General features: G+C 37.1%; 1 protein-coding gene across 1 annotated transcript; it reads left to right on the top strand.

Annotated features, from left to right (window-relative positions):
* Positions 1-34,050: 34,050 nt before the first annotated feature.
* LOC115624261 (T-cell leukemia homeobox protein 3) lies at positions 34,051-56,165 on the top strand. Its single transcript, XM_030518885.1, has 4 exons — positions 34,051-34,202; positions 38,272-38,690; positions 46,445-46,673; positions 55,967-56,165. The coding sequence occupies exons 1-4, from the start codon at positions 34,051-34,053 to the stop codon at positions 56,163-56,165; spliced, it is 999 nt and encodes a 332-aa protein (XP_030374745.1).
* Positions 56,166-60,948: the final 4,783 nt, after the last annotated feature.

Consider the following 60,948-nt stretch of genomic DNA (forward strand, 5'->3'; position numbering starts at 1 on the left):
AACGTTTTCTTATTTTTTTACTCTTTACTTTATGAAGTTCCTTTTAAACATTTGTGAGCCAACAAATATTTCTAACGATGCAAACAGAAATATTTAGATTTATATCAGAATAAAAGATTGCTATTTCTTTTTTTGAAAAACCAATCTAAATATAAGATGAAGAAATGCTAAGCTTTGAAGAAAAACGTTTTTTTATTTTTTTTACTCTTCAAAAAGGTAAATAAATATTTTGAAAAACAAACTAAAAGCTTCTTAGCTATATTTTCATTAATAAACGAATTAGTATTGCTTGTAAAGGAAACGCATTTGCCAAAAATGTTTTCATTAATTAAGAACAAAAGTGTATATGAGCGAAGGGGATCAGATATCGTCAGTTTTAACTTTTCACGAAACTAACAACGATTCACATATTTGCTTACCAATAGGAACTATGAGCAGAGAAATTGTTTATTGTTTACTATTAAGACTGGTCCATATAGTGGTTTCTTTTTAAAAATTCCCATTCCTGTTAACTTTCCCACTTTTCCAAGACCTTGATGACGGTTTCTAGCTCCTTTTTACGAATGGCTTGCATGGTTTTCGTCTTAAGGGCCTGAATCGATATGAACGGTTTGCATAACATCGATTCTTTACGACACCCCCAAGAAATAGCTTAATGGGATCCAATCACGGCTCCAATAACACGATTACGGAATCTTTAGCTCCAGCTGAGACCAAAGATCGTTTTTAATTTCTGGCTAGAATCGTTTATTAAGCCTCTGTTGCTCTGAATGTTGACCGAAATGGTGTTTCCACGAGCAATTTTAACGCCGCTTAATAATCCTCACCAAACTGTCACTCTTCAAGGATGCAACAGTTTTTATAATCGCCTCTAATTTTAATAGATGGGGATCTGCCTCTCTAGAAGCGTTAGATTGTGTTTAGACATAATATTTGGAAAACAATTTGATTGGACTGTGCAGAATACAATGAGAACTGAAACTCAATTGGGTAGGGGAGGGTAAGGAAACAGTTTTTGTTAACGATAACAGTATGATAGTATGGCTCCTTTTGTTTTCAACATTTTCTCGACCTATGGTGCTAAGGTTCCTAAAATAACACTGAAATTCAAAGAACATTCCCCTTTTTAATATCAACTTTATAAAAAAAAGGAGGTTTTTCTTTTCCTAGAATTTGTCTAGTTGGCTGATGTGGATAAGAATTCAAAAAAAGAAAGTAAAACTAAATATGTTGATCGAAGTAATAAATTGTTTGTGACTTCTACAACTGGAAAGTATACAGCTGAAATACTATAGAATTCTAGTACTTACATTATCGCCAAACTATAACTTGGATAAAATAGATTAAAAATATTGTTTTTTAAAATTTTTTTTCTTACTAAGAAATTCTTCTCTTTAGTGCAAAGTTTTGCCAAGATTCCTTCAAGAAAACGTCCTATAGATATATTTTGAATTCATTCCCTCTATGCATCGCTCTTAAATTAAGGTGCGATTTGTGCGCATTCGTTGGCCATTTTCTTCAGATACATAATTGCACTTCCATTTAAGTGTATATGAATAGTTGATTTGTGTGGTTGCTGGCCACCTGCAGGCTGTGCGCCGCCGCCGCCACCGCCCCCTCATTAGACGAGCAAACAATGTGCCGCTCATTCATTAAAAAGCAAAGCCGCCGGCAGCGAAACCGACTTCTATATCGACTTCTCCATCGACATTGAGATCGATAGCGACAGCAACGGAATGTTAGACGAAAGTGAAACGACAGGTAACTCGGTAGCCTGTGAGGTTCCTAGAAGGATCGGCCAAATTGCATATAATTATGCAAGGGCAGCCAAGTGTCCGAGGAACATTCACACCTCAGACACTTACCAGAGGCACACATATTGTGAATGCGGGCAGCGTGCCGTGCACTCAATATCCTTCAATAAATGCCTATATATATACGGCGTGTCGAATCGCAACAAAAACATTTAAAATGCCCGAAGAGAGAGGGGAACATGCGCCATTAAAGCGCAGACACACGCACTCAAAAAATGAAAGAAACAAATTTGATGGCAGGACGCCATTAGAGCGATAGCATCATCTGCTGGTCCGGTCTGGTCCGGTCCGGTCCGGTCCGGTCAGTCCAGCCCAGTCCCGTCCTGCCTTCCATCCTTAAGAGTGGCATTTAGGCCGCGACTGATGCGCCTGTCGATTATGCCATGACAACAACAGGTGCGGCACGTTCGAAATTATTCATGCAAAAGGATTAAAAGGGGAAAGGATAATCAATTTGACGCTTTCTACGGCAGCGGCGCCACCATCGCCTCCAGCAGCAGCTGCCCCACACCTAATGCCACAGCATAATCAAATTTTGTTAACCAATTTGTTTTAATTTGTTCGCAGTGTTTCATTTGTCTTTAGTTTTTGTTCGTGAAAGTGTAAAGTGCGGCCGAAGTCCCCTGAAGGTGCAGCTGCCAGCCCGAAACGACAAACTGCCTGCTGACACGAGCGAATCAAACTTTTTCCCAACTTCTGCTGCCCTTGCATATCAAAGCTGCAAATTAAGGCAGCAAATCAATGAAATGAAATCCACTGCGCCAATTGCAAGAAAAACACAAAAAAAAAAACAAAACAAAACAAAAATAACATGGCAGAGACAAGGCGAGCCCAAGTCGAGCCAAATGGCAATGACTCGGGTCTGCAGCTCCTCTTGGTAATAACGAATGCTCATGCAATGGCCTAAATGCCACTTGCTGGCCCGCCTACCGCGCGGCCGGCCTCGTGCTGAGAGATGGGCGCGTGACTCACATGCACTGTGGCTGTGTTTTTCTCAATTTAGCAAATCGATAAAAAGGAGTTACTTAGATTTATTTTCGAAAAAGGCTGTCCTTCCAACTAACACTAACTAACCCTGCACTTCCGCGACTAACGAAAAATCTATATCCAAATGAAATTATTAAAAATGAAGCAAACTATTAATTGGGTTTGGTGTCCGTAGTACACCTAATTCTGTTTTTACACGGTGGATTGGTTCCTGAAAAACTCGTGCTAAATGGAATAAAGTCGTATAACCATATATAAAATTTTTCATTTTCAAACCGCGTTGTATCAAAACCGTGTAAAAAAAGACAGCGTAAAAACAGAATTAGATGTACTTAGAAGTAGAGAAAACATCAGAATCCCATCGAGTTTTAAGTCTACGTTTTAAGCCGGGATCCCAAACTTTGCTTGCCTTCGTATTCGTTTCGTTTTGTTAAATCCTTTATTTTAAGCAAAAACTAGGATCGGTTTTTAAATCCTTTATTTGAAGAAATTACTACGGTTGCCTTGCAAATTCTAAAAATATCCGAACTTTTTATTCTAACAGATTTCGCTTTTTAAATCCTTTATATTAAGCAATTACTAGGATTGTCTTGTAAATTCTAAAAATAACAGAACTTTTTATTCTAATAGGTTTCGTTTTTTAAATCCTTTATATTAAGCAATTACTAGGATTGTCTTGTAAATTCTAAAAATAACCGAACTTTTTATTCTAACTGATTTCGCTTTTTAAATCCTTTATTTTAAGCAATTACTAGGATTGTCTTGCAAATTCTAAAAATAACCGAACTTTTCATTCAAACAGGTTTTAATGTTAAGCAATTACTAGGATTGTTTTGCAAATTCTAAAAATCCTTTTATTCTAACAGGTTTCGTTTTTTAAATCCTTTATTTTAAGCAATTACTAGGATTTTCTTGCATATTCTAAAAATAACCGATCTTTTTATTCTAATAGGTTTCGCTTTTCAAATCCTTTATTCAAACTACTACGATTTTCTTCCATATTCTAAAAATAACAAAATTTCTTTGTTTAAATCAGGAAACACATAGCGCCATCTATTGAACGTTGGCAGCGTTAAGTTTTTCTTCTTTTGAACGCCATTCATTCATTCATTTATGAAAATCAGGGAATCAGCTGAGAAATCACAGACGATTTTGAGACCGTAGTTTTGGTTTTCATATCGTAAAAACATAATGAAACAATGAGTAAATATTCATTTGTATATTAAAGTCGGTAAACAATTTTCTGCAACTTAGGAATAGTTAAAAACAGTTTATGGTGATTGCTGTCACGATTTAGGATGATTTCAATGATCAAATCGATGATTTAAATGGACGACAAAAGTGTTGGGGTTTTGTGTTTAGATTATAATGATATTTCGCTTATACACTCAACTGTACACACACACTCTCTCTCTCTCTCTCTCCCTCTCTCTTTCTCTCTATCGATCTCTATGGATATGTATAAGAACGCTACTCTGTAGCCAGCTTCACAAAAATCTCTGACCACATAGTCGTTCTATAGCTTGCCCGACCGGCATTTACATTTTTCCCCAAAGAATGGATAGATCTTCTTTTTATTTTCCTTTTTTTTTTTGTATATTTCATTTACCAAAATTATAAATAATTATTACATATTTATCTGTTATTTTTATGATTAATAGTATTACATATTGAGGCAAATATTTTGAGTACACTCACGTTTTTTTTTTTCTAGACACCCACCCTTTAGCTTGCATTTTAGTTGCTGCAGTGGTTGTTATTGCTAGTGCTGTGGCTTTTAGTGTGGTGTTGGCGGTGGCGGTGGTGGTGGTGGTTGCATTTCGTTTGGCTCATAAATGAAATGTTTTATTGCCGCCTTTCCATGTGTAGAGGAACCGGCACTGAATGGCACTGCAATGCGAACAATGGGAACAGAAATGGCACAAAATAAATATGGCAGCCCATGATAATTGGCAGCCATTTTGAGTTGCAGTTAGTTCTGTTTCTCTGTCTGTCTGTCTGTTTGTTTGTTTGTTGCTGTTTCTTCTTTTGACTTGGCTTGCCGCGACACGCGCCGCTGCACAGAGCAGCATGGAATTGTTTGAGAAACGCATTGGGCCTGGCCGTTTGAATGGCTGGGGACTGACAATTGTTGAAATGCTGATTGCGGCTACAAAATGCAGCTGGCGTTTCAATAAGGCAGTCAGTTAGTCAAGCAGTCAACCAGTCAGTCAGTCAGTTAGTCAGTTAGTCTGTGTACCGCAAATCTAGACCCATTTCCGTTCAACCTCAAACCCTTTTGACTCATTTTTTTGTGTTGTTGCGCTTTTCTCCTTTTGCATTTAATTTTAATAAGTGCTAATGAGTTTGCAGAAAGAGGCAGCGGAGCCACTTGGAGCATTAAATGGCCTACACTTTGCATAAATGGCTGTGCTTCTACCAGCCTCCTCCCCCCTCCCTTTCCCCCAGAAACCTCAACAGGGCCCTTCTTGCTGGTCGCGGTGGCTGCTTCCGCTGGCAACTTTGTATTAAAAACGCTCGTTATGCAAAAACCGCAAATAACACGCATTGACGGATGGCTCGACATCTTCACGCGTTGACTTGCAAACATAAACACAAATATACAGGCATATATATTCATGTATATGTATACAGTCATGTGAAAAATAATGAGCACACTGGAATTGAAAATGTCTGCTCCACCTGAAATGAATTGAGGGACCACTTCTTGTTGGCATTTCAATGCAGGAAAGAAATTTCTGGTGAGGTTTTAAAGCCTTTAATTGTATGTAACAGTTCGACTGTTATTAATATTAAATGTTTTACAAGAAAGTGTCAAGTGATGATGATCTAAGTGCCTAGAAAACGGCGCACGTCCACTAGATTCCCAGTTACAGTGGCATGGAAGGAAACTAGGGATGTAAATCGAAGGAAAAACATCGATGTCTCTTTATAAAAAAAAAAACGATTCATGGTCGATGCATCGAAAAAAAAACCTCGATGTTTTACAAAATAACTTTCCTTAGAACAAAAGCTAATATCAGAGAGAAAATCAACAGAGATGTTTGAAATAATATATATCAAGATAGACTGTCATAGTATTTAACTTAATGTTGTTAATCAATTAAGTACTCGTAATATTGACATTTGATGAACATGAATGGCTTACTTAAAAAAACTGATTATATAAAGTTTTAAAAACAAACAAAACATATTAAGTGTGATATTATATATGAAAAAATGAAGATCAAATGCTTAAATTTATATTACAAAATTTGTTGTTAATGAAAACATCAAATAATTATATTAATTATAATACAAATATACCTTCTTCGGTAAACCACACAAAGAAATGTGAAAACATGAATAATGTTCGATGTTTGGACAAACATCGATGGATCGACGATGCATAGTTAGCAGAAAAACCATTGGAAAACATCGATGCATCCTGGTAAAAACATCGTCGATGCTCGATACAACGATGTTTTTTTAAATCCCTAAAGGAAACGAGTTGGCGGACACTCTTAGCAATCAGAGCTAACCCAAACAAGCAGAAAGTGTTCCACAGCAGCTGAGAACATAACGCTTGAAAGAAACCTGTTGAGCAGTGAGAAATATCCGGCAACTGAAAAATCGCTCGGTCCACGGGCAAGGATCGAACCAAAAAATTCTCCAACTCCATCTGCAATTCCAAAGAAAGGAATTCAGTCTCAGAATCGGGGTATTTAAAGTTCAGTGCTTTGAAGCCCCCAATCAGTAGAAGCTGGGCATCAGAACAGGAGACAGTTGCAGGAAAAGCACGGAACCAGAAGCGATCTTAACGCGTATCCTTTGCCACTGTACAGGACTCACAACAAATGCGGAATGCGCTGAAAGAGGAGAGAAAATGATTTTCCAGAAGCCGCTCTTAATGCTGATTTTCAGTATCTCTCTGTCTATGTCACCCAATAAATTCTACCCCAACAAAAATCTATTGAACTAAATGTTATTATTAACTTATTAATTATCTATTAATTTAATCCCTATTATTATTGGCAGCAACAAATTTATGAAGCTTTTTCCTCTTTTTACCGGCAAGCTTGGTTGCTTTCGGTTTATTATTATAACAAAGAAAATAAATAATAAAACTGGAAATATTTCGCGGTATGTGCCTAATATTTTTGACACGACTGTACAATACTTGACATGCGAGTATGTCGCACTGTAAGTGCAGCTTTTGCTGGCTCTGGACCCTGTTGTGTCTTCGTTTTGGGTCTAAACCGCAAGCGTAGCGCATAAATCACAACATTTATGCGCATGCTGTCAGTCAGTCAGTTAGTCAATCAGTCAGTTAGTCAGCCAATCCCTCAGTCAGTCAGTCAATCGGTCACTCATTGGTTGGATGAGTCATCTCCGTATTTGTTCGCTCGTCCGATCTAATGCATCGGACTCATTAGTGGCTTGCTTCGCTCAATTAAAATGCTTAAACAAATCAACCAATTAATAAATAAAAATAAATAATTGCACAATTCATTTGATAATTAGACATGGCTCATAAAGTTGAATTAGGCAAAGGCAAAAAGCGACGCAACGTTCAACGCTGATGCTCGCTCTGATAGCAGCGTCCGTGCGCATTTTGACTTGAACAGTGCCCCCCATAAGTGAGTTGACAAAACTGATGCTTGTCAAAACTCAAAGAATTTAGAATTGGATTTGATTGGCTTATTTGCTTTTTATTTGCAAAAATGTGGGCACTTTTTAGTTTGTTTTTACATTTTTTTAATTAATTGTAACCATTTTTAATTAATCTTAAGAATTCTATTTAAAACAATTGAATATTACTATCCTTCTAAACTATTCTAAATACGATAAATTGATAAACTAATGAAGGGGAAGCCCATCATCTACTAGTTGTTACTTTAAATAGTTAACAACTATCTCCAAGCAAGTCCATTTCGTGCTTAAAAGTCTTTAAATGTTAAAGATGGATGTCCATTCCCTTTTATAGTTACATAGCATGCTATCAATGATTAATCAGTTGTCCGTCTTTTTGAACCATAGCACTTGGAATCTTGACTTCTCTTATCTATAAGCAGGGCAAGTTTGTTAAAAACCACAGAACCGATCGGTGCATAAAGCACATTCGTAGTTTGAAAGCAGAAGGTTTACTTTTTTGTTCAGTTTAACGAATTTGGTAATTATAGGATAATAATAGTGTTTTATGATATTCTAAAGTTTGCTCAAAATCAGTGTATTATATTATAAAACCTCCATAGGACCGATGGAAGTATAAATCACTCTTCGTAAGGATAACATTTTTTATTACGAATATAAATGATAGATGCCTCATCATAGTCTGAAGTTTCAGAGAAATGGGTTGACTATATCATTAAGCTGTCATAGAAAAGATCGGTACAAATACCGATCGTAATACAAAAATCCTTAGATAAAGCACCAATTGCTGCCAAACTATGTTGCAGTAAACAAATTTATAAATCAGTGTTAACTTTTTGCACTAAAATATAACCAGCTTCTACAGTATAAGCTACAAGCACATGAAACAGTTGTCATTATGATAAAATACTTTTGCCAACCAGTGTAGACAATGCGAGACAGAGACGCGACCAAGCGAGTTGGCCAAGTTCTAATGTACGATAAACCTTGCGCATGCAAATGAAATGAAATTGGCTAAGGAAATCAAATTGGCTGTGTCTGGGTATGTCTGTCGAAATTAACAACCGAGGCCTGCCCGTGCTACACAAGGTGCCCGGGCCCCTGTCTTCCCCGCCTTCCCTCTCATAGGCGACACACACACACGCACACGCACACTGGCAGACAATTCATTTGTCACACTAAATTTGTTTCAATTCATTTGCTCGAAATGAGAAATAATGCGATATAATTACATTTTGCTCCTTAATTTTGATACACATGTGCCTATATACAAACATACATATGTACATACAAGTATAAACATGAATAGGTATCTATGTACATACATACACGAGGGGCTCATTAGACGCTTATTCGTGGAGATTTTTAATGAGATTGTTACTATTTTTGTACGTTTTTCCACAAAAACTATATGTAAACTAATTGTGTGTGTCGGTGTGTGTGTGTGTGTGTGTGCGCGTTGTAATTAACATTTCCCCTCATCAGCAGCAACGGTGCGTATGAGTGTTATGCTGAGCAGTGCGTTGTGAACTGCGTTTATCGTTCCGCTTCAATTACAACACAATTTGCACAAACACAGCCACACAAACAGACAGCCGACAACGACAACGGCAAGCCGCAGCCTTCATTGGCGTCGCCTAATTTAAAACAATCACATGAAAAGCATCGCAATCGCAATTGCAAGAGTTCTTAGTTCTGAGTTCTCTCTACGCACAGGAACTTGGCCAGCAGATGACAGCGAGCGACAAACGACATGCGAGATTAATGAGGCCTGACCGCGGTGGTCGCCGCCTCTGAGGAGGTAAACAAAAAGCAAAAACAATTTTGATCGCAGAGGCACATATAACATGATTTAACCTATAAAATTTAAAAAATCAACTTGGCACATGTTTGATTCATTCAAACAGGCGATTATTTAAAACGTGTTACTTCTATCATTTCTGCAATTTAACAATTTTTATGTGAATCACATTTTTTAGCTGTAATATTTGTTAGATATTTAGAAGTAATTCTGCACCACCTAGCGGCTACTTTGCTAAGCTAAAATGATTCACACTGTTTATCTTACCACATGGTGAATTACACACATTTATTAAGTGAATGTTACCATATGGTAAGTTTCTGCTGTCTCTGCTCATGTTCTTCTTACCACATTAGCAAATACATCTACCATGAAGCTTTTATCTTCTATGTATACAGTAACAAGGTGGCGCATTGAAGTTTATTCTTCACTTTTCATGCACATACGTCACAAGAATGTTGTACTCTGCTTTGCATTGCTTGGAACATACAAAAATAATTTGTTTCAATTTATCGGACTGGCTTTTTATTATTGTAATTTCAAATTACTTTGTCACAAAGGAGCGATTGTTCTCAGAATTTTAACATATGTGCATAGTTTTCTAACAACTTGTTGTAAATATATATATAAATATATGTATGTATTTATAACTAAAGTTATAACTTACTGATATTCTCAAACAACAACTAGCAACAAGTAATGATATTATAAACACTCAGCTTATAAAACTTCATAGTTTCAAAATTTGTATCGCACAAATCAATGCTTTAAGTAGTTACAAGTTCTTTAAGCTTATATATACATATTTAAATGATAAAATTATAATGATAATAAATCTTCAGTTAAGGAAATTAAATACGTCAAGCTTTATTGTGTTTATTGCCGGATGTCATCATGCTTTTGTTTTGCTTTTTTATTTGATGAGTTTTTAAAAGAGATAATTATTTTTCTTAGCATACAATAGTCTTAAAAGAAGGTAAACAAAAATACTATAGGAACCTTAATAATCCGTTCTAAGGGGATCAATATTTATTTTTATTGCGAGACTTTATTGTAAATTAATAAACTTCTTAAAGAACCTTTATGAAATTTAAAGAGTTTTTAAACTATATTTATAAATTACAATTATAATATAGCCCATGTTCACCGTCGATAGTGTAGCTTCCCAAAAATGAAAGAATCCATTAAATCGGTCCAGTAGATTCGGAGCCTTTTCAATTCAAACAAACAAACAATCAAATATTTTCTCTTTATAATATTAGTATAGATAGACAAACTAATATAACTGATAAAAAATGTTTTCATTATTAATGATCTAAAATTTTAATTTGATCAATTTTGATAAATTTACAAAATTAAGCAAAAAAGCTTATTTGCATTGCCAGTTTTAATTTTCAAGAATTAAATATCATCTACGCTTTTTAACTTGTTTTATGTAAAATAGTTTTTCAAATTTTTCGTGGGAAAACCCAAAATACTTGACATAAATATTATTTTAAAAGTATATTAATTTTTAAATTGTACTTTTAACGTTACAACAATTAGAAAAAGACACTGTTAAATAATTTGAAAATGAATTTTGAATTCAAAAAGATTGACATATTCCATAAATCATACATATAAAATATACCTTCTTTCACATATGAATAAATTTCAAATTATAAGAACATTTAGATTTTGTTACATTTTCTGAGCCAGCCATTATTTTACGTCCACTTAATATTATAATTAATATTATAATATAATAATATTCAAACGGAGAGCCCAAGCCAGCTCAAACAGATTCCATTTGAATCTCTCAGAGTTGGTGTCTACAAACATTTTCCGACTGGCGCGTTTTGGCATAATCAATAATTTTTAATTTAACAACAATCGCACAATCGTTTCAGCGTAATAACCATTATTATATTTTCAGCAATAACAGCCGCAACAACAATAACAACAACAGCAACAACAATAATAATGTAAAAAAGTCAATTCAATTTTAATGGAGTAGCAATAAAACAGAAAAAGCGCAAAAAATTGATATAGCCATGCGGCCATAAGCCAGTCAGCCAGTCAGCCAACCAACCAAACAGCCAACGAACCAATGAACCAACTGGCCAAGCGGACAGAGGGACAGATGGAGAGACAGACACAAACACATATACATATACAACGTATATATAAACGAGTACGAGTGTATATAAGTAGCGATATAGTCAGGCGGTGTAGACAATACAATTTTGCAATTGCTATAAAAATATATATAAAATCGTTTTCATCAAGCCAAAGAGTTGCTGTTGTTGTTGTTGTTGCTATCATTATGATTGTCGTTGTTGTTGTTATTCGAAATGCAAAAATGATTGTGTGGCAATCAAGTGGCAATGCAATTGTTGTTGTTGTTGTTGTTGCTGGAGATGATGACGACAATGACGAGCGGCCAAGTTGTTGATGATGAAGTTGATGGCTCTTTTAAATTGATTCGCTGTGAATGCGAATGATATTCCAATTCTTGTTGTTGTTGTTGTTATTGTTGTTGCCATCATTTTCATAGGCAATTGCATGGATTTGACCGCAACATGAGGCAAGCAAGATAAAGCCGAGGATTGCATTTCTCTTCTGCCGCAGTCGCACGTCGCCGACGTTCATGTTGATGTTAAAGTTGAACAATTGAGGCAGTTGGAGGCAGTTGGACTGGACAGAGCGATTTTCTTAATATGAAACGTGCCTGTCCGATCTGCTCAGTCCAATTTATAGTTCGTTCTTGGCCATTGTATGCTAAATTATCTGAAAAGCTTAACATTTCTGCGTTGAATTAATTTTTTTACACGTTCCCACATAACCCCTTTCTGTTGCTTTCGTTTTTGGTTTTTGGGACGGCCCATCGTTTTAGTCTGATTTGTGGCCGTTTTTATTGCGAAAAAAAATAAAATAAAAACAACTTCAATCTCAAATAAACGTTTTGTGCGAAATTACGCAAAAACGTACGTGCTGGTTGCCTCATGCGAATGTATCTGAAGCCGCAGCCACATCGGAAGTGCTTTTTGCTGCCTCTTCGATTCAACTAATTTGTCGGTTTATGATTTTTGGTCAAAGGTCTCGACCAAATTGTTCACGGAAATTGAAAATGATTTGTGCGCGCGCTGCGGCTTTGAACTAATGAAAAGTGCCCGCCATTGGAAAGCGGGCTGCCACAGAAATTCTAAGCAAGGCAGACATATGGTTCCCCAACTCGAGCATCTGACATTATTCTGCTCTAGCTCTAGCGGATGATCGATCGATTTTAAATTGGCGCAGCCCGTAGGCGCAGCCTTGTAATTAGCCAGCACTACAAACAAATAACGCCCCTCACAACCCCAGAGGACTCACCACGGGGTGTGCGTATCCTGCCGCAATTTCCTTAAATGTTTCATTTTGTATTTTTCGTGTTTTTGTGCCACTTCTTTAATTGTTACCTACATTCCTAATGCGAAATGCCTTTATAGTGCTTTCTGGTTCGTAAGTTCTGGAAAGGTTCAATTAATAAACAAAATTTATCCAAAATACATATAAGCCAGAAGGGCTTAGTCAAATATTCAAAAAATCCATGTCGAAAAAGTCAACTGAACAAAGCTAAAGGAGCCTTTTAGCTGCTTGTATCTGCATCTGGTAAAAAGGATATATAAGTTGGCAAACTAATTTCTTCAACTCTAAAGTACGGGCTTTCGTTCTCGAAATTCTTTTAGTTTAAAAAATTGTAGAGATTCTGCCAACTTCGACATAGGTTTCTTCCTCCGGAATCATATTTTTTTATTTTTTACCGAACTACTACTGGAAAGCCATTTAAATGGATAAAAATGCATAAGGAAAAAATATATTATTTTTTAATTTTTAAATAATGCGAGAACAACGTTTTCTCATAGAGTATTTAATTTCAGTGTAGTCCCAGTGACTGAAATCGAAAAAGAATTTTAATGTTTGTTGAATAATATTTCCTTTTCTATGTTTACGGCGAGTCGAATCTAAAATGGTTTGAATGACTTAAAACTTTTTTAATTAGGATTTATAAAACCACTGGTGTGGACAAATATAAATCTATCCTGAATTCTGATCGAGGGCGTTCCTTTACTTTCTTTTATAAATTAATAAACGGTCTCCGCAGGCGGATTCCTCTTGCCTTTCTACTTGTAGATTAGCTGCAGTCTCCCACATTTTCTCGAACACTGGATTTCTCCTTTGATCTTGTGCCCTCTTGAGTTTTCTTTTAGTCCTTGTCGGTCCAACATTGGTCGCAACGGCTGTGCGCAGACCTAAGTATTGGTTTACTCATGTCTCAGCGAATGGCGGAAATAAAAGAAAGAATTAAAGTAGAAATTTTATATTTTCTAAAACGAATTCAATTATTTAAAAAACATTCAGAACCTATCGATATTTTTATAAATTAAAAAAAAAAACGTATTTATAAGGGCCACAATAACTAGTTTTTCGAATGAAACGAAGATATATTTAATTCTATATTTTCAAAATGAATAATTTTCAAATTCAATTAAGAAGGGGCCTATAACGAGTTAGCTTTTATATTTTCTAAAACAAATTAAATGTTTAAAAATAACAGGCAATCATTTAAAAAAACATTCAAAGCATATCGATATCTTTATACATTTGAAAAAAAACATAATTTGTAAATTTTAAGGCCGCACTGACTAGTTTTTTGAAAGAAACGAAGATATATTTAAATCTATATTTTCAAAATAAATACTTTTCATATTCAATTAAGAAGGAGTCTATAACGAGTTAGCTTTTATATTTTCTAAAACAAATTAAATGATTAAAAAAGCAGGCAATCGTTTAAAACAACATTCAGAACTTAAATTTAAAAAAAATTGTTTAAGTTTTATGGCCACACTGACTATTTTTTGGAAAGAAACGAACAGATATTTAATTTTTTATTTAAAAAATAAACTCGCTTATTTCTTAAGCTGCTACACTATCAATTCTTTTAAGATTCTTTTAACCAAACTTTTTATTAAACATTTTGATGCAATTTTCAACATACCTAAAGTTTTTTAAATAGAAAAAAAATTAACTACCATTCATATATTACTGATAACAAGACCTATGCATTATTTGTATGATTTAAAATTAAAAAAGATCGTTTTCATTGTCTTTGGAAATCTTTGTTTGATTTAAAATAGACTACTATAGGTTTTAGCTTAGCTTAGTTTTAATTCACCATTTGATTTGATTCCTAAAACATCGCCATTTATTGCGAATGAATTTGAAGAGCTAATGGAATACAAAACCTATACTATATGAATGTTTATTGTAATCTTTTTTCTGTACAGAAAAAACTCAAAAAGCTTTGTTATGCGTGTCCATTGTGTGGTTGTTTGATTGTCAGATTGTTAGTTCGTGGCTTTTGTGGATGTGCAGCCCACAAATTATTGTTTTTATCATTTTATAATTTTTCTTGCTTTCATTCACAAGCATGTTGGCTTTTGTCAACACTTAATGGCCGCTGTCCGAGCGTCCAAGTGTCCGAGCGCCAGCGAAGCGCATCTTCCACTACTCGCTATATCCGGTGTCGGGTTCTCAGCTTGTTGTTGGCTTTGTCCGTCCGTCTGTCCGTGTGTCCGTCTGTCCGTTTGATAAGTTTTGATGCGCCGCTGACTTGTCTTGTCATATTATCGTGTTCGCTTGTCAGAAGAGCCGAGCAATTATGGTCCATTGATAGGAATTTTTGTGTGGGCCGCGCGTTGCTGGCTGGCCATTGATTGGCCTGTTGCGGGGCTGCTTAGATATTTATGAATTTTATGGCACCACTCACAGACCACATAACTCAAACCCAACTATATAGTATACACTCGTACAATATACATATAAGTCGGCGTTGATTAATGTGTGCGACATCGTCACTCTCACAGTTACAGTCTCCAGTGTGTTAGTCATATAAATATTAAACATTGTCCAGCCACATATTTAGCCATTTAAAAGCGACATAAACTAGCCAAAGCTTGCATCGAAAGCAAAGAAAACATACAAATACATTAACACAAATCGCTGGGCCGGCCCCGCTTATCGGGCCTTGTAAATGTCTCAACTATTTGTTAAATGCTAAAACGACATGGTCATAATGGAAATGACAACTTAACAGCCACATCGACAACGTCTCGAGCGCGCTATGGCAAAAATGTTAAAAGGCTGACGACGACAACGACAACGACGAAGACTCAGGCCAGGCCAGGCCAAGTCAGGTTAGCCTGAGGTCCTTGTCAACGCACTCTGATACAAACCCATATGAAAAGGTGCTCAAAAAATACAAAATAAATGGCTATATTCGAATAAATCGTGAAATAATGAAGTATTTATCATTTCTATGTCTTCTATAAAATATAGTAGGCCGATTTTGCTTAAACTGATGTGTAATTTTACAAAATTAATTATGAAATTTGATGAAAGCTATATCAAATCATATGGCTATATGTACTTGTTCTGTATATAAATAAGAGAAATCTACATGCCAAGTTTTGTGCCGCCAACTGATACGGTTGAAGAGTTATCGATGTTCATACAGACGTACAGTCGGTACGTAGCTAGGACATGGAAAGGGTCTCCAGCGCCGCCTACTTTTTAATGAATAAAGTTCTTTCCTGGATAAAATAGTCAACCATTTGTAGTAGCAACTAACGTCATAGGTAAACGGTTTTTGATTATTTATATATATCAAGCATTTTATTAGGACAGCATTTAATGGATATATTTTGTAGTGATATTATGGGGACAAAATTTTACTGCATACAAATTTTTCCGATAGATCAGTAATGCATTTTTAAATTGTGTTAAGAACAACTTAATGAAATGATAAGTATAGGATTATTGGTACATCAGTCTGAATCGAAATGTAACTCATAAATACAAAAAACTCCTGGTCTTTCACACCCACAAAAATATTACAGACTCGCTTACCCTGTTTCCTGTATCCTAAGCATTCATATCAGAAAAAAACGTTTAACGTTTTACGGCTAAGTGGAGGTCAATCGACAAAAAAAAAACACAAAAACCTGCAATTTCTCGGGTATAACAATCTAGACGACAATAACTACTAAACTTTTGGAGCACTAGGCGGTCAGACACTCAAACACTCAGTAGACTGGCACTTTGTGACTTTCCGTTTAACCTTATAACTCCTGAACATTGAATTAGTGTGCAAATTTGTCGCCCTCTCCGTCATCATCGTGTTTGCTGTGATAACTGTATTGAGTGTCATTAACATTTTGATTGGTTGGCCGTGTTGGCACCAAGTTCGGAGCTCGCTCGGGGCATCGCCTGCAGGCCAGCACTTCAACTTCAGCTTCAACTCTATTATGAACTGCAGTCTGGCACAGGCACTGGCGCTACTTATCGCAAACAAGACATGCACATCATTTGTTAAATAATGTCGAAATACAGAGCCAGGCTTAGTTGAGAATCCAGTCTTTGGTCTGCAGTTTGCAGACTACAGTCCTGCGTCTTTCCAAGTCGCGAGATGATTGTGCGAGGCAATTAATCAGAGCGACGGTTTCGCATTCAAACCGAAAACACCTTTTTAACTTAACAGCAACAACAACAACATCATCATCAATCAGTGGACAACAGCAGCCGCAACAAAATGGACCGCCAACCATTTGTGGGGGGTGTGTGTACAACGCGGCGTATGCGTGATGGTGATGTGTGTTGTGCGAGTTACGTTTTAAGTGCTCTTCAAACTGAGGGGGGGAAGTGCCGTGAATGCGAATGTGTAGGTGTGGGCGAGGGCGGGGGCGAGGGAAATGGTGCGGAGTGACGACGCATGCGAAATTAAAAAGCGTCAATTTGTCACACGTGGTCACCTTTTGGCATCGTCCCCCCTCTCCTCCGACGTTGTCATTAACAACGGTTTTGTGGCTGACTTTTTAATTGCCTCACTCTTACCGCTTGGCACACTTTTAACTGTCTTCGCCGGGGATTTTCCCCAGCTGCGTAACTCTTGGCCCCCACTCCTCCTCCTCCTCCTCCTCCTCGGCGACGACGACTGCGCTACTTAAGCAAAGTTATTAACTGCGCTTGCAATCCATTAAGCGAGCCGAGCAATTGGACATGTTTCTTTATAGGCCCAGACGCAGACCCAGTTCGAGGCCGTGTGGGTGTAATGGACCAATGACAGTCAGTTCGCGTCCCCAATGTGTGTGTGTATCTGTGTGTGCTCGTAAGTGTGTGTGGACAGTTAGACAGCAACGCATATATCAGACTTTGTCACATTGCGTAGATTGCCGGCCGAAGCTCAAATTGTCTTCATATGCGTGCCGGACCAAGAGCGATATGTGAGGCCCCCACTTATTGTACAGCAAGCGATTGGTTAGCTTTAGCTTTAGCTTTGGAGCTCTCATATTTACGGTGTTTTTTAAAACGTTTTCAAAAAGGTGAAATGGATAAGAAGTTTCGAAGGAACTTAACTTATGTTTGCTGAGAGGGTGAGAAAGAAATTTTAGATAAGTGTGGCCTGTTTCTTTTTCTAAATACATTTTAAAGGTAATTCCGAATATACTTGTATATCAAATTTCTTAAAAGCTGTATGCGGTCTTTATTAATTTAATTCAAAATTATAGAATTAAAATACTTGTAGAATATATAATATATTTTGAAAAGGAAACTGTTATGAAACAAAAAACTTCTAGTCATAGATAGGGAGTGGATTCAGAGTGCCAATGAATGTATGATGATTTTAATAATTAGCTTTTAAGTAATTCTAAGCTTCTTCCCCCATGTTAAGTCTTTCTTTTTTTTATACCGGTAGATCTATTGACGCCTCTGACCACACATGGCTGACAAATAATATTCCCCCGCCGGGTGGGAGGCGTTAATTAGATATTATTGTAATTTGATTAGATTTCTCCTCTTAACTCTTTTCTAGCTTATAATTTTTTATAATTTGTATACAATTTCCTCCTACGTCGACAGTCAATGTTTGTTGATATAAATTAATAAAAATGTTTATGAGATAACAGTAGTCTTTAAAAGCAAACATCCATGTATAAAACAGCCGTCCTAGGCAGACTTTGAAGTAAAGACCATTTCAAAGATATACGAGTCTATGCAAGCATTATTTATGTTTCTAATGAAAAAGTGTTTGGATGAGTGTCTAAGCTTAATATAGATTAAGGGTTCCATTCTCTTTAAATCTGATTTTAAATCATCTTATCATGAGACAATTACATTGGCTGGTGAACTAGAAGCCAAATAACCACATCATTTTATAAAGTAATATCAAATTCCTTATGTACCTATTCCAAAAAATACTTTACTTTTTAATTAACAGTCATTGTTATGCCATCAACTCAATAACTATTTCGAACTCCATTTCGAGGTAATTAACTTATTTTCTACGCCGCCTTATTTTAAATTAAAGCAATGCCTCTTTATGGTCTCTCTCTTCCTTTGAAATACAAGTAGAATTGAACAGTTCCGGAATACTATTAAGTAAAATTATGTTTCTCTGGTTTGTTATGTTTCGAATGAGTGCAAATATTGGAGAATATTGTTTGACAGACTTATACACAGGATTGGTTTCAAACACCCTCATATTCACTGAGTTTTAAAGATAACTATGGATTCTAAAAATAAATCTTTTTTAAAAACCCATGTAAGTTCACGAAATCAATCTTGGGTTATTTTTTAAACAGAATCATTCAATGATCTAAGCTTAAGTTAGTTTTTAAACAGAATCGTTCAATGATCTAATGATCTTATACACAATTTTCATAAATTCTGAACAAATCTAAAACAGTCTAAAGATTGGTTGCATAGTTTGAAAATTGTATCCATTTCGTTCATTCCTTGCTGTCATATTTTTTTTTTAATCATCAGCAACTGCTCCATTGTTGTTTTTTTTTTTGGCATTTGAAATGTCATTCCCTGGTGTCCTTTGTCCCATTTGCATTTAAGATTGCACTTTTGCTTTATCCCTTTTAGCACAACCAGCTTGAGAGTCCTTGAAGTGTGAATAGCTGCAGCAACAAGCTTGCGAGAAAGCCAAAAATCTTCTCCACTCATCCAAGGGAAGTCACGAAGTCAATTTCTTTCATTGCTTTTCTTACACTCTGCCTCGGCAAGAGCTTTTGGCCAATTGCCAAAAGGAGGAGCTGTCGTAGAGAGAGAAACAAATTTGAAAAAAAATGCAGCCATTTTGAAATATTTAAGCGGCAATGCTGGCGACTGGGCCAGAAGTTGTGTTTATGTTCGTTGGCCTCATGCCTGATGCCTGATGGCTGTGGCATTAGTTTCAGTTACCCATTTGGCTTCGCTTTGGGCCGCCTTCGTCGTGGAGTAAACAAGTTTCAGTTGTCAGTCAGTCAGTTGGCCGGAGAGGGGACTGGGGTTGCTGGCTAAAAGCTTGCAAGACTGCAACAACAAAGTGAAACAAATGAGCAACTTAGCTGGTCTGAGTGACGTGGAGAAAAGCCGCCTGGACCTAGAGCTGGGCCTGAGCCTGGTCCCGGTCCTGGTCCTGGGCTTGACAACAGCAGCGGAGGCAACAGAGGAGCGGCAAAGGCGTAAGGACATTTGAAATTAATGGACTGTGATTCACAGCTCTAGTCCCTTAGTCCGCAGCGCAGACATTTTTTAATTTTCACTAAAATGCATTCCACATGATGATGAACGAGGCGCAGAGTACGGCAAGGAGACTGCAAATTTTAATTGCTTTGGGAAAATGTGCGGCAGCTCTGATGAAAATTCTCATTTTTTTTTTCTCATTTCCTGCCGTCAGCTTCTATTCCCTTTTTTTCTGTAGGCAGTCAGTCCCCAATTGATAAATGATTATATTTCGAATTCGAGTGAGACTCATTTGAAATTGAATTCCATCCCACCACCTTTTCTTTCGCATTAATTCTTATGAATAATTTGAAATTCTCGTCTTACCAAATTAAATTTTAAACACTTCAACTTCGTCTTAATGTCACGCAAGCAGAACCACTTTTGAAAATAAACACATTTTAATTAGCATTTAAAATGCATTTAAAGCAGAAAGCTTTTAAGCAAAACAGTCATAACATTAAACAAAAAAAAAAGGAAGATGCATACAAAATAAGAGGACCAATTGAAGGCTGAATTAAGGTGGGAACTTTCATAATTCAATTACGTAATAGTTACTAATTAGCTGGTTTGGCTTGACAGCGAATTAGTATTCCGAAAATCGGCGAACATCTTGACACACGACCTCCTCGCGGTGCTCTCTGGGTAGCTTTCCGGCTCCATCCGGAGTTGGTAAGTGAGCAAATGTGTGCAGCGCTTTTGTGCGTAGGGCTTGGGACCCACCACATGAAAATTTTTTTACTCCCAGTGAAGGACATAACAACAGCCTCGGATAAGGAACACCCAAAAGTTGACGACCCTAGCAAACGTTTAAAGGACCACGATTTAAGGATATGCACCTGGAATGTCCGGACCCTTAACAGAGGAGGTGCTACTATCCAATTGGCGGATGCTCTCAATAAAGTAAGAGCTGACATCACCGCCATCCAGGAAATGCGATGGACAGGTCAGGGTTGCTCCCAAAGAGCAGCCTTTGACATCTACTACAGCTGCCATGCAGAAAGACGCGAATTTGGATGCGGTTTTGCGGTCAGCAAGAGATTGCGTAACTGTGTCTCTAGGTTCACACCTGTGAACGAACGGCTGGCAACCATCCGTGTCAAGGCGAGATTTTTCAACATAAGCCTGATTTGCGTCCACGCTCCGACGGAGGACAAAGACGAGATTACCAAGGACGAGTTCTATGCGAGACTGGAGACAGTCTATGACCGCTGTCCCTCTCATGACATTAAAATTGTTCTTGGCGATTTTAATGCCAAGGTTGGAAGAGAGCGCGTCTTTGCCCCGACAGTCGGACAATTCAGCCTCCACGAGACAACATCCAACAATGGACTGAGGCTAATTGACTTCGCCGCAGCACGAAACATGGTGGTGAGTAGCACCAGATTTGAACACCTTGATATCCACAAAGCTACCTGGCAGTCACCCGATCGAATGACAAAAAATCAAATAGACCATGTTGTGATAGATGGAAGGCATGCATCCAGTGTGCTGGACGTGCGTACGTTCCGTGGTGTGAATATTGATTCGGACCACCAACTTGTTGCAGCCAAGGTCCGCATGCGATTATGCATGGCGAAAAATGTACGCCCCAACACGCAGCGAAAACTAGACGTCGGAAAGCTGCTAGCACAACAGACAGCCGAAGCTTACTCCGCTCAACTCTCTGAGCTGCTTTCTCAACCGTTCTCGGAAACCGATACTGGTAGCGGACTTTGGGCACATATTTCCCGCTCACTGCACACAGCCGCAGAAGATGTCATTGGTTTCCAACAGCCGCTACCGAGAAACCAATGGTACGACGAGGAGTGCCGCGAAGCCACTGCAGCGAAGAATGCCGCGTACAAAAGAACCCTGCAGACGGCGACAACGCGCGCTGTGCATGATGTATATCGGGAGAAGAAGAGGGAGGAGAGGCGGCTTTTTAGACGCAAGAAGAGAGAGCAAGAAAAGCGAGAGCGAGAGGAGATGGAGCTTTGTAGAGACAGGAACGACGCTAGGAAATTTTTCCAGAAGGTGAAGCGTCTAACACAAGGTTTTAAGCCCGCAGCGTCAGCCTGTAAGAACTCGGAAGGAAATCTGGTGGTGGACGGGCAAGCGGCACTGAGACTGTGGAGGGAACATTTCTCCAATCTTCTATCAGGCGAAGATGTTAACAATTCCGCCAGCGGAGATGACCCCACAGAACCGATCGCCGACGATGGTATTGAAGTACCGTCACCTAGCCATGACGAAGTCGAAACAGCCATCCAGCGGCTCAAAAACAACAAATCTGCGGGAGCAGATGGGCTGCCTGCGGAGCTGTTTAAGGCAGGCGGCGATGAGTTGGTAGGGTGCATGCACCAGCTCATCTGCAAAATATGGCTAACTGAAAGCATGCCTGATGATTGGAATCTCGGTGTCCTATGTCCCGTCCTAAAAAAAGGTGATCCCACGGTCTGCACCAACTATCGTGGAATCAGCCTTCTTTCCGTCGCATATAAGGTCATATCAAGCGTAGTGTGTGATAAGCTAAAGCCATTTGCGATAGCACTGATTGGGCCTTATCAGTGCGGCTTTATGCCTGGTAAATCCACCACTGACCAGATATTCACGCTACGCCAAATCCTGGAGAAAACCCATGAGTTTCAAATCGATACCCACCATCTTTTCGTCGATTATAAAGCAGCATTCGATAGCCCGAGGAGGGAACGTGTATATGCCGCACTGTCTGAGTTCGGTATCCCTGCAAAGCTAGTGCGACTTTGCAGAATGACGTTGAGCAACACTCATAGCTCCGTCAAGGTAGGAAAGGACCTCTCCGAACCCTTTGATACCGTTCGAGGTTTCAGGCAAGGCGATGCCCTCTCGTGCTATCTCTTCAACTTCCTGCTGGAGAGTGTGGTGCGCAAAGCTGGTGTACACCGAGGCGGAACGATCTTTTTTAAAAGCGTTCAGCTTCTTGCGTACGCTGATGATATAGACATTATCAGCCGTACCAGGAGAGGCGTCACCGGAGCATTTGCGGCTATTGAGAAGGAAGCTGCAAAAGTGGGTTTGGTGATAAATGAGAGCAAAACTAAGTATATGTTTTCCTCTAGCAGGGACACGCGGCAACCAGACTCCCAGATCGCGGTGGAAAACTATACTTTCGAAATGGTGAAAGATTTTATGTATCTTGGCACCACCGTCACAGCAACCAACGATGTCAGCCTAGAAATCAAATGGAGATTAACTCTAGCCAATCGATGCTACTTCAGCCTCAGTATGCAATTGAGTAGCAGAGACCTTTCCCGAAAAACCAAGCTAACGCTCTACAAGACGCTCATCCTCCCCGTGCTGCTTTATGGTGCAGAAGCATGGGTGATATCGCAGACTGATGCAGCAGCTCTTGCAGTGTTTGAGAGAAAGATGCTTCGGAAGATCTTCGGTCCCATACGCGTTGGCGACGACTACCGCATACGATGGAACAGCGAACTGTACGAGCTCTACGCTGACATTGACATAGTCAAGCGAATAAACATCCAGCGGCTAAGCTGGCTAGGTCATGTCGTGCGTATGGAAGAAGACGCTCCAGCGAAAAAAGTTCTCGATGCGGATGTTGGGGGGAGACGACGACGGGGGAGGCCTTGCCTACGTTGGAAGGACCAGGTAGAGAACGCACTTACTACCTGCGGAGTGACCAACTGGAAGCGACGCGCGCGAAGCAGAGGCGCGTGGAGAGCTGTGTTACGTCAGGTCATAGCCCGATAACGGGTTTGAAGACCAGTCAAGAAGAGAAGAAGAAGAATGAAGTATAGAAAGCTACTCTAGGCGTCTAGCTGTAGCTTTAGGATTATATTTAAAAAAGCCTATTTTTACGATAAAATATAAATCAACTCTTGTATGCGCTTTTTTTAAACACACTAATATTTATAAAAACTATTTGATTGATCTAAGCCACATCTATCAGTTTTTCTTTCAGAAATTGAAAGCTTTTTATTTATATTATTATTTAATTTAATTTAGTCATTTGTCAATTGAAATAATAATATTTGGAATTTATTTATAATTCTTAACAGTTTTATATTTTTATATGTTCGTTTAAGTAAGATGTATTCTATCAAGAAGAATATGTACATTTTAGAATAGATATCTAACCAAGTCTTGAAAAAGAACTTGCGTATCATTTATTGCAACATTTAAGACTTTTATATAAGTATTTAATTGATTTTTTTTACAAATAGATTTCCTTCGAACAGCGACATACACAAACTTTCCTTTAAGCATTAAAAAATAATCTTATAGAGAACATTATTCTACCAGTCGACTGGTTAGTTTTCTTTAAATCTACAATTCCCATTTAGCCGCAAGTTAGCGCTATTTTCGAAAACGGGAATATTTATAATAAATTTGTTTCACACATACAAGTAAAAGGTCCGATCTGATTGCATTATTGAACAAATGAACGCAAGTTGAAGGCCTGACCTCTGATCGTTCACTAAGTACCGATAAGTCGCAAGGATAGCAGAGAGAGAGAGAGAGAGAGAGGGAGGGAGAGAGGAGATAGAGAAGCTGTTCCCAATGCTAATTGATTGCAGCGGCAACGTGGGCAATAAAATTATTGAAGAAACCGCCAGGAGACACGCATTTTTGTTTTCAGCCGATAAGCAAATTGCCCGAAAGCGACGCTCTCTGTTCCAACAAAGGATGAGTCATCCAGCGGCACGAGCGGGCTCAGGTATACGAGTAAGGAAGGAGAGGAAGAAGAAGAAGAAGAAGAAGCGACATATTGAACCATAAAAATGCCGATGTCGTGCTTCTAATGCAGACACACACTGAGGTCCACAAATTAAGCGATTAACTTGAGCACTTGAGATAAAACTCACACTCGGCCAAGTCGGCCAAGTTGGCTAACTCGGCTAACTCGGCAGCCTGCCCGGTACTCGCCCCAGAGCGGTCTCTGGCTCTGGGCAAGGTGTCGTTTTAATATTTCCATCTTCGATCTCAACTATTATAATGTTAATGTAAATGCTCTCGCTTACGCATAAATTCCAATGAGTGGAAATCGTACGCTTGGCATTCTTTTACGTATTTAGATGGTATATATATATATGTGTTATCTGTAGAAACCTTTTACGATTCTTTTGTGCGAGATAGCTTTTATGACGCCTAAATGTTATAATTTGCTTTCAAAATATTTAATGTAAATATACGCTTCCCTGTCTCTGTCGTCTGTCTGTCTTTTATTTCGATATTTTATTGAGCCAACTCAGCAGCTTTAACGAAAGCTTTGGGGCGTGTTTTTTACGAGCGCGGCTTATTTAATTATTTTTATGTAGAAACAATTTCATGCAGGAATTTGTTTTAACAATATCTGGACCGGCTTAAATGGGTAATAAAACTTAAACAATTCACTGAATTATTTATGATTAGCTCTGTGTATTTATTTGCAAATGTATAATAATAACTTTCCTAAAAAGAAAAAACGTTTGACTGCCAAAGATAAGTTTTTTGATATGCCATCCTAAATCGACTGAAAGCTAAAGCAAAAAAATTAATGAATAGCCCAACATTTATTATTATTTATTTATTTTTCCGCTTCTAAGTGCATTACTTGCTTCTTTTTAAAAGAAATGTTTGAACTCAGAAACAATTTTTTTATGGTTTGTAAGAAGATTTTTTTCAAATAAATACACGCCGTCTGATGGCAAGGCACAGAAAAATTAAATTAAATTAATTAAATGTCTCCGGCAGGAACAACGGCAACAACTCCATTTTATTTCAATAAGTTTTGCGTTTTTCCAGCAATTTATTCAGCAATGTTTTCCAAAATTAACAACTCAATCAAATTAAATACACACCATATTCTTAAATAAATATCGTTTAAAAACACTTAAAAATCGTTACAAAAAGGAAATCTACCTGCGCCTAGTAAACAAAGAAGAATAAACTCTCTTCCTTATTATTTTTAAAATGTAGAAATTTTAAATGAACATTTTTTTATTTTCAATAAGAAGCGATTTTCTAACGATTGTAAAGCTTTCTGGGAATTTCTTCAAAATGGGCATTCTTTTAAAAATGTATTCAATTAATAAACTATTTTCTTAAATACCAAAAATCTGGTTCAAACTATATTCTGGAATACATTTCTTTCGTTCAAAATCACTTATAAATCGTTACAAAGAGGAAATCTACCTGCGCTTAGTAAACGAAGAAGAACAAACTCTTTTCCTTAATATTACTAAAATTTAATATTTCTCAATTTTCTAACTATGATAAAACTTACTGGTAATTTCTTCAAAATTGGCATTCATTTAATTATTAATTATTCATTCAATTTATAAACTATTTTCTTAAATACCTTAAATCTGGTAATATGTTGAAAATGTATATATACGTATATATTCTTAGACAGTAAGACAAGACGAACCGATACAGTCACATTGTTCGGGAAGTATAAGAGCTAGATCAACTAAACTTGCTATTCATATGCCCCGAAGAACTGGGCACTTCCCCTTTTGTAATGATTCCCCAAAATATATGTGGAAGGTTCGAAATAATGCAAAGCAAACTTAAAAATGTTTTAAATGCCAAAAGTTAAAGTTAAAGCACTACATTAGAGAGCTTTCAAAGCTGGCTTAATTCATGTGTTAATGTAAATGAAATTTTCGTAAGTCCAAATTATTTTCTAAACATGCCCATTCATGTTAATAGAAGGATATTGTTTGCTCTGTCGTATTGAGGAATGGCGGTTTGGGGGACGACTTAAATGAGTTACTGCCACATTGCCACAAATTTATGACCCACATATCATAATAATACGAATATGTGTAAGTATTAAGCGCAACCCCAGAAACCCATTTGAAACACAGAAACACAATAAAAATCTTGGCCAAATGGCGCAGAGCCCCCATCGAAAGAAGTACGCCCCATAAATTAGAGAGCTAATCGCCGCTCCCAAGCACACAGAAGCACACAGAAACGGAGTGCAAACATTTGAAATTGTTTGTAATCATACGAAAAGTGCCTACAAATGAACTGCTTAACGGCGTGTCGCGGAGCTCCCTCCCTCACCCCCTAATCACAGCACCCTCCCCGAAAGCGTAACCCCATTCGTGGCAAAAGCAACGCCGATTTGCGTTCATGCCACATCATGGCGCACAACAATAAGCGAGTCCTGCCTGCCAGCCTGGCAATGTGCAAGCGCATATTTAATTTATAAAACGTCGAAAATGGCGCACCAAATTGGCTAAGGGGTGCCAGCGAGCTAAGAAGGGGGGAAGGGGCGGGGAAACGAAATCAGTAACTTATTAAAAATGCCTATATACATGCAATATGCATGGAAATGTGCGTGTGTGGATGCATAAAAATCAGTGGGCCTCTAAGCTTTATGGCCATGGAGTTAGGGTTGGCGGAGGGGAGCGAGAAAGCGTGCGAAATTAATTAGACGCAGTTGGTTGTTATTGTTGGTAATGAGATTTGGCTGTTAACCCGAATCCATTAAACCGAAATATAAACATTTATGTAGACCCAAGTACAATTTTGTTTGAAATGAGCTGGCTCTGCTGCAGTATCAATCGCTATCGATTGCAATTTAGATATTAATCGATAGCTAACCAGATACATCCCTGGGTAGTTTTACATTCGCTTTCGAAAAATTGTGAATTAAAATTTGTTTCTAAAAAAAGATAAAGTCACTTTTAATTTCATATGGACGACGACTTTTTAAAAAACCTTTTTAAATTATAGTAAACAAATATTTAAATTTAACAAATTGATTGGATCGCAGTATCAACTATAAGGTTTTTTATAACCGAATTTAAATGTTAGTATATAAATATAATTAACTAACGATATCAACAATTTTTATAGCACAACTATGAAGTCAGCTTAATTCGAGACCCCATATTTACATTTTGTTTGAATAAAATCCATATTCGTATATATGGCCTATATTTGATGTTGTTTTAATGGTTTAGGAAAGTAATGGTTAATGAAGGAAAGGAATCTGTTATTCACTATGAGTATTAAATAAAGTTACTTTCATAATCAGTGAAAAGCATTAATGAAAATCAATGATCTCAGAGTTGGAAAGCATCTTAGAATCTTCCCACAATCTTTGAATTAAACGTTAAATTATTTAATTTCCGATAATAGAAGGGAATTAAATTCTAAGTGTTCAGTGCTTGAAAGCTCAGGACATATGTTTATATTTTATGTATTTCTAATCTTCCCGAAAAGCCATAACTATTACGATTAGAAGAGGCCAATTATACCAAAGTTTAAGCGAAAAATTTGCCCAAATACTACGAAATTTGCTTTACCATGTTGATTTTAGAATATATAAGTAGTAAGCATTTGATATGTAAAATTGTTAAATTCTTTTATTTCTTGAATTTCCTAAGTTTCCTGGAGCTTGGATCAATATATTGCGTTTGTGAGAGCTAAGGCATTACAAAGGTTTAGTTTTCACACCATAAGATTACTTTTAAACAGTCCCCCTAATCCCTAAAATCAATCTGCTGATTCTGATTCTGCCCCTGAAATGAGACTGCTTCCTTCTTCCTCCGTGTTCCACAGGAACATTCTACCGAAATTGGAAAGCTATTAGTTGACACGTATGTATCGACCCACACAACAAATCACACTTGGAATGAATAATTGATGCGTTAATTTATCGCTCAGCAAATTGTGTGGCCAATTGACTACCAAAGACTCTCACACTCACACGAACAGGGATTGAAGCACAAAAATATTTAAGCATATATAGATAGATATAGACAGAGTCGCAGACATGGCCGCGCAGCCTAAGTTCAACTGCCAACTGCAGACAGAGAGACGAACGTAATTCGAAAAACAATCACGCTTCGTCGTGGCTAACAAAAGGCAATTGCTGGCCGAGAGTCTGGGCCAGAAGCTCACGTAATTGCGGGGGAATCACACAAATTTCCAGGCGGGGGCCATTCCAACTACACTCGCATAAAAGTAAAACTGTCACCAATAATAGCGCAACGCTGACCGCACATAAAATGCGCGACAACACACACACACACGTGCCCTCAAATATGTGTGTATATATAGTCAGGAATAATCAGTATTGGCAATTTAAGTGACATTTGCTCTGCCACGCCCCATCCCGCCCCACCACGCCATTTGTATATGAGCCAAATAAAAATGCATATGAAATGAAGCTGCCGGCATTGCAGCGTCAAAGGTAGAAGAAACAGAAGCTCAAGGAGCACCAGGACCAGCTGCAGGAGTAGCAGAAGCGCAAGGAGAAGGACGAGGAGCAACCATTCACCATTCAGGCACTTGCGCAAAAACTTTGCTGCTGAATATTCCATGAAGTTGCCAATAAAGTCAAGTGGAAGCGCAGTCCTCGTAGCGAATGCTGTGCCTTTGCGACTCTTGTTATTGTTGCTGTCCCTGGCATCTGCACGCACAGTAGAGACTCGATTTGTGAAAGTGTAATTTTGAGAAACTAATAAATAAGTAGGATTCATCTTAATAAGAACAGCTTGTGGGTTTTTGTTTTTTAAATAGTCCTAAAAAAAAAACCTATTAAATAAAATTTAAATTGAAAAAAATTGCAAAAATCGGTTAATGTCTATAGTTTCCATTCGTTTAACATATGTAGCCTAATAATTGATATTATGATTCTTGTAATTATTGTACAATCTTAAAAATTGTACAATCTTAAAAATTATTCCGAGTTTAGATTTAGATTCTATATTAATTGAATTAGTATCATATTTAATCATATTTAAGATACTTCTATCAAATTTGAAAACTTTCCGAACCCCTCTTTGATTTAATTTCAACGCACATACATCTTGGAGTTTTCTAATTAAACATATTTAAAATTCTTCTATTTACCAATTTTAATAACATCTCTTCGATTTCATTCCAACGGGCAAATACACTTGGGAGATTATCAGGATTCTCTAAGATATTATCTTAATTGAATTAGTCGATTTGGTTAGACATAAGCAAAAGAGTTTGTTTTGTAAAACCAACAAATCATATTTCTAATTAACTAATTTGTGTTAGAAATATAAAATATAGACCTAATTGTAATTGCATCATTAGGAGAAAGTTAATTTATTTAAACCACTGCTAAAAGTTTGATTAAGTCAGAAACCTTAACCCTTCGTATGACTTTTTTCTGATTTCTTTGCGATTTTTTCCATTAAATAGCAAAAGCAAATAAAAATATACGTGTTTTTTTGGTTTTTTGAAATTTTGTGATTTTGTATATTTTTTCTTTACAAAACACGGTGTGTTTTATTTTTACATTAAAGTTGTTTCTGGGGTCAAAAAATGTATGTAAATAAGAGATAAAGTGCTAAAAATGAAAATAACAAAGAAATTAAATAATTTGGGAAAATTATACAAAATGTAAAAAAAATATAGAATAATGATTATTTACTTAAAAACAAACGATTAAGTAAACATATTTGTTGCAATTTCTTTTGGAAAACATTTGCTAAAATTAATTGACATCTTCAGAGAGAGAGTTGCCTATCGATGCTTCACTGTCTCCATTTTCTGCACAGCAGTTAAGTAGACTTTGTTGTTGTTGCGGTTGTTCTGTTTGTTGTTCTTATTGTTGTTGCCCCCTGATGCTGGCCTCCTGCCACAATGCAGTGCTGCATACTAATTTGCCAGCCTCCCCCCCTCCCCCTGCTCCCCTTTTGCTGCATTTCAGGATGTTGATGGGGAGGGAGGCTAAGCGTCATTTTGTATTCATACCAAGCACCAATTTCTTGTTGCTCTTGTTGTTGTAGTTGGCATTGTTGTTGTTCTTGTTGTTGTTGCAGTTATTGTTGTGCCTGCTATTAAGTGAAATAAAAGTAAAAATGCAATAAAAATGTAGCCCGCCTCTCGTTTTTGTTATTTTGCATTAAAATTGCATTACAATTGCTGTTGATATTGTTGTTGTGGCTGTTGTTGTTGCTGTTGTTATTATTATTATTGTTGTTGTTGTGTTTTTATTATGGCAATTGTTTCTCGGCTGTTTGCCATTTTCAGCATGGCTATTTGGCCGTTGTTCATGGTTGTTGTTGTTGCTGTTAAAATGAAATCCAATTAGCCGACTACAAGGCCTACGAAGCAACGTGACTTGTTCCCTCTACGAGTGTGTGTGTATGTGTGTGTGTGTGTGTGAAAGTCCTTTGGCATGTGCGTTTGTGTGTGTGTGTGTGTGGCTCACGCATTCAATTGAATATGCAGTAATTGCTGTTTCATTTCTGGTCATGATTTTTACAGCCCCCCAAAAACGTTGGAGCTTAAGTGCAAAATTGAATTTCTGTGATTAATTTTTTCCACTCACTTGGCCAAGTGGGCGTAGCTCCAGCCCAAAGATGGAAAACATTGGACCTGCTGCAAGGCAATTGAAAACTTGCAGCAGCCACTAACTACTGCTGTTCAATGGGCACATGCCATGCCACCTGCAAGTTGCAACATCAGTCGATTGTCTCTTGATTGTGTGGCCGGCCCATGCCCGCCGCAGACCAGCCAGACCGGCCAATGAAACTGTCAATTAACCTTTAAACGAAGCTAAGAAAATGCGAAAGTCTGACGATTTGCGAAACTACAGTCCATATCGCCTACACATGCATTATAATTACTAAAATAATTTTTTTTATTGTTGTTATATTGTACTTTTATTATACTATTATTATTTACAAAAACTGAAATTAAATTAAATTTAAAGATAAATACATTTACAACTTAAACTAGGAGCTTAGTCTTATTTACATTTCATACTATTTAATTTAATCTATTGGCAAGTTCGTGTTCTCACTAAGATCCTCCTTTTATGCGCCTTTTCAGCACACGCTTTGCACATCGTCACTAAGTTCTAGGTCCTAGTCCTAGGTCCTTTTCAATGTTTGCCGTTTTAGCTTGCATTACATTTTGTTTGACTTTACAGATTCAAAAACTGTTGACTTCAGGCACACCATTTGTTATCATTGATTTCTGATATTATTGATTTAAAAGGTATATTCCTTCAAAGGTGTTGACAAATCAAAAGTAGCATAATTCTATTAAACACCTAATTTTCTAACGGGTCGGAGGCATTAATAGACGTTATTGTATAGTTTTTTTCTTAGGGTTTCTTATTTTTTAAGTTGAAAATATAACATCCTATATACATATTTATTTTCCAATTTATGTTTGTATGCATGTTATCCGTCATTAACTATCGAAATAGGAGCTTCATAACCACCAATAGGAATCACACCATTCAACCCGTCTCTGATTGATTCTGATTATTAAATTCTGAAATTGTCTTACCTTTTGTAGTGAATGTAACTTGATAGATAAATAGAAAATAAGAAAGGGCTTTTTTGTACAGCTTTTAAGGCATTTATTTTACAATACTGCAAGTTGATGAATGTAAGGCTACATATGTATGAACATACTTGTACCAATGCCGACTCCGTTTATAAATAGAATGCAACAGGATTTCATGAAATGTATGCATTTATTATTTATAAATATTTATAATATATTGTGATTTTTTTTTTTCATAGAATTAGAATTTCTTAAAAATACTTAGATAAACTTACGAGCAGAACTACAAGAAAATGTGTATGCAAAAGTCTGAATTGTAATTGTCTGGCTCATGATTTGATATTCATGCAAGCAATTTCGACTGTAATTTTCGTAGAGCCGGACCCATATTCTTGCCTGGTTGGGCTTATCGCAGCACATGCCAATTGGGAAGCGATACGAGCGGGCATTTACACAGAATGCTTCAGCCGCTAATAAAGATCTCAAAGCGGTGGCTGTCAATTGGAAAAGTTGCGGTGGAAAACACAACAAAAGCAACAACCGCTGCAGACATTAAAAAATGTAGAAAGAAGTGGGGCGCGCGTGGCCAAGTAGAAAACCAGCGAAACAACAAGCACACCACCCCACCACCGCACCGCACCGTATCCCACCCCACCCCACTGCGAGCCCCCTCTGGCAAACAACGCTTTGTGAACTCAAACTGACAAAACGCTGCTATTTCCAATTGTGCTATTAATCTGCCACATTTGCACTTCTCCACACAACTTAAAAAAGTGTAGCAGCAATGAGCGGGGAGAGAGAGCGAGCGAGCCGAGCGACAGCCCTATCTAACAGTGCGCTGCAGAGAGGGAGGGAGTGAGAGAGCGCGAGATGGAGGGTGCGTGCGCGCAAGCGAGACGGAGATGACGCGGAAATGTTAAACGAAAATAGAAGCAATCAAAATAAAAACACATTCACATAATAAAAAACCCCAAAAGCAAAACGTTTTACATTTAAAATGACGTCGTCAAGCCAAAAGCTCCTCCAACAGTACAAATGGAGCGAAGAGTGCGGGCGCATTGCGGACTCGCGCGTTCGCCAATGAGAGCGCCGAGCGACGCCCACTGCTTTGTTGCCGGCCAGTGCTGCCAAGTTGTGTGCAGTGGATAAACCTGTTTAGCAGAGCCAATGCACAGCACTGGCGGGAGAGAGATGGCCACACAGCTTCTCGTTCCAACAGTGGGTGGAGTCTGATGAATGAGCGAACAAGTGCGCTTGCGACAGGGTAGTGGTGTTGGCGTCGGTTAGGAAGGCAAGAGGCATTTATTATGGTAGGTTAGGTTTAAACAAGGTGGCAAACAGGCTCGTTAACCAAATAGGAAGGAAGCAGTCGTCGCAGCAGCAGCGACGCTCTTGAAACTGGTTTGGCTTGTTCCGTCGCCGTCGTCGTCGCCGTCGCCGCTTCAAGGGGTGACTCCTGCCGCTTACTGTTTATTTGGCTAACAAGCTGCGCACTGTTCGGCCGCATCGACTTCGACATCGGCATATATTTTGATTGCATTTATGAAAAGCGTTTTCGTTCGCTCGCACGCGCCCTCTCGCAGCTCGCAACTCGCAACGCGGATCTTGTGACTCGCTTTTTAGTCAACGGCAGCACTTCAATTTGTCGAGTCGAGTTTTCTGTTCTGTTTTCAGTTCGAGTCTGGTAAATGCAAAGTCTTTAGCGTCGTGACAAGCGGAAATGCCAGTGACTTACTTAATCGTGATTAATTAGGCTCAGCGGAACATCAACGCCCGCTCGTCTTGTGTGTGTGTGTTTAGTGGTCCTTATAAAACTAACGAGTATTCCAAACAAGTGAAATAATTCCCAATACATTATCACTGAAATTTAACACGGATTTTTGACTACTAATTATTCGGTGATTTTTGCGTGTCAACTTGTTTGAGTGTTAATTGAGTTGGTGTGGGAATTGTGTTACCAAATTGGCGCCACTCATCGTCTTCAACATGTCCAGTCACGAGGAGGATGAACGCGACGATGTTGAGGAGCAGGAGATACATGTGGATGTCGATTCTGATTCACGTATGTCATGCGGCAGCGGCTCAGATGTGGATATGGATGGCGGCAGTTGTTACGACGAATCAGAAACACCTCTAAGGTGAGCCACAAATGTACATACATATATATATAAGGTTAAAGTTACAGCTAATCTAGGAGCTAATCTAGGAGCAGGCCTTACATAATATTTTTGTGTGAATAGTATGTTACAAGAGTAAGAAATGGAAGCTCACACATATGTAGCTTAAGCAGAGCAATTGTTGCTTTGAAATTGGAAAGGACCTGCGATATTTGTCAAAGAAGGAAATCCGTACTTATATATTATAATGTATGTATTTATATGTAAACCAAGTAATATTTCGTAGTACCAGGGCATATTTTGTATTACTCTATATAAATAATAATTATAATGCCATACAAACTCAAACTTACTTATTCAAATAGATGGACCTTTTAAGCGCCTTTTATCTCAATTGAGCTTTTCCATTTAAAGAGATGAAGAGCCTTTTCGCAGTTTAATCATCCAATCTAAGCACATAAGTACATAAAAAACTATAAAGCAATTATAAAAGTCGAATATGTAAATATATATCCAATATCCATGTATCCTATTTATGCAAAATATAGGAGAGATTATATTGACATCTTTCGTTAGACTTGTGATAAGTGTTATTCGATCGAGTTTTGTTGAAGTCTTAAATTTGTAGAAGAAAAGAGACTGCATTATAGTTGAGGCATGTTATTTAATCCGGTTAAGTGAGATTGAGTTTATGTAGAACCAAGCTTACTAACTTAGGACTTTATTTCAATTGCAACTTATTAAATACTTCAATAATGGAAATATAAATCAATTCATACATAATTTAAAACAATGTTTTGCAATTAAGAAAGTTCACAAAATATTCCAGTTCATTATTTTTTCAAATTTTTTAGTATCACTAATAATTTTGTTATGGAATTTATAAGAAAAAGTGTTAATTTGTTAAATCTATGGTGATACAAGCAAATATTTTGTAACTAAGAAATCTTTATTAGAAATATGTCGGGAAGTTTATATTATTCCAGTGAAATACAATAACAATGATATACTTTGCAAAACTTAACGAATTCGCGTTGGATTCCACGGTTAAGGTTATCTTCTTATACTATATAAACAATATTCATAAATTGCGTTTATTTGACTTTATTTGACAATTTTGCTCTTTTATAAATAAGCTGATTCATTTATTTGCTTTTATTATTCATAACTTGAGTTTTATATAATTGATTATTATTTTAATGAATTAGTTAGTATTCATATAATTTTTAAATGAATTTCGTTATTAAATTCTGACAATAAATATATGAAAGCATTTAAATGCACATTCCAAACAAACTCAAAGTCAGTCTAACTATTGACTTAGCATTTCCGATTCGAAAGAACGTGCTTTCGCTCGCTCGCCTTTGTTGCCACAATCGATAACAAGCGCAACTAACAAGCTGCCACAAGCCGAGAAAATTGACATTGAATGGGAGATCGAAAGACTATCCGCCGGGCAATAGCTTGCAACGATTTCGATTGACGGCGTGAACAAACCTCTAAAACGCTAATGAATTGCTTTAGTTATAAAACGGCAACGAAACCGAAAGACGAAAATGTTCAGAATGAAATTCAAAGTGCTCAATAAAAGCCAAAACTCCCTGAATTTGAATAGTGTAAGGCTTTAGTGTACTATGAGACTGTCTTCGCATCCCGCCGTCTTTAACGATAAAACGCACATTAGCAAGGCGCCAAAAAACGCGCGCTGATAACAAATTCCCCCAAATGGGCCCAAACGAGTTCGAAACAAAGCCACAGCCACAGCCACAGACTGAGACTGGGATTGAGACTCAGAGGCAGAGTCAGAGTCAGTCGCAGTCGCAGCCACAGTCGCATTCGCAGTCAGAGATTAACATTTTAATAGAGCGGACCATAAAAATGCCATAAAATGCTGGCTACGAAGAATGTGGAGCAGAAACCACAAAAGCCCGTTGACGTTGACAAAGCCAAAGAGTTCGATTCAATGGTTATATTGATGTGCGTTATGCTTTATAACAAGTTTTCTCGCATTTAGGCTTTTGTGTTGGAAAGTGTAGGCATCGTAAAAACCCATTTAAAAGCAACCTCAATAAATTGTGTTAATATTTGTTTAAAATTAAATGCCGTGCGTGACTTGTTGGATCGCCAAACGACTCCACTCTGAGGGCCCTCGTTTGATTTATAGAATCATACAAATGCGTCTAACGGCCAAAAGCATTTGCATAATTACTTCATTTTGCACGGCCAGTCGTTGATAACTGATATTTGTCGGCCTTTTATATTTTTCTACTTTTCACGTTGCGTATACGCCGCATGTGGCGGGCAATTGCTGTCGTCGTCGTCGTCGTCATCGCCGTCGGCAGCGACTCTTGGCTTGGCCTGGCAGTTGAACATGATTTCTGCATGTTTCTGCAACACGTTCGGTTGCCTTATCAGCGCCAGAGACTGGCGTGGGCAACTACCAACAACAACAACAACAACAACAACAACAAGAACAACAAACAACTTTTGGGCCAACAGTCTGCAGTCTGGCGCTTTAATTATTAATTTGTTCTCAGGCATGTTTTTTTGGGCCACGACGTTTATCGGGCGACACTTTTCAAATTAATGAAGCAAACTCATTATGTTGCACAGCAAATAATTCGCATATAAACGTATCTCTTAAATGCCAAACTAGTTTACGTTCAAGGGCTTAATAAAGGGATATACTTTATGTTTGTTTTAGGAAAAACTTATTGTGGAAGATTCCAGTTTTTGAACATACATTCAAAGACATTTTTTTTTTAATAATTGCCATTCCTTTTTCACGCACTCGAGCAAGGCAGCAGATGTCAACAATTGTTAGCTCTGGTACTCATTTATTTCTGTTTGTAGATGAAAGGACTGATAAGTTACTGCATTAGTCACTTAAGATCTTAAAAGCATTCAACATGAAAACGCACAATGATTGTAAACGCAATATGTACTAGACGGTTTAAGCCTTACAGGCAGATTTCTTTTATAGAATTTAAAAAAAGGGAAGGAAATATTAGTTATCCAATTGTATTTGACTAAACAAGTTAAGGTTTAACTTAAAAGTTAAATCAACATATTCAGAGAATGTCCTATTCCTTTAAATCTTAAACCATTTAGTTCTTAGAAGCCTTTAATCAGGCCTACATCTAATACGACTTGACATTAATGATACTAAGACAATCGAAAGATCAACTTTCAAAACATAAATCGGTACTTAATTACTTTAAATACTTTCATAAAAAATAAATACTCGCATAAAAAATATTAAATTCAATTATTAAATAAATTAACTTACAATTACAACAGTTTTAATTGAAAAGATTGAATTCAAAAATTGAAATTGAGATTGATAATTAAATTACAATTTATTTTCTTTAAATAAATAAATATCAAAAATATTTACATAATTAGATTTATTTTTTGAAAAACTACTTAGAAGTCTTTAAATATTATTGACATACAATTTAGGAAATTATAAATATGTATATATGTATATAAAACTTTTTGAATATTAATAATAATAGATAACTTAAACATTATTTAATTTAAAATATAAATAAAATAAAATATATTAAAATTAATAATAAAATAATAATTTATTAAAATAAAACTCTTCCCTATTCTTTGGCATCTTTGGTCAAATTATAAATGAATATAAAAGTAACTTATTTATAGTTATTATTATCTTAAATTTGTTTAATGAAAATTGTATGTTTCTAGTGACTAGTGCATTAATTTATAAGAATTTATTTCTTGTTGCACTAGGAAATAATAATAAAATAATAATAATAATAATAATAATAATAATAATAATAATAATAATAATAATAGTTTGTTATCGTAAATTATTCTTAAGCAAGTCCGGCTTCTAAAGTTTTTAAAACACATATGGTTTCTTTTAAGTACACAATACCAGAATCAAGATCTATAACAAATAACTGTGTAGGTTTTTGGAATATCGATTAATCAAAAGTCTCAAGTAATTACGAAATTTGATAAGTACATAAGTTGCAAACTAGTACTGCCTTAAAAGAATCATATTCCTGCAGAAACTAATCCACCTGCTTCCCAATTTTTTTCCTTCCCTACATATCAGCGAATCTCTGCAATCGGAACAGACACGCTCCTCATCTAGCGAAAATCTCCCCTTCAGCATATCACGCCTGCTATCCAAACCCTTCGAGACGAATAACAATCATCACAGTAACAACAACAACAGCAGCAGCAATGGTAGCAACAACAACAACAACGGCGCCGACAAAGGCGCCGAAGACAAAGATCTTCATGCCGATGATCACGATCTTGCCGCCTATAAACTGGCCACCAGCATTGCCAACTCAACATACGGCAGTGCCGCCGCTCTCTACACCTATCCCCATCTCTATCCCTCGGCAGCGGCCGCCGCGGCGGGACATGTGCTGCGTGTGCCGCCCCAACGCACGCCCCTCACTTGGGCGCTGCCGCCGCTGCACCACGCAGCGTTGGCTCATCAGGCGGTAAAGGATCGCTTGGCAGGTGAGTCCCAAACCACAAAACAAAGCGTCCCAGAGTTCCCCCAGCATGGGGTTGTTGTTTCGTTTTGTTTTTCGGCCTTTTAATGGGCGTGCACTTAAAAGTTGTGCGGCCTCCGAAGAACCAAAGCACACGTGCAACGGTAGCAACAACAATAACAACCACAACATCTTGACAATAACAAGCGGCTACTGTTTGGCATAATGATTAGTGTGTGGCACGCACAGCCACCACACTCTGAAGAGAGATGCGTTGCAATTCATTCGCTTATTAAAATTTTCAACACACAATGGGCCTTTTTGGAACTCTTGAGAGATTGAATTCGGATGGTGGAAATGTTAGTTATTAAATCAATAATAAAAGTTAATAACAATTGGGTGTTCCAGTGTTTAAAGTTCCATACACACTTAGTTGCTTTTTATCATCCAAAGTTCTGGCTTTTTTGAAGCTCTTACGAGAGTGAGTTCAATTGAAAATGTCCAAGTCTATATAAATATTAACAGGAATTAGCTATTTATTGCGGTTCACCTTATAAATAACAGTTAATAAGGTAAATAAAATGAGAGACGGAACTCAGAAGTTATTAAATAGGCCGTATGTTTTCCATAATTATGATAGTAAGTAATAGTAAATATATTTGAAATAATCGATAGTTTTTTAATATCATGTCCAAGCCTCTATAAATATTAACAGGATATAGCTATTTATTGCGGTTCACCTTATAAATAATAGTTCATGAAGCTAAACAAAATGAGAGACGGAATTCAGAATTTATTAATTAGCTCGTATTTTTTCCAAGCAAGCTATAATAAATATATTTGAAATAATCGATAGTTTTTTCAATACACGATTTAATAAGATCTAAAGACGCAGATTGTGTTGAGATTCTATAAAACTACTACTCCGAAAGCAGCTAAGGATAGTGCCTCTATAAGCTTTATATTTGTACAAAAGCTTTAAATCTATTATCTTCAAATAATTGTTACGTCTTTTTATAATGATTTTTGGAAAACCGATAGCTATTTTAGACTAAACATATTGTCAAAAGAGAGAAAGACAGTTATGTAGTTTTAATTTAATCCTGTGCAAAAATCTGAATATCGCCCTTGGACATTCATTAAGCCATTAAACCAACTTTTGTTAAGCTGTGTACTCTAGTATGAAAGCGGATATTTACAAAATATTTAAACGTATTTCTCTCACATGTCAGACTTGGAAAACATAAATTATTCTATGAGTTTTCCATTTCAATCAACATAAAAATATTCTCAAATTAAAACCTTAAAAAGGACTGTTTTCCTACATAGATTTTACGAGTAGAAAAGAGTAGAGAACAATAAGAAATATTGGACGCATTCATCAGAACTCTATGATCTGTAATCAGTGGAGAACAATTATTTATACCTGATCATGATATGTCAAGGCATATCATAGCTAAAGAATAAATTGAAGCTTTTGTTACAAGTAGCTTAAATAAATTAACTTATATATGTATTGTATTCAAAAAGATTTTTAAATTTTGATTAAGTTATCAGATTAGAGGAGAATTATATATGTGTGGCTATACGAATTGTGGTTATATACTTGTATATTCTTCCATGTAGTCGGTCATTGCATAGACGCTTCACAATAACATTGGACAGCAATGGAATGAGATGGACATGGAATATATATTGTATAGACATCAAAGAAATAACAAAGATCATATTTATAGTAGAAAAGAGGCACAAGAGCTTGACTTTAAAAAAGCCTATAGACTCAAACTATAGACCCAGCAGAAGTATACATATACAAGTAAATCACATTTTCCTATAACTGAAATGCCTTTAAATGAAGAAACCGTCGTGTATTGTCTCTCTTCAAATATTAACTAACAATTTCAATAATTTTTAAAATATATAATACAAAATTGTAACAAAACAGACCATTGTGCTGATCTGAAATGCGATGGCTTCGCTGAACTCGGCTTTGTAACAAATAGTTGAATACTGTTTTTTGAATATTCTTTTTAAATTGTTCCCATTGTGGGCTGGGCCGCCCGGCTTGATCGGAGCGCGCACGTGAACGTCACACTAATAAGCACGATCAGAGAAGTCTTTTAAGCCAACATGCCTATCGGCATGTCATTGCGACTGCCTACATGAGGCCCGCACACACGGACACACACTAAGCCAGACACACACACAAACAAACACACTAAGACAGACAGATCGAGGAACGTGAGCTGCAACCCTAAAGTATAAAAACATGTTTGCCTTCAAATGCGCAATCGCAGCTTAAGTTAAAAACTTAACGCTGTGCCACCGCCCAGAAGTGCGCTCTCCTGTTTGGCGATGCGCATTTGCATAACCCAAACAGGAGGAAGGAGGCAGCCAGCAGCCAACAACCAGCAACCAGCAGGCAGCATCCTTTGACTGCCTTTTGTTAATTTGTTTACATTATGAGCTTCACTTGTATGTACAAACACGAACGCGCATCACGAGCCGCTTAAATAATGAGCTGGCGTTGATTTTATTGCGTTTGACTTTATCAGTTGGCCTGAGAGGAATAATCAGTCTCAGTCTCAGTCTTAGTCTCGGCCTGGCTATAAGTCATATTTGGCATTTCATTTTAGTTTTTTTTTTCCACTTCGGTGCAACAGTCAAAAGCAGCTTAGGAAGTTCTTTTAATGTCTGTCCTCCCAGCCCTGCTCCCGCGTTTGTCTTTTATGGCTGCCGAAACAACAACAACAGCAACAACATCCGCTGATCAGCAAGCGGCTCTCTCTTAGTTATTTTAATGAGCTGGTTTACATGACTTTTTAATTTCGCGCAGAGTCGAAAGGAATTAATTACGCATTGGGCGGTCCTCAGACTCAGAGTCACTCGCCAATTTATCGCACATACCACACTTCAATTTGGAGCAACAGCTGAACTGACAGAGGCAGCTTTTAATTAGTCAGCACCGCACCACTACTCGTACTCGTACTAGAGTAGTAGAATTTTTCTTTTAATTTTTCAGAAAGAAAAAAAAAAACGCTGTCAAGCTAGAGATGGGCATGGCAAGGACTGTTTCTATCCAATGCGACACAAGCACGGACGCACTCACAAATGTTTCTTAACACAAAACAGAAATTTAGGGATATGCGGATATATAGTTTTTCAAATCGTATTACAAAAAGAGACTGACATTTTTAATAAAATTTAAAAAAATATTTGACTTAAAGTACATAATAGGAAGATCCCTTATTTTACACAGTTGTTCAGATTAATTAATTATTACTAAAAATTCCACATTAAGAAAAGGAAGATGATTGACATTTATTTTTAATTAAATTTAAAATAATGTTGTTTTGACTTAAAGTTATAGGAAATCCCTTATTTTAGACAGTATTTCAGATCAATTAATTATAAGTAAAAAAATTTACATTAAGAAAAGGTAGACAGATTTTACTTTTAATTAAATTTTTAATAATGTTGTTTTGACTTAAAGTAATAGGAAGATCCTTTACTTTACAAAGATTTTAAGAGTAATTAATTATTAGTGAAAATTCCATATTAAGAAAAGGTAGACAGATTGACATTTATTAGGTATGAGACTACTCTTACAGAATATTTAAAACTGCTCTCATACTCAGGAAACGAACTCACATTATGGGATTCCTGTTAGTTCGTTGAGCTGTGCCAGGCCCAAGGTAGATTGGTTCCAGAAACAACCGTGTAAAAAAGACATTGGTGATTGGTTCCTTATCTCTAAAGAAATATATATGAAACTTTTAATTTTCAAACCGTGTTATATCAAAATCGTGTAAAAAAAGACCGTTTAAAAGCAGAATTAGGTGTCATTGAAAAGTTGATTGTTCATGTCCATGGCACAGAAGCACTTTCACGATGGAAGAAGAAGAAGAAAAACGCGAGTCATGTCCATCTCTATGTCAAGGGCCAGACGGCAGGCACACTTTCGAGTGCGCGTCAGAGTCCGAGTGCGAGTGCGAGAATGAGAACGCGAACGCGAACACAAACAACGGGTTAGCCTGTAACGAACAGGAGCGACAACTGCTCAATTTTTTGTCGTTTTGTCAACCACTCTTCGTCAGATGTTTCGTACACTCCCGCTCTCCCGCTCCCACTCTCTCTCTCTCTCACACACACTCTCTCTGCAGTCACTCGATTGCTGTGCGCTGCGGTCGTCAATGTCTTGTTTTGTTTATTGTGTCGCTTGCCTTGCGCTGATAAGCTGGCGCCTTGGCTTTTTTCATTAACAAGACAAACGACTTCGGCTTACGGTCAGCTCAGCAGCTCAGCAGCTTACGGCGGCGCTTCGACTGCAGTTTTGACCCCTCATGTAGCGCCATATGATTAATAACCTTTGCGCTGGTCGTTGGTCGCATTTTAATTTGAATACCAATGCCGCGTCGCGCTGACAGACGCGCAGCGGGCGCCAATTACGAGTCGAGCCCTTTGTGAAATTTCATAACCCATTCAAAACTATAAACAGCACTCTGGCCTGATTTATCTCCACTGCATCTATATGTATTTATACTCCTGAGCTACTACCTACCTGGACTTTAAGGTCAAGTGCTTGGGATGTGGCGCACATTGCGCCTACGCCGGATGGGGCGGCCGCAGAGCCACAGAGCCACAGGCTGGCGTCGCCATCAATAATGCATGCTAAAAGCTTTTTGCATTATTTTACGTATTTTGAAGACAGTTTACAGACAAAAAGACAGAACGACAGACAGGCAACCCCAAGCCTAAGCTCACAGCTCTCAGCTCACCGCTCTCAGCTTGTGCTCAGTACGAATAAGTATCTTTAAGATACAAAAACACAACACAGCAGCACGGCACAGAAGGAAAAATCATAAATAAATGTGTAGCTCGCATAAAATGACGCGGCAGGCAGCCGCCGGCCTGGCTATAAAATTATGCTTATGTGGCTTCTGGCGGCATGCTTGCTTGAGATCCTTTCCGTCTTTCCGCCTTTCCGCTTTCCGCCTCAAGGATATGCCCGAGCACTTTTGCCAGGGATGTGCGCAAATCATGTGCGTGGCCCAGCAGCTTATGTGGTGCGATAAATGGCTTTTTATTGAAATTGATATTGGTTAAAATATTAAAATGCCGATTTGGGGCACATCCCATCCCATCGATGTGGCCGTGGCCCATGAGAAATGTACGCCAATGCCGCTCTAACTTATGGATACGAGTATACGAGTATTTCTGGTATTTATGTGCGCTCGCTCGGGAAAGGGTTGAAGCCGCTCTTAGACATTGTGTGATGTGAAAGCGTTGCCAAAAGCTGAAATAAAAAACATGATTTGTCAGCTTAACACTCACCATACATTTGGCCATGATATGTGAAATGTGGGAGGGCAGCCATTTTGTGGGGGTCTCTCAATTCCAATATGGTTGCTTAAGGGAACATAAAACTTCTATACACTTTACCGGCTGAAGCTGTAGTTTACGATTGGAAATTTCATATGCTTAAGCAAGAGATTATTCCACTCTCAATTTTATTGGCATACATGTATGTTTATTCGTGTATACCCTTGATAGCTGTTTAATGTGATTGCTAAAAGAGCCGATTTACATATCTGCTAAAATACATAAACAAATGATTTGTTATAGCAATGGTAGCAACATATAAGCTGATTATACATTCTGATATTAAATATGTTGCTTTGAAAAATTGATCTTCTGAACTTTATTTCGAATAGTAAACAATTGCTTTTCAAAGTAGACATACATATGTTGAAGGACAACACAATAATATATAATATATTGCTTGATTTATAAACATTTTCAAGTAAAATGATTCGCTTTAATTAAGCAGCCCATCTGACAACTTTATTTATTTCTGTTATTACTTACGTTTTATTTAAACACTTCAATACATAAAGCATTATTTTTTATGGCTTTTTGTGACAATGTTGTTGAAATTCCATTCGCATTATTGGAGTCACTTGGCACGCTCTCTAAGAAATATACACACACGCAAAAAACCAAATTTAACGAACTTTTAATTATTGGAAAGGGACAGCAGCGTCAAATGGCAAAATTTAAATACTAAGAGGATCGAGGACTCTTCCGGAGTACGCCTGGAACAGTATAGGCTAGGATAAGACGGCTGATCAAGAGAGAGTCGTTATCATGCCGCTGTGTTCTGGTTCCTTCGGAGAGACTAGTTTCATTCCAACTTTTTCGCTGTCTGTTCGGTAGTTCCCTTACCAGCTCATCTACAGTGCAGCTCTGCTCAATATTTCCGTGTACCGGACCCCATATGGGGTTGAATTTATTCTTATTTTAAAACCATAAAGAAGAAGCTATGCGTAACACCAAAGATTCTGCAGACAACCTGTTCTGTTTAGTTTCCCTCTGCAATGCTTAAATTTTCTTTTCTTTATATTGTCTGTAGACATTGAATTCTCCAGGTTAGATAAGATAGATTTAATAATTACATTTTAATAAATTACCATTTAAGAAACTACATAATAGCTCAACCATTGGCAAACAAATTTCGCATTTATAATATAGGGAGGGATTTGTGATCGGTAGTTCCTTACCAGCTCGTCTACAGTGCAGCTCTGTTCAATAATTCCGGAACTCATATGGGGTTGAATTTTTGTTTTCATTAAAACCTTACAAGAAAAGCTATGCGTAACACAAAAGATTGCCCTCTGCAATGCTTAAATTTTTTGTTTGTTTATGTTGTCTATAGATATTGAATTCTCCAGGTTAGAAGATCTAAATTAGACAATTACATTTCTATAAATTACTTTGTATATTAAAAATTACAATACCTACTCAGGAAACTAAAAAATGGCTCAATCATTGGCAAACAAATTTCGAATTTATACTATGGCTACGCTTTATCAGTTATTGCCAAAAATCTGTCGACAATCTAAGCCATATAATGTGGAGCTGTTAGATCCAAGTACTAAGTAGTTTGCTAAATTTCAAATGGAATCGCAACCAAATGAGCCGTTTGTCGCATGACCTCAACCATAACGTTCAAGCCGGTTTTTTTTTTTTGCTAAATGGGTTGTCGTTGTTGCTGTTGTTGTTGTAGCAACGACGACGACGACGACATCGTTTTAATATTTTGGTGACTGCGCCAGGCTTATCGCGCCCAATAAACAACAGCAGCAGCAACAGCAACAACAAAAACAACAACAACAACACGCACAGCAAAGTGAGGCGACTGTGAGGCAGGAATGTTAAAAGGTTCAGCGCCAGCCGCCACTGTTTGCCAGACAGGCCAACGCCTGCGCCTAAGCGAAGGTAGAACCAGAACCAGAGACAGAGACAGAACAGAGAACAGACCTGAGACTTAAGACTGAAGACTGACTGACCATGTCCAGACATTGGGTCACTTACGCATCCTAACCTTATGACTCAACCTTAGAGCGGACTGAATGAATGAAACCGATGTCGCGTGCTTTGTCTACAAAACAGATAGATAGAAGGGTCCGAAACGGACCCAGACCCAAACCCAGACCGATCAGGCTACGACTACGACTCTATGATAAAGGCTGGGCCGCAGCAATTAGGCAGAGTCAGTGACACTTAAGGGCTGTGCCCTTTAAATTGATTTCACGCAGGTAGCCGGATAGTTAAGTACTTGAAAGATGCCTCGAGACAGGTGCCCGTGTCGGCGGAAGTAAATATCGGAAATTGCTTGTTATCTTGCCTAGAATTGAATTCTCTGTCTGCTAATTGCTAATTGCCCGTCAAGTAAGCCACTAAATGCTTTTCACTTTCTTCTCTTGTAATCCTGCACAGCTGCCTTCCCCATTGCACGTCGCATTGGACATCCCTACCAGAATCGCACGCCGCCCAAGCGAAAAAAGCCGCGCACCTCCTTCACGCGCATTCAGGTTGCCGAGCTCGAGAAGCGTTTCCACAAGCAAAAATATCTGGCATCGGCGGAGCGAGCGGCACTCGCACGCGGCCTAAAAATGACAGATGCCCAGGTGAAGACGTGGTTCCAGAATCGGCGCACAAAATGGAGGTAAGCTGACAAGCGCCGCTATAAATTAGTAATCGTACTAGTACTTTGAAAAAAGCAAAAAAAAAAAGAAGAAAATCAATAGTTGTCACGACGCCACTCTAGACAAATCGTGTGAACAGCTTTTAAGTCCCCGTCACCCCCACTCCCCTTTCCCGTTACCTACCTTTTTTATTTTAACTAAAATACACAACAAAGCGGGCCCCGCTTTTCCTAGTCTAGTGTTGGGTTTGGGGGGCGTAAAAGGCTCATTAAATATTCATGAGCACATTAAATGAAAACGCGCAGCCACACACACCCCCGTTACAGGGTTGGCAGTCCAAGGGGTGGTTGCTGCATTTTTATAACACGATAGCAACAACAACAACATAAACCCTGACTGTGCTTTACAGTTACATGCTAAGTAGCTGGCTCCGGTTTGTTGTTGGCCTGACACTTGACTAGCAACCGGAAAAATGGGAATAGAGTGTTAGCTAACAATTTATTTTAGAGTAGCGCTTCAATTTCCCATACCTTCTTAACTAACCCCTTTAATCGCTCTAGATATTATAATCATTTGAAATGTGGAAATAAGAACAATATGTGGCAATTGAGATTTTAATCAAACTGACTGATCTTTGACTAAAACTCTAAAGAAAGCTTTGTTGCCACAAAGTTTTCATTTATATAAGGGATTACTTTATTTAAAATAAATAATCTTAAAAAAGGAATAAAGTGTTACCTTACAATTTATTTTAGAGTTTAGCTTCATTTTTCATACCTTCTTTTACTAGCCCCTTTAATCGCTAATAGTATAATCCTTAGAATTGTGGAAATAAGAATAATATGTTGCAATTGAGATTTTAAACAAACTGTCTAATCTTTGACTAAAACTCTGAAGAAAGCATTGTTGCCACAAAGTTTTCATTTATATAGCGAAGCACTTTATTTAAAATAAATATTCTTGTTTAGGTAAGAATACAGAAGACAATATACACACAATTCTGTTTTTACACGGTACATTGGTTCCAGAAAAATTCGTGTAAAAAAAGACATTGATCATATGTTATTTTGAATCGTGCTAAATGGAATAAGGTTTTGCAACCATGTATAACATTTATAATTTTCAAACCCTGTTAAATCAAAACCGTGTAAAAAGAGAATCAGGTGTAATGTAAATTTCAGATTTTTTATCGACAAAATATTTCCAAGTTATTCCATAAATATTGTCAATTGATTTGTATTTCAATCGAGAAATCACAGAAACTTGTAAAAAACAGGAGGCAGTTCTATCTTTTAAAATAAATAAATTATTATAATATTTTAAAATATTTTTTCGTTAGCAGACGAATAGCCTGCTTTATTCAGTTATGTACGAAATAAAATTGAAAATAGTTAAGAGAATTTATGTAGAATTTCTTACTGACCATAAGGATATTGAATTTCTTTGCCAACCTAAAGAAAAAATTCCATACACCAGCTGTCCACCGTTTTATGTTTTGATTTACAATCAAATTTAGGGTTTCTCGTTAGTAAAAAATATAAAAACACAGACTGTCTTTATATCTAACAAAATTCAAAAGAAAGATTGTTGAAATTATTGCCTCATATTCAAGATTAGTTTAAACACTTTTTTGTTTTATTTGCGGCTTAGAATTTATTTATTATTTTGGAAACGTTTTAAATTAAATCTTTGAATGAACAAAGGTTTTTCGTTGGATTAGTCATCTGTAAATTATTATATTTATTTTATTATATTACCTTAAGAACCATTATATTAATTTAATCAATATCAATTAACTAATTCAATCACATTACTGCTTTATAAAAAAATGCTTTGAAGCGGAAAAAAAGGAGATTAAAAGTTTAGAAGGCAATAAACTTATTTGTTCAATCTGATATCATATCGGATGCCACATTACAAAAGACCAAGTTATACTTGTATATAGATATTTATTTTGTATTTAAACATTTTGAAATTATGGTTTTGTCAGCCATACAATACAATAATGTCGCAGCTTGATGAAAAAATATAGTTTTTGATAGACAAAATGTAATATTCAGAAATTACAATTGCACACTTTATAATATTTGTTCGTTAATTCAAAATAATTGACCTTTATTTGCTTAAGTGAGTTAGATTTTTAGTTAAAGCTTTCTTACATCTTTTATGCACCATCTTATTAAAATTTCAATTCAATTTCAAATTCAATTTCAAATTCAATTTAATTAAAAATTAAAAACAAACACTTTTCAGCTGGCAATTTAATTAGTAACATTTTTAAAAACACATTTTTAAAACACTTTTCAAGTCCCAACAAATATGTTTTTCCGTTCAATAAATGCTTTATGGACGTACATATATCACATGATATTAAAGTTATTACAGACAGACAGACAAACAGACACACACATTATGCGAGTGATTTACATTCTGATTTATGGCGCATATGGTGGAAACTTTCCACAATAGTTGTGTGCATGAACATATGTATATATACACATATATCCATGCATATACTAAGCAATTAATTTTGCTGCCTTATCGATGCTTCCATGAATAAGTAAAGCGCTTATTTGTCTATAATTTTATGAGGCAGTGAGGCGTTGAGTCGCTTGCGTGTCTCTAATTAGTTTCTATTTTATTATTGCTGTTAAAATATAACAATATGGAGTCACATTTACATACATACATACGAGTATATATGTAGGTATATATGTCAGTTATTATCGTTATAATGATGACTGTGTTTATAGAGCGGCAACTAAATGGACAAAGTTTACAAAGTGCCGCCAACTTTGTCGACAAAAAGAAAACAACAAAGAAGCAAATAAACGTACACGCCCAGGCGACGGCGACGGCAACAACAACAACTGCACATTTAAGACGCGTTAATTGCCGCTTACCAGGCCCGTTCGGGCCTCTCGGTTTATCAGCCATTTTGGGCCTATTTCAGCTCGTAAAAATTAATGATGTAAAACGCAGCCACGGCTCGTTTGTGGCTAAGTGAAATGGCAACATTATATAATGCCGAGTCGTGCCATTATGTACATGAACTATACAGCTATGTATATGCATGTGTACGCGTGTGTATGTGTGTGTGTGTTCGCGCTCGTAAACATTATGTGTAATTTAGTTAAATGCAAAGCTGCAGCTCGCTGGTAATTTGAATAATTAGCAACGGCGAAAAATTCCAACATGGCGTATGAGTTATGAGCATTAAAGATTGCCGAATGTACTTTTAATAAATTCGAGCTCATAACCCGTTCGACAAGCAATTTAACACACAGCACGAAGTGGGGGTACGACAGACTTCTCTAGAGATATTCGGTGTTGGAAAAGATTTTATTCCCAAAGTTGAAATATAAACTATGGTCTAAACCTTAAATTCTTTGAACAAACTTAAGCTATTTCCGTTAGGGTAGTTCTATTTGCGGGTTATATTAAAAAGCTATATGTAAGTAAGAGTGAAAATAGTTTTATAATACTTTACATTCTTTTAGCAATATAGGTTGATCTACAATTTTTGATAAGCCTCTTGTATTTGTAATAAGATAGAAATTAAAGCTTGGAATAGTGTGCTATCAAAAGTTGGACAGCCCTTATCTAAGCGGGAAGTTTTCGAATTATACGACCTAATAACAAAGACTAACGAAAATAGAGAAAAATTGTCTTTACCCGTATTTAGTTACATATTTCTCTTTTAGCTCGATACAGATTCTATAGCTTCGATATCCCTTTTTAGTCGCAGACAAAACTTTTTCAGTGCAAACCTTTTGCCCCTCGAGCCATTTTTCCTAATTTGAAAAAGGAAAGGAGCCTGAGAAACCAATTCGAGCTATAGAAAATTAATAAGAAATCTGTGGGTGAATACAATATTTCGAGCTATAGAAAATTATTAAGAAATCTTTGGCTTTAATACAACAATTCGTTAATGTAAAACTTCTATTTAAATATTAAAGATTTTAAACCCATAGAAAGTGTTTTTTTGCAACACCTAGCAATGAAATGAATTTGAAACTCTTGAATACGTGATTTCTGTGACACCGCTGATATGTGCTTTTATCGCTTCTGTTTCTGCTGCTTTTTTTATTTAACGACATTATTATTGTCAGTGTGTAATTGCTTTTATCTAAACAGTGTTGAACATTTAAAACAAAATGCATGTTTATGCGAGTAAATACAGCATTTGTGCGCAATAAATAATTAACAACACATTGCGGGCCGCAGTTTGAGCAATTGAATGAAACTTGTAGCTGTCAATTCAACAATATGCAGACAACAACAACAACAACAATGGCTCTACAGACATTTAGCAGACGTGGCAGAACACCAAGAAGGGCGGCGGCGACGGCGACGGCAAAAGAAAAATTGCCAGCCAGTGGCCATAGCATACTTTGTGGCGTTGATGCATGAGTCCTGCCAGCGCGAACAAATGGCAATGTCTGACTGTTGTCTGGCAGTAGAAGGACCTCCCAGCTAGCAGCATTTTTTTCACTTTCCTGCCATTTTGTTAGCCTGCTTTCGGTACATAATTAAATTAGCAAGACAAGGCAGGCAGGCATACAGACCCTGGGGGCCATAACTCAAATTTTTGGGCAAAACCCTTTTTAATTAGACAGAGTCGTGCATCAAATTGTTGCCAGAACTTGCACTCGCAGCAGTAAATCTTAAAGATACGCACCACACATATATCTAAATATACTTATGTGGCGACGACTGAAATTAATTGCCCGCATATGCATAAGTTATTTGGCATTCGTAGTTTTGCTCAAGTTGTTGGCAAAAAGTTGCTGGCTGTGCTGAAAGCGGTCTAATTAAAAATTTACACACACCCACAGCCACACACATGCATGCAGGCAGCGGCAGAGGAAAATCAATTTGGCTGAGAGCAAAGTTTTCCTTGGCAAAGCACTAAAAATCAAATGAAATTAATTACGGAAGCGATGCGAGCAGCACTCACTGACTGACGGCCATTTGTAAATTAACTTTGAAGCAAAAGTTGCTGGCACGTGTCGTCGTCGTCGTCGTCCTCGTCCTTGTTGTCCTTGCTTGTCGTTCTGCCAAGAACTTGAGTGAAAATCTTGGGCAAGTTTTTGTTTTTGTAAGCCTCCGGGGACGCTCCAGCCAATTAATGGCCTGCCTAAATTGTTATGTCTTAAAAGATAATTACCCAGTGCTGCCTTTTTTGGGGGCCCGACAGGGCACGGCAGAGCCCGGCAAGGAGCACTTAAGTGGCCGGCCACCAAGGATATTGTCGTAATTTGTTGACGTCGTTTGCGTGTAGTGTGTGAAATGATTTTAATTACCAGTCCTGGGCCGGACCCCCACTTCCCGACCAGCTGCTAACTGCGCGACAATTGGCTCGCTTGTAATTCATTCAAATTTGTGGCAACATTCATTTCAACTGATATGGGGCATGCCCCAAATTTATAGTATGTCTCCACCACTGCCACGCTTTAATAAACATCTTAAGCTAATGCGCGCCCATTTATCTAAGACTTTCAACAGCCGACTGACGCCGAATGGCGCCAAAAGACAAACATTTAACATTTGTGTAAAACGTTTTTACATTTCTCGCTTGGCCCGGCCAGGAGGAGGGGTGTCGGGGTTGGAAGATAAATTACCAACGTGGGCAAAGAGAGCAAACCCGAAACTGCCAGATATGGTAGTATACCAAGATATATTCAGCGATGTGTGTGAATGCCATTTGTTTTTGTTTTTTTTGTTTGCCGTTTTGGAGTTTTTAATCAATTTTCGTTGAATTTTTCATGCAGCGTCGGCAACATTTTTTTTATTATTATTATTTCTTACTTTTTTCGGTAGCTGCCGCCGCTGCGATAACGGTACAGCAGAAGAAAAAATTGGTAACACGAAATGTAAAAGCTGAGCGGTGAGCTGCTGCGGAAAAATAACTCACGAGCCGCCAAGTCTGACAAACGGCATAACTCGCACTGTTCAGCTGTGAAAATTGTAGTTATTATTCAGAGAAAATATAGAGTGTGTTGCTCAAATAGCGACTATACATACTATATGCCTATTTTGAAAATAATGAAAAGGAGAAAAGGAGAAAATATAAATTACGGCCAAGGTATGGGTTTGTGCCAGTAGCTTAGAGAAAGGGATGTTATTTGATAAATAATATATGTATAGTATATAGATGATAAAGAACCTGGTTCAGATTGTAAATGAGAACTAGCAGCAACTAAAGTGAATTTCAATAAATCAAAATTATCAAATTTATCAAAATTAATCGGAAATGATAAAGAAGAACCAGGTTATAAATGATAAATAGAAGCAACTAAAGTGAATTTCAGTAAAAAAAAATTTACTTTTTTACACTATTTAATCAAAATTCTGCCGAAATCAATTATTCATTATAAATATAATGTTGACAAGTATTTCATTTCTATTCATTTAAAATATTCAAATAAAACCGAAAAAGTATTTAGATCTAAGAGAGCCTAGCTTGCGAGTGTTCATTTAATATTTTCCGCACTATAAATTACATTGTTTTTTAAAATGATTTAGAAAGATTAAAAATTATTCATTATAAATATAATGTTGACAAGTATTTCATTTATATTTATTTAGAAGAAGAATTTAGATCTAAGAAAACTTAGCTTGCAAGTGTTTTTCCGTACTATAAATTAGATTGTTTTTTGAAATGATTTAAAAAGAGCGAATACGCAAAAGCTAAATACTGATGAGTAAATATTAATATATATTAATATTTTAATATTTACATAATTGATTTTTTACCTCTGGCAATAAAAAAGGCTCTCCATTCAACGGAAGAATTTACTTTGGATTTTTATAATAACAATTTTATTTACTAATTTAGTTTTATTTATTTATTTATTGTTAATTACTTCCTAGTGCAACAAGTGGAGTTACCTATATGTTAAGCACTAGTCACTTTAAGAACTCTGTTGCTAAACAGGGGGAGTGTCCGCTTAAGGGGATACCTTTTTTATACTCCGATCGAATGTTTTAGAAAAAGTGTCCGCCGAAGAGAGTGTGCGGATAGAAGAGGAGTCCGTTAAGGCAGTTTTCTCTATTAATTAGTTAGTTTTTAACTAGTTTATATTGCTATCAATATCTAATATAATCTATAAATCACATTCTATATTTCTAATATTTGGTCAGTTCAACCAACAGTTGGACAAAGTTTTGTGCCTCAGACACAGGCGCAGAAGTAATGCATTTTTAATGCGAACCCATTTAAGTTATGAAATTTCATTCTGAATGATGACACTGGCGATGAAAACCCTAATGAAAGCGTGTTCAACTATAATCATGACATGTGTAGGCCACGCACACACACACACACGCACACACACCTCAAACAAAGTAGATATGCATGTTATTTGAATAAATACATGCGACTAGTTGTTGTAATTACACACAAAGAGATAGAGCGAAGAGAGAGAGAGAGAGAGACAGGATTGAGAAAGGCTGCCAACATAACAACTTCATTAGCTCATGAAATATTCAATATGGCGGGCACGACAAACCCACCCCCAACTGTCCCCTGCTGCATGCATGCTATTGTGTGTGTGTGTGTGTGTGTGTGTGTGGGCGGGTGGTGATTGTAGACGGCACCACAATTAGAGCAAAAGCTGCGCAAACGCCGGCCAATGTGCAGCGAGGGCTTCGGGCTGGTGGGGGAGGGAGGAGTTGTTGCAACGAACTCTGTTCGCTCAGGCCAAATGCAATTTTGTTTTGAATTATTTAGTAGGCTCGTTTTGGCCAGAAACTGAGCTGAGCACAAATTGCAAATTGATGTCATTTGTTGTTGTTGTTATTCTTGTTGTTGTTGTTATTCTTGTTGTTGTTGTAGTACTTGCATTTAAATCCCTTTTAAGCGGCGCATTTAAAATGTAATTTAACGGCGCATAGCTGAATTGAAATTAATTTTCAAAAATTCAAACGAAAGTCGAGCTCGTTTTTGCACTTGGAATATATGATTTGATTATTTTTAAACGATTTTTATTAACCTGCACAACACACGTGTCCCACCCACACACCCCTTTCCCTGCCCCCACACATCTACACACGCACACACACACACAGAAATATAATGACTTAATGACTGGGGTTTTATTACTGTCTGATTGTCTGGTCTGGTCTGGTTTGTTCCGATTCGATTCGTTTCGATTCAGTCATCGTTTACTGTCTGCTCAATGACTGAAATTAATTTCAGACAAATGGTTTTTCAATACTTTCCATTGCTAATGAATATGTGTATTAGGCGATGCCAAGCGACAGATAGTTGTAAATGATGTCTCATTATTCTAAATGCTCGATTGAAAATCGACAAAAGCAACTCTGGTGTGATTAGTTTCAATAATTATTGTTCTATATTGATCGATAAATGCTGGGATGCTATAATATTAAGGCAATAATTGTAAACGAGTTGTGTATAAAACTTTTAGCTGCAAATCATTTAGGAAACTGGCATAAAGTGTTAGATGTTCGACAACTTTGAAAAATCAAGTGAAATTTGCCCTTGAAATTGTGTAAAATTTATTACAAATTATAAACATATCGATAGATCTCAATTTAATGCAATCGATATGCGGTAGAAGTTTAAGAGCTGCTTTCAGATAGCTGCTTACAGGCCTTTCTGCTTCCTATTCAGTTTGAAGCATCTCGAGTTGGTTTAGATTCTTAAGTTCTAACTTATCATAATTATATTTATCCAGCATTTTTATCTACATATACATTGAACATTGAATTTTCAAGCATTGTCATCCGACTCTCATAATTTCAAGTTTTTAACTCTATAACTTAACTCTATGACACCCCAAGTGTCAGCTTAAAATCAATAAAACAAATTTCACCTGAACAGGCATGGGTTTATAAAGCATTGTTAAATATAGCCTTTATAATTCCACCTTCAAAGTTTTCTGGTTGGAAAATTAATTAATTATTTATGATATGTAAAAGTTAATTATTATAGAAATGTTGTTTCTTATTATTTTAAATAAAATTCGTAATACATATTCTATTGAAACTACAGGCAGTTTTCTAAATTTTAAAATATGTTTATATACTGTACTTGTATTATTTAAATTTTATATACTTGTCTATACAGTGGGTGTCAGCATATTCAATGCAGGAATACAATAAATATTTCAATTCAGTAACTTTTGAGAGCATTGAAAATATTGAAACATTAAATTGATTGTAATTGATTATCTATTTAATAACATATTTTTTTTTTTACTTATACTACATTTTTTTCAATATCTATCAACTATTCGTTACATTTATTAACACCCTTCCACAATTTCTGTTTCACTATTTGCAGACGTCAAACAGCCGAGGAGCGTGAGGCCGAACGTCAAGCTGCCAATCGCTTGATGCTCTCCCTGCAGGCTGAGGCCATCAGCAAAGGCTTTGCGCCCCCCACCGCGCCCCTCTCCTCACAGCCGAATGTGAATGGCGCTCCCCTGGCCGCCCTCCACGGCCTCCAACCCTGGGCAGAGACGCATGCGGCGGGCTGCTAATACACACATTGTTCAAAGTAGTTGAAAGTTTATTTGTGATAAATTTTGCTTTGTAAATAGTCTAAGGAAATGGCGCAACCTTCTCTGCATTAGGCATACCAGCACCTTAAGTTATGAATTCGCGGTATTTCTGAATCAACGAAAGCGAAACACAATGAGGAAATTATTTGTGATGTTGCACATGGAGAAGTAAAGCTCATCAAACATGAAAGTTAGAGTATTTAAATAGCATTTGATTCAATGTACTCAAATGTTAGAGTACTGCAAGAATGCTTTCATTTCTTGGCACTCATTTTAACAAAGACAGACCACCCGAAACATTAAACGGATTAAGGAAAGTTGCAAGAATATGTTTTAAACTTATTTGGGTAGTCATTATCTTCAGTTTAGAAAATGTAATAAGATGTAAACATTAAATGGCAGTTCATTTGATGTTAGAGTACTGCAAGAATTCATTAATTTCTTATCAGATTCGAGACACTCAGTCATATTCATTCCATCAAAGAGTGGAGTGTACTTAAAAAAAAAGCCTAGCAACAAAGGAATTGGCAGAAACTGCAAGAATATGTTATAACTTGTTCACAATTATTTGGATAGCCATCACATCATAGATGACGGTTTCCACTCGAAACGAAATACTGTATGGCAAATAAATTAATTTGTTCTTCGTAGCTCACTACGATTTGTGTTCACAACCAATGCCAAGATGGCATAATGTGACTATTGTTTTTCTTTTTAAATAAATAATGTAGGATCAGAAAAATATATACATTTTCATAAATTAAAAGAAGCTGTATGTTTTATGTGAGTTATATAAATGTTTGAAATATTTGTCAATCTATAACTTTCACTGTTTACTGGCATTTCGTTTCTAGCGGAAATTGGAATGAAATCATTTTACTCACTTTTTAATATTATGGATATGACGAATGAATGACTTCTTGTGGTTCTCTTTGTGAAAAAAGGTTAAAACTTCAACCATTGATTCTTGATTGATTCACTTGCTAAACATTTACATGCGCTCAATTTCTCAGAAAATGATATGCTAGAACGAATGAGTATTCGCTTTGTAGAATAAATTGCTCCTGAAATCTCTACTGCTATATAAGAATGGTTTTCAAATCGATGTATAGTAGAGTACTGCAGGCACACTCTTTACACTCATTGCACTATTCTGAAATAAGTGTACCAGCATTTAGTTAAATAAATTGAACAGTATGTGAACAGTCCCTAGTTGTGAATACCATTTCATCAAAACAAATCAATCTTGCAGCTGATATGTCTCTGATATAAAGGTTATTTGATTTTAAAATCAATAAGAAAAAACAACACAAATAACTCACTCTATGCAGTTTTTGTTTTCGGTGGTAAGAAGCCGTGCCACACGCGTATATAGAAATGGTTTTAGATGAGAAATGTAAATACTTAGCTTTACTTTAGATACGCCTTAGTTCTCTCCTAGTTACCCCTCAAATAAGTTGTAAGCGAGTAGTGCAGCATTTTTTAGTTAGTTTGTGTAGCAGCAGCAACAACAATGTATCTCCAGGATGTCAGCTTAAACATACTATAAATATGCAAATAAAGTGAATAGAAAGACCCAATTGTATGGCCGTATTGTAACATTGTGTGTAGACCTAAGCTATCAACTGGCATTACCTACTTAGTATTATAAATTATAAATAGTAAACCTAATATGATTATTGAACGTACTCGTAAAGCAAAAGCAAAAGCAATGAAACGAAATAAACACATTACAATCAAACCAACCCAACCGGCGAGTCTCTCTCTCTTTCCAAACAGTCGCTGACAGCAACCATAATTATTATTTATGGGGAGTCAAACGGTCGAATGGCATGGAACAGGAAGCCATATGCTTGTCTAAACAGCAAAAAACTAACAACAATTAGCCAACAGACGGGCGGCCTTTCATTATAAATATATTACGTGTTTTTATTTTTATTTTTTTCGCGTTGCAAGCAAAACAAACAGAGCCGCCTGGCAGAACTGGCAGGACTGGCAGAGCTGGCAGAGCTGGCAGGTAGGTAGTAGAGAGACAGGTAGCCTGTGGTGGCCAAAAGCCGCTCTAATGTGTTGGCCGCTGTCACATTAGTGTGTGACTCCTACAAGTTGTCGGGCCCTGTCGGTGGTCGAGTGCGGAAGTAAACCATTTGCGGGGCCCCTCACGGAGTTATTTGAGTTAAGAGTGGCGCCTACAAAGTTGCAGACATTTGACGCGAACCGCACCGCATCGTCGGCTGCAATCAAATGCTCTCTTTATTTGAACTTCAACAGAGACACCTTTTTAATTTGGCATTTGCCGATGGCCGGCTACTCGGAAATTCGCATAAATTGCGTTTAATTGGACAATTTTTGGTTTGGTTTATTTCTTTGTGGCCAGCGGCAGCATTTTGTGTAATAATGAGGATGTACGAGAGCACTTAACTCAGGTTCTTGTTGCTGTTGTTGTTGCTGTTGCATGTGGCCTGGCTTTGAACTTAATTGACAGCCAACTTGGCCAACAAAACGAACAGGCTCGGGCTCAGAGTCGAGTCGAGTCCAGTCGAGTCCAGTCGAGTCGGTTTGATTGATTATTGGGCCAAGTTGTGGACAGGCAATCTATTTGTGTCCACTTAGTATAATACAAGAAACACAAAACACCCCGCTACAGTGAATGGAAAGTTGGGGCCACTCGCACGGACAAGTGCAGCAAAGTTTTTGGAAAAATCCCAAAAAGAAAAACCCAAATTGAAATTGACCAGCGGGTGGTTGGGTGGTTGAAGGCTGCAAGAAGGCCGTCCTCTGGTTCCTTTGCTGCTCTAGTGCTCTGCACGTGTCAGAAAGCGCATGAAAAATAGAAATGAACAAGCGTGCGGTTGGTCAACAAGACAGGCAGCAGGACTTTGAGTGAAGCCCCTTAGTCCTGCTACGACCGGACACGTCAATTCGGATTATGGCAAGATTGAGGAGGATTTAAGGTATGATTAGTAGAAGAGCAGCAATTGGGCGCAAGCCGAGCAATTTTCAAATTAGTTTTCCACAACATGTTGTTGCTGCAATTTTCGCGTTAACTCGACTCTGACAAAGAGCGCATCAAAAGAGTTGGAAAAATCAAAAGAAAAACACACAGTTGACAATGTCACTCATTCATTCTCTCAGTCAGTCAGCTAGTCAGTTAGCCAGTCAGTCAGTCATTTAGTTCGTCAGCTAGTCAGTCACAGTAGACGGCGCACAATGACAGCAAATAATTAGCGGCCATCACGAAGGTATTTAAATTAAATATGAGCCGCTATCTGCCACAAGAATACATACCTCTACACACTCAAGCTTGTTTGTGTGTGTGTTTGTGAGTGTGTGTGTGTGTGCCTGTCTCGACTCTAATTATGATCGTTGGCTTACCCTGTTGGGCAGCACATGACAGTCATAAAAATGTCATAAAGGATGGCATAAAAAAGGCAGCCATTATGGCCAAACAAACGGTAATGCAAACACACACACATACAATTGTCAGCTAACTGTCATTAGCGCATGCGTGTGTGTGTGTGTGTTGCGGAGCTATTAAAATTTGTACACCAACGCGCATCAAAATTAGTTTAAAAATGGAGTAAATGGCGCCTCACCCTCAACCCCAAGCCTCGAGCTAATGTCACAGAACGCGGCCATTATTTTATGTTCGTCTAGTTTTGTTTTTTTTTTTTTTGGGTTTCGTCACCCCGAGCTCTAACTAACAGCACTTCTAATGACCCCCCGAACGACCGAACGACTCACAAACAATTTACCCCGTAAATTAATCATCGCCGCGTTCGATTGTCATTAGTCTGTCGTTCGTGTGTTTTTTCTTTTTTTGTGTATTCATTTATTCAGATAGTCTTCTTTGTTAGCAAATAATTTGGTAATAACTCATTATTCGCTTTATTTCAAAGTCTTTGACAAAATGAAACAAAACACAACAAATCACTTGCCTAAATATTTTAGAGAGCTTTGTCGAATCTTTATGAGATAGGCTGTGAATGGTTTTATTTCTCTGACGTAAAAGACTCGAATTTAAATAAGCTTCAAATTTTTAGGAAAATCTAACTAATCTACATATGTATGTATTTATTTAGTTATTTATTTATGTTGTCAAAGCGGAATAGGAAGTTTGAGAATTGAGAGGCTTTTATTTTTAATGCACGAACTTATTTCTTTTGCTGACAATCTTTAACTAAATATTAAATGTTTTTATATCAAAAATAAATAAAATATAGAGTACAGTTATATACAGTAAAGAGGTTGTTGAAAAAACACTCAATTTTAAAAATCTCTTTTGCCATCAAATTAGATAAGTAGAATAAGTACATTTCTTGTTGGTTGAAGAAGCAGAAAATTTAAGATGAGACCCAGAAAGATAGTGGAGTCTACATCGCCAATAATCGTTTTGTGAAAAGAAACTAGACTAAGCGCAGTCCTACGAATTACTAAGGATGGAAGATTGGGAACTAAAAGCTTCGATCAAGCAGTGCAAAAAGTAGGCATTGCTTATTCATTAATGTCCTGATGCTTTCTATACTGCAAACACCAGACAAATGAAAAGCACAGGGCATACTAAAAAAGTGTACAGAAGTTTAGTATCAAGAGAATCACAAGGATCACATATCATATAATCATTGGACCAACGTTTAATAAATCCAAGAAGGTTGAGATAAAAGATCTCAACCTAACTGCAGAAGATAATGGAAGATTGGAGTTGATTTGGCATCAAAAAGATTGCATTCAGTTGAGATCATCCTGCAGACGATTATAATGT

This window comes from Scaptodrosophila lebanonensis, unplaced genomic scaffold (assembly GCF_003285725.1).
Source record: "Scaptodrosophila lebanonensis strain 11010-0011.00,11010-0021.00 unplaced genomic scaffold, SlebRS2 tig00000053-arrow-pilon, whole genome shotgun sequence".
NCBI lineage: Eukaryota > Metazoa > Arthropoda > Insecta > Diptera > Drosophilidae > Scaptodrosophila > Scaptodrosophila lebanonensis.

Coding starts and splice junctions, on each gene's coding strand:
- LOC115624261 (XM_030518885.1), top strand. CDS start 34,051: ATGTCCAGTCACGAGGAGGATGAACGCGACGATGTTGAGGAGCAGGAG. Junction 34,203..38,271: donor GAATCAGAAACACCTCTAAG/GTGAGCCACAAA, acceptor CCTACATATCAG/CGAATCTCTGCAATCGGAAC. Junction 46,674..55,966: donor AATCGGCGCACAAAATGGAG/GTAAGCTGACAA, acceptor CACTATTTGCAG/ACGTCAAACAGCCGAGGAGC.